Below are 72,089 nucleotides of genomic sequence, written 5' to 3'. Positions count from 1 at the left end.
GGCCCTGTCCCGTCATATGATTTTGTCGGTCTGTTTAGAGGTCTGTGGACATGTCTGTGGGTTAGGGTCTTTCTGTATGGATATGTGTATATGTTGTTTGGGCGATCCCATACGCCGAGGCGGCCGGTCCGCATATGTTATACGTTGCTTTGTTTGCCCTGTGTGGCCTTTGTTGGTGTTTGCTGTGTACAGGGTTATTCTGGATAGTCTGAAAAACAAAGGAAACTCTGCCGAAATTTCCTGGAAATTATCTAAATTTGGAATATAGCCTTGTCGGCTTCTCCTATATATTTGAATGCATTTGATAGATGGGTTTGGGTGCCCTGATCGGGCACTAGTCACGGCCTACGGGGTTGGGTCGTGACAAAAGTGGTATCAAAGCAGTCTGTCCTCAGAATGTCTACAGGCCTTGTCTCGTAGGGTCTTGTTTATCGGTGTGTTATGCACCACATCTATAAACAGGAGACTACAGGGCATTTAGGGTGTTACCTTTTCTTTGGAATCTTAGATCGTGCGTTAGAGCTGTGCTATTAGGATGATTTTGATCTGATTCGTTATTGTGTTTGCAGCTATGCCTCGGAAGAAGGCAACGGCGGCCCAGAAGGGCAAGGCAGGGATAGCAGGGACTAGTCAGGCACAGCGAGTTACCCGGGCTCGTGTTTATGATTTGCCCGAGGTTGTGCCCCATTCAGAGGGATCCGCTACACCACCGGCGGAGCCTGGAGCAGGTCCATCAGCAGCTCCAGGGGCCCGAGTACCCGCACCCGAGCCTCCAGCTCCTCACCCAGAAGCGGAGGATAGGACACTGAGAGAGGCTGTGCAGTTATTCAAAACTCTGGTAGCGGGACAGGCTCGCAAGCGCGGGCGGAGAGATGATGATGATGACGACAGGCGTGACAGCCTGAGAGTTCGAGAGTTCCTATCGTGTGGCCCTCCAGAGTTTTTCGGGTCTAAGCCCGACAAGGACCCCCATGACTTTATTCGGGGGATGCGGCGCTCACTAGACTTGATCAGGGCTTCAGAGACTGAGTCTATTGAGTTGGCTTCGCATAGACTACGGGATGTTGCTGCTCACTGGTATGAGTCCTGGGAGCTATCCAGGGGTGAGGGTGCTTCCCCAGCCACTTGGGACGAGTTCGTGACTGCTTTCACCCGCCACTTTTTGCCCCCAGAGTTACAGCAGGCACGGGTTGACCGATTTTTGCATCTGCATCAGAGGGGTCGGAGCGTCCGTGAGTATAATATGGAGTTTGATTCTTTGGCCCGGTATGCACCTGCCATAGTAGCAGATATGGCCGATCGGATGCACAGATACGTGATGGGGTTAGACCGCTATTTGATTGATGGCTGTATGGCGGTGGCATTGCAGACAGACAAGGATATTGCCCGACTACAGGCTTATGCCCTGGGTATGGAGGACCGACATAGAGCTGATTATTCCAGCAGAGATCGGGACAGGAGGCCGCCCAAGAGGGCCAGATCCGCAGGTTATTCTGGAGATTCTCGAGGTGGACAGCCTCAGCAGCAGCAGTCAGGCAGACATCCTCCTCCGTCAGGCCGGGGTACACAGCCGGCCGGTAGGAGATTTGACAGTGCAGGACCGTCCGGGGCCGGTCAGAGTTCCAGAGCGTCAGGTTCACAGGTATCCAGAGTTCCCAGTCAGCCCAGACCACCCAGGCCCCGTTGTTCCCATTGCGGGAAATCGCACCCGGGAGAGTGTTATCGACTTACTGGAGCCTGTTTTTCATGCGGCGGTCAGGGTCACATTATGCGAGATTGTCCGTTGGCGAGCGGTTCTGGTAGTGTAGCTCAGCCGACGGGGTCAGCCGCTGGTTCATCATCTGCTCCATCAGTTGCACGCCCTGCAGGGCGAGGTATGCCGGCACCGGCGGGACGCGGTCGAGGCCGCGGCAGTGCTTCAGGTTCTAGCGGTCCCTCGAACCACATATATGCATTAGCCAGTCGCCAGGACCAGGAGGCTTCGCCGAATGTCGTCACAGGTACATTATTGGTTTTCTCCAGATCAGTATATGCACTGATTGATCCTGGTTCTACATTATCATATATTTCCCCGCTCGTTGCTAGTAAAATTGGGATAGTGTCTGAGCCTATAGAGCCATTTGAGGTGGCTACACCGGTCGGGGATTGTATTATAGCGAGGCAGGTATATAGAGATTGTTCCGTGACTATATGTGATCGCTGCACTAAAGCGGATTTGATAGAATTAGATATGCTGGAATTCGACGTCATTATGGGTATGGACTGGTTAGCTTCCTGTTATGCTAATGTTGACTGCCAGAAAAAGGTAGTCCGTTTTCAGTTTCCAGGGGAACCAGTTATAGAGTGGTTCGGGTCTACAGCATCGCCGAGGGGTAAGTTTATTTCGTACCTCAAGGCTAAGAAGATGATTCAGAAAGGTTATATCTATCATTTGGTTCGTGTGCACGACACTACAGCCGAGACACCTACCCTTCATTCTGTTCCGGTCGTTAATGAATTCCCAGACGTATTTCCAGATGAGCTTCCGGGTCTTCCGCCTGAACGGGAGATAGATTTCACTATAGACTTGTTGCCGAATACGCAGCCTATATCTATTCCTCCGTACAGAATGGCACCGGCTGAATTGAAGGAGCTGAAAGAGCAGCTGAAGGATTTGTTAGATAAAGGCTTTATCAGACCCAGCACATCACCCTGGGGAGCGCCGGTATTATTTGTAAGAAAGAAAGACGGGTCACTGCGAATGTGTATTGATTATCGGCAACTAAATAAAGTGACTATAAAGAATAAATATCCCCTCCCCCGGATTAATGATTTGTTTGACCAGTTGCAGGGTTCTAAATATTTTTCAAAGATAGACTTGTGCTCGGGTTATCATCAGGTGCGAGTGCGAGAATCAGATATCCCGAAGACTGCTTTCAGGACCCGGTACGGGCATTATGAATTTAGAGTTATGTCTTTCGGGTTGACTAATGCTCCAGCAGTATTTATGGATCTGATGAATCGGGTATTTCGGCCTTTCTTGGATATGTTCGTGATTGTGTTTATAGACGATATTCTGATTTATTCACGATCAGCAGAGGAGCATTCGGATCATTTGAGGACAGTACTTGGCACTCTCCGTCAGCAGAAATTATATGCCAAATTTTCCAAATGTGAATTCTGGTTAACTTCTGTGGCATTCTTGAGGCATATTGTCGGCGCAGACGGTATTCGGGTCGATTCGCAGAAGATTGAGGCTGTACAGAATTGGCCCAGGCCTACTACACCGACAGAGGTGCGCAGTTTTCTGGGGTTAGCCGGATATTATTGCAGGTTCGTGGAAAATGTTTCTTCTATTACAGCACCACTGACGAAGCTTACTCAAAAAGCCGCAATATTTCAGTGGACCGATGCCTGCTAGCGCAGCTTTCAGATGTTGAAAGAAAAATTAATTTCAACTCCAGTTTTAGCTCTTCCAGAAGGATCAAATGGGTATGTTGTCTACTGTGATGCCTCTGGTATTGGGATAGGTTGTGTGTTGATGCAGCACGGTCGAGTCATAGCCTATGCTTCCCGGCAGCTCAGACCGCACGAGAAGAATTATCCCACTCATGATCTTGAGTTAGCCGCGGTAATTCATGCTTTGAAGATTGGGCGGCATTATTTATATGGGGTCCACGTTGATATTTATACGGACCATAAGAGTCTCCAGTATATTTTTAAGCAGAAAGAATTGAATTTGCGGCAGCGAAGATGGCTTGAATTATTGAAAGATTATGACATTGATATCCTGTACCATCCTGGGAAATCCAATGTGGTAGCGGATGCACTTAGCCGCAAGTCCATGGGCAGTTTAGCTGATGTACCATCTGGTAAGAAAGACTTGGTTCGTGAAATTCATCAGTTAGCCAGCCTTGGAGTTCGTTTGGCAGATTCTGGAAATACTGGGATTTCTGTTCGTGCAGTTGCTGAATCATCTATTATAGAAGAGGTAAAGCAGCGTCAGTTTGAAGATCCTATTCTGGTTCAGTACAGGGATGTGGCTCTTAATAAAGAAAAGACTCCGTTTGAAATTTCACCTGAAGGGGTATTGTTAAATGAGGGCAGATTCTGTGTACCGGACGTTGCAGGCCTACGGCGAAAAATCATGGGCGAGGCGCATAATGCACGATATTCTGTTCATCCTGGTTCCACTAAAATGTATCATGATCTCAGGTGTTTGTACTGGTGGGACGGTATGAAGAACGATATTGCCGAGTTCGTTAGTCAGTGCCCGAATTGTCAGCAAGTACAAATTGAGCATCAGAACCCCGTGGATTATTACAGGAGATGGAAATTCCAGCCTGGAAATGGGAGATGATCAATATTGACTTCGTTGTTGGGTTACCGCGCACTCCACGCAGGTACGATTCCATTTGGGGATTGTTGACAGATTGACGAAATCAGCCCATTTTCTTCCAGTTCGGACTACTTATTCGGCCGAGGATTATGCGAGATTATATATCAGGGAGATAGTCAGACTTCACGGAGTCCCTGTATCTATTATTACTGACCGAGGTGCCCAGTTTACGGAAAATTTTTGGAGGTCATTTCAGGAGGGATTAGGGACCCAAGTGAGCCTCAGTACAGCTTTTCATCCTCAGTCCGATGGGCAGGCCGAGCGTACTATTCAGACACTGGAAGATATGTTGTGGGCCTGGGTTATTGATTTCAGGGGCAGCTAGGATGATCACTTGCCGCTTATTGAATTTGCCTATAATAACAGTTATCACTCCAGCATTCAGATGGCGCCGTACGAAGCCCTTTATGGTAGAAAATGCAGATCTCCTATTGGTTGGTTCGACGTGGACGAGACTAAGTTAATTGGGCCAGATGTGATCCAGGAAGCAGTGGATAAGGTAAAACTTATCTGGGAGCGATTATTGGCTGCACAGAGTCGACAGAAAGCTTATGCAAATAGACGACGTCGACCGTTAGAGTTCCAGATTGGCGACTGGGTATTTCTGAAGGTGTCGCCTATGAAGGGTGTTATGAGATTCGGTAAAAAGGGTAAGTTGAGACCGCGGTATATCGGGCCATATCAGAACGTGCGAAAGATAGGCAAGGTCACCTACGAGCTAGACTTACCATCCGATTTGGAGGTCGTACACCCGGTATTTCATGTGTCTATGCTACGAAAATGTATTGGTGATCCTTCCAGGATATTCCCAGTGGATGATATTCAGGTAACGGAGCACTTGTCTTATGAGGAGCAGCCTATAACCATTTTGGACCGACAGGTACGGAGACTACGCACTAAGGAAGTGCCTTCTGTTAAAATCCTGTGGCGCAACAACAACCGGGAAGAAATGACCTGGGAGTCGGAGGATGAGATGAAGAAGAAATACCCTCATTTATTCCCTGCGGCCACAGGTAATTTAAACTTTCAAGTTTGTTGTATTGATTGACGAATGAGTTATGTGTGCTAATTGTAAAGGGAGACTTCCCCGTCACATTATAAGATTAATTTAACATTCGGGGACGAATGTTCTTAAGGGGGGGAGAATGTTATATCCCGTGTTTTCGCATAATCGGAAATCGTGAAAATAATTAAGACTTGCATGTTATAAGAAAATAATTGATTTTAGTTAAAATGTCTATGTTGTTTATGAAAATATTGGTGTGGAAATGTGGAGGAGGTCCAAGGGCAAAAATTGGAATTTCAGAAATTAGTTTCGGGAATTACAAAACGAGATTTTAACGAATTGGGCCAAGAAAAATTTGGAACAAAATTTGAAGCCCAAATGGAGGGGTGGCCGGCCATAGGCCTTGGCCCAAGCCCCATTTTAAATGGTCATGTGCATTACATGTGACCATTGATCAAGATAAATATCATTGTATACATAGAATTTTCAAGAAACAAAAATCAAACACACCTTGGGAGCAAAAAAAACCCCCTTCGGCCGAACCCCTTTTCCCAACAACAAATAATTTTCCTAGCTTGGTTTTCAATCCAAAAATCTTATTTTTCTTGTAGTTGTAGCAAGTGCAAGACGCTCTCCGACGTGATACAATTAGTTTGGCGAAAGAGCGACGTTTGCGGCAAATCGGAATTTCAAGGAAAAGGTGAGAAATCTATGTTTTTATGTTATGAAATGGGTTTATATGTTATAGTGATTGATGTTGCATGAAGATTATGGGAGTGTGGTGTGTTTGTGCATGGCGTGTGTGAGTGTGAAGGGTGTGTTTGGCCGTGAGCTATAGTGTGATAAAGGGGAGGTAAATTTGATTTTGTTTAGTTTGTTAGTTGTGTCGTTGTGACATTTATGGCGTAAATGAATGTCTAACGAGTTGAATTGGCATTGAAAATGGTTGCGGGTTTTTATGGGAATTTATATGATTTTTGTATATTCTTATATAATTGTGAAAGTAAGATTTTAAATGTGAATTATGGTCGTTGTTAATGAATTTGGATGAAAACAATGCGAGTTGATAGTTTGTCGCATTTGTTGAAGTTTTGGATAGAAAATGGAAAGTGGCGGCATACTTGAATTCATGTATATCGCTTGGAATATTATTGGAATGTGTTTGAATAACTTTGAATGAGTAAATGAATATGATAATGTGGATGTTAGTTTGATGTTGTGAAGTTTGGATGAAACTTGTTGAATTATGTAGAAAGAAAGAATATTGACGTTAGACTTATTTTGTTGCGACATATGATGTTTGTGATATTGTGGGCTGTTGTGTTGTTGTATATGGAGCCGAGCTAAGTCTCGGGGTGTTATATATATAGGGGAAATGCTGCCGAAATTTCGGTAGGCAAATATGGGATTAAGTGCATTCTTAAGTATTGAAATTCCTAATTAGGTAACTCTGACCATTTGCAGATTCTGAGCGAAACGGGACTTGAGTTTTGGGCGAGCGTAAGACGTATATAAAGTATGTAAGGCTACCCACTCCTTCTTTTGGCATGTCTTAGGTATGCTAGGTCAATATCGGAACCCCGGGAGCAATCCTGTTCCCCGAAATTCGAATTAGAGAATGTCTACTATTCATTCAATCGAATTGAACCTTAAAGTTCTTCTTTTGCTTTCAAAGAAATTAAATGTTCGAAACTTATGCAAATGTAATCAAATCGCTTCGGATCCTCCATGTATGATTCCATAGACCCCAAATGTCCGTGATTCATGTTCGCCACCTCGACTTGACCCGAGGTGGGCCCGCTAACCCCGAGACTTCTTTGTTTGCTCTATTATGCCCATTTGTGTACAAAGTCGGTAAAAGACTTTTGTTATGAATTTGCCTATCATACAATAATGTTATAACTGCCACGATATTCTAAACTATGTTTTGAACCATAAATATTACTTTGGAAATATCTTTGTGAATAGAACTCCGTACTAACTAATCGCTCGACTATTTTGACTAATAAATTGACTTATGATTTTGACAAGTTTCAAAGAATATTTTGACATAAAAATTGCATTGTTTGCTCACGACTCCACTCGTGCCCTTATTATGATTTCGTTCGCCGGTTCCCGGGCCGGTTATGATTCGTGCGTACTATGATGAATTCGGCCGTATGCTGTGTTACGGTTCCCGAGACCTCGCCATAGGGCCGGGTTCCGTTTGGAGTTATGTTGTGATATGGCTGGTGATATGTATGATGATATGTGTGTTCGGGGATGTACGGAGATTTGACCGTTCTGGTGTTATGCTGTGTGTGGCACCAGCGTCGGTGTGGTGACCACGTTCTTGAGCGTTGCATGATTTTGTTTGCATTACGTATATATGATTTTGACCCAAGATTTTGACATACCGTTCAGTACTTCTCATTTATATCTTGTTTGCTTTCAGTTGTGGTCTATATTTCTGTACTCTATGCTTTGCATACTCAGTACATCTTTCGTACTGACCCCCTTTCTTCGGGGGCTGCGTTTCATGCCCGCAGGTACAGACACTGGTGATCCACCACTGTAGGCTCCACTTTCTGCTGTTTCGGAGTACTCCCTTTTGATCCGGAGTCCACTTTTGGTACATACATCTTTTGCTATGTATATATTTTTGTATATCTGACTATTTGGGTACGGCGGGGCCCTGTCCCGTCATATGATTCTGTCGGTCTGTTTAGAGGTCTGTGGACATATCTGTGGGTTAGGGTCTTTCTGTATGGATATGTGTATATGTTGTTTGGGCGATCTCATATGCCGAGGCGGCCGGTCCGCATATGTTATACGTTGCTTTGTTAGCCCTGTGTGGCCTTTGTTGGTGTTTGCTGTGTACAGGGTTATTCTGGATAGTCCGAAAAACAAAGGAAACTCTGCCGAAATTTCCTGGAAATTATCTAAATTTGGAATATAGCCTTGTCGGCTTCTCCTATATATTTGAATGCATTTAGATGGGTTTGGGTGCCCAGATCGGGCACTAGTCACGGCCTACGGGGTTGGGTCGTGACATATATATATATATATATATATATATATATATATATATATATATATATATATATATATATATATATATATATTCAACACAAGTTTTGATATACTAATTCTGTATCCACATTCTGTACTCCTCACTTCGGTTTTGATTCGGATTTCTGTATTTCATGCTTTGCATACTCAGTACATATTTCGTACTGTCCCCCTTTCCTCGGGGGATGCGTTTCATGCCCGCAGGTACGGACGTTCGTTTTGGTGATCCTCCAGTATAGGATACATATTCTGCCACTTGGATTACTCATTTTGATCCGGAGCTCATATTTTTTGTACATATCTTCTGTTATACATATTCTGCATATATGACTATTTGGGTACGGCGGGGCCCTGTCCCGTCATATGTTCTGTCATGATTTGTAGAGGCCTGTAGTCATATATGTGGGTCATGGGTCATATTTGTTCGTTTGTGATTATGATTTGCGTCTTAATGTGGTCTCGTTTGCTATTATGGCCAAAACAGCCCATATGTTTGTATATGTGTGTATATCTGGGCGATGTGTATTCCGCCAGCCTACCAGATTTGATATGATGTTTCTGTACGGGCGACCGCTTAAGATGATATTTGTTTTCAGTATCTGTTTAAAATAACGTATGTTAAGTTTGAATAAATATTTGATATGTCGATCTGAGCGGTTTGTCCTCGGAATGTCTACAGGTCGTGTCTAGCAGAGTCTTGTTTATCGGTGTGTTGTGCACCACATCTAGAAACAGGAGGCTACAGGACATTTAGGGTGTTACCTTTCTTTGAATCTTAGATCGTGCGATAGAGCTGTGCTATTAGGATGACTCTTTTTCTGACCGGCTGTTTTGTTTTCAGTGATGCCTCCGCAGAAAGCGGCGCCTGCCCAGAAAGGCAAAGCAGTGGCAGGAGAGACTAGACAGATACAGATAGTTACTCGGGCTCGTGCTCAGTTTATGCCCGATAGTGCACCCCAGTCAGAGGGTTCTGCTACACCCTTACCAGAGGAGCCTGGAGCGGCTCCACCATTAGCTCCAGAGGCTCCAGCGCCCGAGGCTCCCGCTCCTCAGCCAGGGGCGGAGGACAGGGCGATGAGAGAGGTTGTTCAGTTGTTGACGACATTGGTAGCAGGACAAGCTCGCAGACGCGGGCTAGGGGTGATGATGGTGACAGACGTGACAGTTTGAGGGTCCGCGATTTCCTGACCTGTAATCCCCCAGAGTTCTACGGGTCTAAGCCTGAAGAGGACCCCCAGAATTTCATCCGACAGATGCAGCGCACATTGAGACTGGTCAGGGCTTCTGAGACCGAGTCTGTCGAGTTAGCTTCACACAGATTGCGAGATGTTGCGATTAATTGGTATGAGTTGTCACGACCCGACTAGGGGCCGTGACGAGTACCCGGTACTTGTACCGAGCACCCCTTATCTTGTCTCATATCCTTATTACTAAGTGGGCCGTATGACCTATACCATTTTTTTTTGTTACTTAACATTAACATTAGTAGCATAGTTATGAACCTAGGCGAACAACCTTTACTAACACATTATACATCGACTAGGACTTCTAAAAGTACAAAACATTTAACTGTACACATCTGTCTACGAGCCTCTAGACATAATACACATATACACAAGAAGGGCCGAGCAATGTCACGCCCGAATATATATATATACACAAAATAGTACCAATAAACAGTGGCTCCGGAACAACTGGAGCACTCTCTATGAACCGCTGGTGGAGCTTCTAAGAACCGGATCCGTCTACCTGCTTACCTGCACGGCATGAAACGCAGCGTCCACAAGAAGGGACGTCAGTACGAATAGTGTACCGAGTATGTAAGGCATGAAAATAGTAAAGAGAGGAATATAAATTGCAACCAATACATAATGAAATCATAGGACATATAGAGCGATAATAGAGTAACCTGTACATGTATGTGCCACCCAGGGCAGATGCCATGCATGCTAAGCTGTCTTTAAAAAAAACATTTCGTGTTCATATATGAAAATAAAACATAATATATATTGCCGAGGCGTCGGCAGCCGATCCATTTAATCATGAATGTGTGTAAATATCCCGCGTCCGGGCATCCCGCTTCCGGGATGATATCAAGTCAAATACGGCTACATGTACCGTGTGTAACCCCGCGTCTATAGCGCTCTGCCCTGCTCCCTTCTTCCCCGTGTACATATACATATATACATATATACCATAGCATGCAAGCGAGCCCAAAAAGAAGCTATAACGTTATCGGAGTGACGTAAGGTCGGTAGCCTCCGATTACATTATGAAATCGTCATGGTCGTCAGGTCTCACCTTGAGGGAACAACAATTATAAGGCGAGACTATCCATAAAGGATAACATCATGAGAGAACATAGAACAGGATCATAAGGTATCGTTTCATGTACTATGGAATCTTTAATCATGGAATCATCATTGTCATATTCATCATATAAACATTTTCTTTCCTGACATCATCCATGTCATTGTAGAACATACTCATCGTCATTGACAAAAAAACTTACTTTGCCATAACCTTTGTTTTGGGAAAATGCGGGCGTTTGGAAAACATTTACGAGCTATTGGGGAGAAGATCATACCTTAGGATCAATAGATTAGTTAAACAACTATTGTTTAGTAGTCGGAATAGTAACTAAAAGTTTCCCTTAATTATAGTACGGAAATAAGCTAAATGGAACAATAGGAGGGAATTTGGGAATAGTGGGCCCACCTCGGGTCGACTGGGGTGGCGTACCCAAATTGCATATAATAAGTTTCATGGAGTCACTTATGAAGGTTTTGTCAAAATCCGGTTTCATTTGGCAAGTTATAGAAGTAGGGGCCATTGTTTCAACAAGATATGAAAAATTTAAGTCAATTCTATTGAATGAAAAAGGGTTAATTTCAATCTCGGGTTTCTAGGAATAGGATCATCCCCGAAGTTTGTATTCAACCCTATTATGTCTAAGACATGCCGAAGAAGGAAAGTGAGACCTTACATACCTCTTTCCGCTCCTTTGGCTATCCCGAATTCAACTCGCAAATCCGCCAAAATCTACAAATTGGTCAAGTTTACCAAACATGATTAGTGCCTTTAGAATTGAATTCTTAAATGATACTTGGCTACCGAAATTTCGGCAGCACTTCCCCTGTAAACTACTCCATCCCACCAAGTTCAACTTGGCCAATTTCAATCAACAACAATCCGGGAATTCGACCCGGCCAAACTAACAACACAATATCAATGACCATACTAAAAATTTCCATATTCATTCCAAGTTACATTGTAACAACTCAATCAATATACTACTTCCTTCAAAACCTTCCAACTCCAATAAGAACATTAACAACATTATAATTCATATACCAACAATACCACACTAACAACATTATCTTCCATACATTCAAGAATATTATTTTCAATTTACATAATCTCTAAAGCAAGTCTCCAACTACCATGATTTCTCTAAGATCATTAAGCTTTTCATTAGCAATCTAGAATCCACAATCAACACAATTTCACTCCTTAACCATTAAATCCTTATTTTACATCATGGAACTTACCATAACAACAATTACAATACTAAGTAAAATTAATTCACCACACCTTTCCATAACCCACACCATTCGGCCAACACACCCCATATACATATTTTCATGAATTTCTATATTTTCTACACTTTACAACAATAACCAACACACAACATAACACAACACATAAGAAAAAGTTCAAACCTCACCTTTTTACTTTGAACCTTCACTTGGATTACTATTGAAGACTTGTCAAGCTTTGTATTTTCCTTGCTCCAAAGAACTCTTCACTATGTTAAGAACCCTTCAAGGAATTGTTTAGCTAGAAGAGGTAGATTTTTGATGAAAAATTCCCAAAGTTCTTGTTGCTCTTGTTATGGCCGAAATGGCCTTCGAAGTGTTTCTCCCTTTCTCTTATTCTTCAAGACTCTTGAAATTTCTAGAGAATTATGACAAATAAAGATGACTTAGTCATCTTTTAAATTTGTTCATTAAAGCCCCATGTGGGCTTAAGCCCACTACTAGGTGGATGGCCAAACATGGCCCAATTAGCCAAGCCCATTTTTTTTGTATTTTGCACTTCATGAAAATTTATTTTTTTCCAAATTCCAAATTTACCCTTCGTCTTCCTCCGTATATCCACGAGTCATATTGCAAATTTCCCTTTATGTCCTCGACCTTTCTTAATAATTCCACTTCTAAATTCTTCATAAGCCATTCATATGCTTAACAAAATAAAATATGGCCTTGCTTGTTGTCTTCCCGCAATTGTCTTGAATTATCCGATTGCACAAAATGCGGGATATAACATGAGTCATGGGAGCTGTCCAGAGGCGAGGATGCTCCACCGGCCATATGGGACGAGTTTGTAGCCGCCTTTCTCAGCCACTTTTTGCCCCCAGAGTTGCGGCGGGCGAGGGTTGACAGATTTTTGCAGCTGCGGCAGAGAGGCAGGAGTGTCCGAGAGTACAGCTTGGAGTTTGATTCTCTGGATAGATATGCACCTACCATAGTAGCTGAGATGGCTGATTGGATGCACCGGTACGTGATAGGGTTGGATCGCTACTTGATTGATAGTTGTATGGCAATAGCATCACAGACTGGTATGGACATTGCCCGGTTACAGGCTTATGCGCAAGGGATGGAGGACCGACATAAAGAGGACCAGTCGGGTAGAGATCATGATAGGAGGCCGCCCAAGCGGGCTAGGTCAGCTGGGTATTCTGGAGAGTCTCGAGGCGGGCAGCCTCAGCAGCAGCAGTCTAGTAGATATCCTCCTTCATCAGGCCGGGGTACACAGTCTACAGGTAGACGATTTGGTAGTGCAGGGTATTCTGGAGCGGGCTAGAGTTCCAGAGCCTCGGGTTCGCAGACGAGCAGGGGTCCCAGTCAGTCTAGGCCACCCATGCCCCGGTGTTCTTATTGTGGGAGGTCGCACCCGGGAGAGTGCTATAGAGCCACGGGTGCCTGTTTTTCTTGCAGCCGCCAGGGCCATATTATGAGAGACTGTCCGTTGGCGGGTGGTTCTGGTGGTGCAGCTTAGCCGACGAGATCAGCTGCTGGTTCGTCTTTCACTCCTTCAGTTATGCGCCCTGCGGGGCGAGGTATGCCAGCACCAGCGGGCCGCGGTAGAGGCCGTGACGGGGTTTCTGATTCTAGCGGTCCTTCGAACCGTATATATGCATTGGCTAGCCGACAGGATTAGGAGGCATCGCCAAATGTTATCACAGGTACATTATTGGTCTTCTCTCGAGCTGTGTATGCATTGATCGATCCAGGTTCTACTTTATCATATATTTCGCCCCTTGTCGCTAGTAAAATTGGGATAACACCTGAACCTATAGAGCCGTTCGAGGTAGCTACACCGGTTGGGGATTTTATTATTGCGAGGCAGGTATATAAAGACTGTTCTGTGATTATATGTGGCTGTTGCACTAAGGCTGATTTGGTAGAATTAGATATGATGGAATTTGATGTTATTATGGGTATGAACTGGTTAGCCTCCTGTTATGCTAATGTTGACTGCCAGAAAAAGGTAGTTCGCTTCCAGTTTCCAGGGGAACCAGTAATAAAATGGGCAGGAAATACAGCATCGCCGAGGGGTAAGTTTATTTCATACCTCAAGGCTAGGAAGATGATTCACAAAGGGTATATCTATCATTTGGTTCGAGTGCATGATACTAAAGCAGACGCACCTACTCTCCAGTCAGTTCCGGTTGTTAATGAATTTCCAGATGTATTTCGGGACGAGCTTCCAGGTCTCCCACCTGAACGGGAGATCGATTTCACGATAGATGTACTACCAGATACTCAGCCTATATCCATTCCTCTTTAGAGAATGGCACCTGCAGAATTGAAAGAATTGAAAGAACAGCTGAAAGATCTATTAGAAAAAGGCTTTATCAGACCCAGTACGTCACCCTGGGGAGCGCCGGTATTGTTTGTAAGAAAGAAAGACGGGTCGCTGCGGATGTGCATTGATTACAGATAGCTAAATAAGGTGACTATAAAGAATAAGTATCCCCTCCCTCGGATTGATGATTTATTTGATCAGTTGCAGGGTGCTAAATATTTTTCGAAGATAGATTTGCGTTCGGGCTATCATCAGGTGCGGGTACGAGAGGCAGACATTCCAAAGACTGCCTTCAGGACCCGATACGGGCATTATGAGTTCAGAGTGATGTTTTTGGGCTAACAAATGCTCCAGCAGTGTTTATGGATTTGATGAATTGGGTATTCAGGCCGTTCCTCGATATGTTTGTGATTGTATTTATTGATGATATTTTGGTTTAATCCCGGTCAGCAGAGGAGCATTCAGATCATCTGAGGACCGTACTTGGCACACTGCGGCAACAGAAATTATATGCTAAATTCTCCAAGTGTGAATTCTGGTTAACTTCAGTGGCATTCTTGGGGCATATCGTTGGAGCAGATGGTATTCGGGTCGATACACAGAAGATCGAGGCTATACAGAATTGGCCTAGGCCCACGACACCGACTGAGGTACGCAGTTTTCTGGGATTGGCCGGATATTACAGGAGATTTGTGGAGAATTTTGCTTCTATTGCAGCACCATTAACAAAGCTAACTCAGAAGGCAGCAAAATCTTAGTGGACCGATGCTTGTGAACGCAGCTTCCAGTTGCTGAAGGAAAAATTAATTACAGCTCCAGTTCTAGCTCTTCCAGAGGGGTCAGACGGGTATGTCATTTATTGTGATGCTTCTGGCATTGGGATAGGGTGTGTATTAATGCAGCATGGTCGAGTCATAGCTTATGCTTCCCGGCAGCTCAGACAGCACGAGAGAAATTATCCCACCCACGATCTGGAATTAGCCGCGGTGATTCATGCTTTGAAGATATGGAGGTATTACTTATATGGGGTCCATGTTGATATCTATACGGACCACAAAAGCCTTCAGTATATTTTTAAGCAAAAGGAGCTGAATTTGCGGCAAAGAAGATGGCTTGAATTATTGAAAGATTACAACGTCGATATTTTGTATCTTCCTGGAAAAGCTAATGTTGTGGCAGATGCACTTAGTCGCAAGTCTATGGGCAGTTTGACCGACGTGCAGCCAGGGAAGAAAGAATTGGTTCGTGAAATTCATCAGTTAGCCAGCCTTGGAGTCCGTTTGGGCGATTCTGGAAATATTGGGGTTTCTGTCCGAGAAGTTGCTGAATCATCGATGATAGAAGAGGTAAAACAGCGTCAGTTCGAGAATCCTATTCTGGTACAGTACAGAGATGTGGCCCTTAATAAGGAAAAGACTCAGTTTGAAATTTCACCTGACGGGGTATTATTATATAGAGGCAGGTTATGTGTACCTGTCGTTGCAGGGCTGCGGCGACAGATTATAGGGGAAGCACATTATGCTCGGTATTCTGTTCATCCCGGATCCACTAAAATGTACCATGATCTCAGATGTTTATATTGGTGGGATGGTATGAAAAGAGATATTGCAGAGTTCGTTGCTCAGTGCCCAAATTGCCAGCAAGTTAAGATCGAGCATCAAAAGCCCGGTGGATTGTTACAGGAAATGGAAATCCCAGCTTAGAAATGGGAAATAATCAATATGGATTTCATTACAGGTTTACCGCGCACTCCACGCAGGTATGATTCTATTTGGGTTATTGTTGATAGACTGACGAAATCAGCCCATTTTCTTCCGGTCAGGACCACTTATTCGGCTGAGGATTATGCCCGGTTGTATATTAAGGAGATAGTAAGGCTTCACGGAGTTCCTATATCTATTATAACCGACAGGGGTGCTCAGTTTACGGCAAATTTTTGGAGGTCATTTCAGGAAGGATTGGGGACTCAGGTGAGTCTTAGCACAATATTCCATCCTCAGTCCGACGGACAAGCCGAGCGTACTATTCAAACACTGGAAGATATGCTACGGGCCTGTGTTATTGATTTCAGAGGTAGTTGGGATGATCATTTGCCGCTTATTGAATTTTCTTATAATAATAGTTATCATTCCAGCATCCGGATGGCACCGTATGAAGCCTTATATGGTAGAAAGTGTAGATCTCCGATTGGTTGGTTCGATGTGGGTGAAACTAAATTGATCGGGCCAGATATGATCCAGCAAGCAGTCGATAAGGTGAAACTTATTCGGGAACGGTTATTAGCAGCTCAGAGTCGACAGAAATCATATGCAGATAAACGGCGTCGACCGTTAGAGTTCCAGATTGGTGACTGGGTATTTCTGAAAGTGTCACCTATGAAAGGTGTAATGAGATTCGGCAGAAAAGGAAAGCTCAGTCCGCGATATATTGGGCCTTATCAGATTATTCGGAAGATAGGCGAGGTCGCCTACGAGCTAGACTTACCATCCGATCTGGAGGCAGTACATCCGGTATTTCATGTGTCAATGCTCCATAAATGTATTGGTGATCCTTCCAGAGTATCCCCCATAGAAGATATTCAGGTAACGGAGGAATTGTCTTATGAAGAACAGCCTGTAGCTATTCTGGATCGTCAGGTGAGGAGACTGCGCACCAAGGATGTACCTTCTGTTAAGGTCTTGTGGCGAAACAATAACAGAGAGGAAATGACCTGGGAAGCGGAGGACGAGATGAGGAAGAAGTACCCCCACCTGTTTCCTACGCCTTCAGGTAATCTAAATTCCGTAATTGGTTATATCGATTAATGAATGATTTATATGTGTGCTGTCCATATAAAGAATCTCCCCAAAATGCTTGTAAGACCTATAAGGCTAATTTAACATTCGAGGACGAATGTTCTAAAGGGGGGGAGGATGTTATATCCCATATTTTCGCATATTCGGAAAATTCGAAATAATTTTGACTTGTAAGAAATAAGGCCATATTTTGATTTTATTCAATATATATATGTGTTGTTCATGAAATGTTGATGTGAAAATATGGAGGAAGGCCAAGGGAAAAATTAGGAACTTTGGAAATTAGTTTCGAGAATTACAAAATAAGACTCATAACTAATTGGGCTCAAAAGAAATGAAAAACAAAAAGAGAAAAGGAAGGCCCAATCCAAGGGGTGGCCGGCCATGGCAATGGAAATAGGCCCAAGCCCATGTGACTAATTAACCCAAGTAATAAAAATAGATAAGGGCCACCATTTGTTCATTCTAGAACAATCAAGAAACAAAACAAAAGAGAGAGAGCAAGAACAAGAGAGGGGTTCGGCCAACCCAAGGAAAAAGAAAAAAACAATTAGCCATCAACCTTGATCCAAAAATCCAAAATTTCTAGTATTCCTACTAAGCTCGAGACCCTCTTCAACGGGATATAAATGTTGAGGCAAGAAAGTACTTTTTTTAGCAAGTGGAAAATCTTGAAAAAGGTAAGAATTCTACCCTTTTATGTTATGGAAGATTTCTATATGTTATAGTGAGTAGAATTTAATGAAAATCATGGAGTTGTTGTGTGTTGAGTGAGCCGTGTGGGTGTGTGTAAGTATATGTGGTCGTGTGATGTTGTTATGGTGAGAAGAAGATGGATTAATTTTATTTAGCTTGTAAATTGTGTTGTTGTGACCTTGTGATGTAAATGGAAGAATAATGATTCAAGATTGACATGAAAATTAGTTGTAAGTTGTTGTAGGAAAATTGTGTGATTTTATTATAGTTTTATGTAATTATGGAAATGGAATTGTTAAGGTGCGAATTGTTGTTGTTGTTGATGAAATTGGAAGATAAAAATGTGTTGTGAATGTTCGTGTCGAAGATTGGCGGTTTCGGGTGAAATATGGTTTTGGCGGGATTGTTGAATATTTTGTAGAATTGTATGAAATGCTTTTGAATTGCACTTGAATGATCTTGAATTAGTAGTGAATATGTAAGTGTTGATATCGGCTTGAAAATTCGTAGTTGAATTGAATGTTGATGAATTATGTTGAAAGGAAGGTTACTAATGTTGGAATGTGTTTTGAATTGATTATTGATGTTATTGGTATGGTTGTTGGTATTGTTGGTATGGTTGTTGATGAATTTGGCCGAGTTAAATTCTCGGGGATGTTGAATTTACAGGGGAGATGCTGTCGAAATTTCTGTAGACAAGTGCTAACTAGAATTGGATTTCTAAGTACTTGTAGCTAATATTTGGTAATTGATAATATTATTGTAGATATTGGAGAGCCCGAGACTTGATTCGGGAATTGATTAGCGGGCGATTGAGGTATGTAAAGCCTACCGTTCCTTCTTTTTGGCATGATCCTTTTTGGAATAAAACAAAAATGTATATGTATGCTTATAAAGAAAATCCTACTCTTAGATGCCACTAGGATGGCTAACATCTTTGACCTCCGTAGGCTATCCCATATGGTTCGATACGCATTTATGATGTTTGAAGATTCTAGTTGATATGTTTCCGAACAATGTCCGAAAAAATATTTGATACGGCTAAAGCTTTGGATACATATATTTTGATACGTACATATGATCTTAAAGGCTCCATTTGATTTGCTCCTTGGTAATGGTTGAAAGTTCCCCTAATACAAATGTTACTTGAATTTCCAAAAAGAGCTTCTGAAATGCTTTTAGAAAGTTCTGTACTTCAAAAGTTCGTAACTTTCGTATATTAACTCCGATTGACCCGAAACTGATTTCTGAGCCTTCGGATGTCGTAAAGATATTTGTTCATCAAGTTTTGAAGCTTATTTATTTATATGCATATGGTTTCCGCACTACTCCGCTCGTGCCTACTACTATGATATCGTTCGCCGGTTCCCGGGCCGGTTCTGTGATCATGCGCACTATGGTATATTCGGCAGTATGATGTGTTACGGTTCCCGAGACCTCGCCATAGGGCCGGGTACCGCTTATATACGGCGTTATGATGTGATATGGCATATGATATGTTCTGGTGTTGTGATATGTTATGATGATACGATATGTTCTGGGATTGTACGGAGATGTGAAACCTTCTGAAGTATGATGTGTTGTGGCGCCAGCGTCGGAGTGGCGGCCACGTTCCTGAGCCCTATGCATGATTTTTTATTTGCATGATATATATATATATATTCAGCACAAGTTTTGATATACTAATTCTGTATCCACATTCTGTACTCCTCACTTCGGTTTTGATTCGGATTTCTGTATTTCATGCTTTGCATACTCAGTACATATTTCGTACTGTCCCCCTTTCCACGGGGGCTGCGTTTCATGCCCGCAGGTACAGACGTTCGTTTTGGTGATCCTCCAGTATAGGATACATATTCTGCCACTTGGATTACTCCTTTTGATCCGGAGCTCATATTTTTGGTACATATCTTCTGTTATACATATTCTGTATATATGACTATTTGGGTACGGCGGGGCCCTGTCCCGTCATATGTTCTGTCATGATTTGTAGAGGCCTGTAGTCATATATGTGGGTCATGGGTCATGTTTGTTCGTTTGTGATTATGATTTGCGTCTTAATGCGGTCCCGTTTGCTATTATGGCCAAAACGGCCCATATGTTTGTATATGTGTGTATATCTGGGCGATGTGTATTCCGCCAGCCTACCGGATTTGATATGATGTTTCTGTACGGGCGACCGCTTAAGATAATATTTGTTTTCAGTATCTGTTTAAAATAACGTATGTTAAGTTTGAATGAATCTTTGATATGTCGATCTGGTACGTAAGTCTGTTTGGGTGTCCAAATAGGGCACCAGTCGCGGCCCACGGGGCTGGGTCGTGACAACAAACGTGTCATTTTGTTGTTTTATTACGGAACTATATATTATGTATCCCACATAGAATGTAGTATTAAAATTATACAAAGAATGTGATATAAATAATTCAGAATCGCTAAACCCGGAATAAAAAAGTGTACCAAACATAGGATAAGATAATATCATAATTATCCCTAGTTATAGTCCCTTATCCCATCAGACAAATTACCCTAACATATAGGAGTATATAAATATATTTTTACATTGTTATTGAATTTTGACCTTTACCTTACTGTTTAGTTTACATAATTAGACTTACTATAAATAGTTACATATTGACAGTTTATATCTATCTATTTATCTACATATATTAAAAGCACGAATAATTTACACTAAATGTTGATCGATCAAAATATCCTTCAAATACTGAACGACTTTTATGCTCTTAAAAATTTAAGTTAAGACGGGATAAAATTGTAATTACCCCTACATACACTGTCCATATGAATCTAAATCGTGTGGAGTCCTAGAATTTATCTACTTTGGTTTTAGAAATTCTAGTGCATACCTACAAGGATTCATACTATTCAGGGAAATTCCTATTATTTATAGAGTTCCCATGGATAACGGTGGTCTTAATTTCAAGACCAAGGACACTGGTTTGTTAATTACGTGAAAAGCTTTGGTAATAATATTTCTTTCAACAACATCAATGTTTTCTTTTTTAGATGAAGGTTGGGTTTGATTTGATTTGTTTTTGTTGTAATTGTTTTTTTGGTGCTGGTGCTATAAATCTTTTTTAGTACAGCCGATATGTACAAATTAGGATCTCCAGTGCTTTCTCTTTTTTCAATTGAAGGTTGGATTAGGTTTTCGTTCGTTCTATTTTTCTTTATACATGTTTTGGTGTATGTGAATAACATAATCCTGATAATATGTAGTTTTGTATATGATTTGTATGCAGAGTGGATTTGGGTTGGTTTGTTATACACATATATGTATATATTAAGTGATACAGACATAAATATGTATGTAATATATTGCTTTGTGTAACTTTTACGTGTAGAATTTTGGAAGAGACGATTATTTGTGGTAAAGACAACATGCGGTCACATTAGTATGAGAAAAGTTTTGCTCTTTGTCTATGAAGATGTAAGTTAATTTTGAGCTTAGTTTCTTTTTGTTTGTGTCTTTGATTCTTGCAGAAAAATTTGAGCGGATGTTGCATGTGCGCACTTGGATGGCAAAAAGTAGGACATATTTTCGATGGTAAGGAGTTTATCACAATTTTTATTGATGCCTTTTTAATTTTTTGAAAGACTATGAAGTATCACTTTGACGCCTAATTATGAAATATTCAAGTGATAGAGTTCTCGAGACTTACCATCACATGTGGGGAAAAAAAAAACTTGATCATCACTCTAATCTAAGAATATGATTTGTCACCTTTAAAATCTTGTGTTACTTAATAGTACATCAATAGTTGATGATGAACTGCTATCTAATTTTCCACTAAAATACAGAAAAATAATTGATAAAGGTCTATAAAAGTCTATAAAGGTTTCAAATTCTTTCGTCCAGATTGAGATTACAACATGGTAGCTCAAAAATCATATTATGTTTACACGTTTTAGCCGATCTGATCAACTTTTTTCCGTCACTAAACTAATAATCTAGATCTATTGTGTGCAACACTTGTTGGAAATATTAACAATATCAATCATAAAAATGAACAAAATGATAGAATCAACTTATCGGATGAACACTGCGTCGTGGCAAGCCACTGCCTTGAAAGCGATTTTGGACCGATTACGGTGCAAATCGCTTAGCTCGGTCGCTCCCCAAGGTTCCACAGCACTCCCAGACACTTGCACTAGTGGCTGGAAGTTTGGAGTTTGCACAAACTTATTTGTCCAGAAAACAGAAGGAGAAAAAGAACTTTGAAGAAGAAGTGAGGTCTTTATGTATGTTTTGTGTTCAACAATGACAAAGCTTATATAGGAGATGACAAGGGCTGTTACAAAGAGAAAGACTTAATGATTCATTAATCTAGCCATTAAAGATGACTTAATGACCATTAACTTGGCCATTTAAACCAGCCAATAAATCAGCCACTAAAGGGAATTGAAGAGGGGAGAAAATAATTTGTTTATTCTATGCATTATGCAAAGTTATTTTTAACAATTCCCCACTAATGCAAAGATAAAAGAGCAAGAACAATTTTGGGCAAAACGAAGGAGCATGTACTTAAGTGTCAATATCTTTCGATTTGAATTAGCACGTAATGAAATGAGGCAACAACTAATATCCACAAAGTGAAGTACTCTTGAACTGAATGGACATAAGTTGAGATCCCCACAACACATACCATATCCTTAATTTTATGCAAACTCCGCAATACTAACAAAGTGATTTTATGGTCATGCACATTCCTTGGGTCTTATGAGTGCTCTAGAAAGACGGCCCAAGTCTTTCATAAAAGGCGACGACACCCTTACACTGACATAGGTGATCCCATAAAGTCTATCTCAAATAGACCGCCTTAAGGATATGAAATCATTAAGAGCAGAATAAGTTCAACCTTCCCATACAAGTGGTAAATCCATTAAGCGCTTCTCAATAGCACCACCACAATGGGTTATGACGGCATATATGTCTTCGTTTGACCACAAATGGGTATCCACCATATTACCTCAATCCATGGGCTTTAGCCCTATCCCCCTCGACGTTTCAAGGATTATTCTCTTTGCAGAATTTTTGGTTAAAGTATCCGTCAAATTTCTCTCGGACCTTACAAATTCCAAGCTTCAACAATTGTTGACAACATCATGTCTAACGCGAATGGTTTTTTTTTTCCGTTTATACACATTGCTCTTGGCAATTTCAATTGCATCATGTGAGTCACAATGTAAAGAAATTAGTGTAGCTTGTTCCCCCACAATGACACATATGTCAATATTGGAGATATAAATCATCATATTCAGATAATAACATGTGAGTTATTTCAGGACTAATATATGCACCTGCAACACTCTTTTTATAGCATTCTCAAATATGCAAATCACATTTCATGATGAATATTTTTCCCATTTCATTAATCCCCACTATTTTTAGAATTTTATACTCATTAAATCACACATTAATCAAGAATTATCAAACTCAAGAGATGAAAAAGTAGAATTATCTCTTACCTAAAACTTCGAAGTTTTAGGTAAGAGATAATTTTACTTTTTCATCTCTTGAGTTTGATAGATAGAAAAGTGATTTACCTTTTCAACTCAAAACAGGGCTAGTAGAGAATTCCCATTTTGATATTCGTTGATATTTCAACCCTTTATCACCATGACATCCACGAAAGAGATGTAATATATCTTTCCACCTCTACTAGTTGTGTTCTTGGAATCAGCTAAGTAAAAATGCACTAATTCAACCAATTTTGTTTTTCTACTAGTAACAGTCTCAAAAGGCATTTTGTTATGTTTTGCTTCTACACAAACTGAGCACTTAGAAAAATCATCAGAATTCATTGCGAGAATTAAATCCATATTTCTACATATTTTAACAAAAGCAATATTAACATGACCTAGCCTACCCTGTCACAAATCAATAGACTCGGAAATATAAGCATTTGGGAGCAATTCCATTATTAATAACCTCTTGAAGTCTAGAGAAATTCACATATTCAATCATCTTAAGATATATCTCTTCAAAATAAAAGATAGGAGATCCTATATATAGGAGGAATTATATCCATAGCAAATTGCTCAAGTTCTGATAGCCAATAATGTCTTTAATAGAGGAAACGAGTAAATACTCATTAATACAAATAAAGAAATTCCAAAACCTCAACGGATCAAATATCATGCCTGATGAGGCAACGTTATAATATGATAAAGATTCATAACTAAATGACTAATGAAGAAGAGGTAAATAGTCTGTTACAATTGCATGTAACGTTAGAGTTTGAATAAAACAATTGGCATAATAAAAGCTCATTAACAAGGTATTAATCTGTTACACCCCGGAAATTTTTCGTTAACGTACAGTGAGTAGACTCACGAAGGGCACAATGTATACGATGTTTTAATAAGCAAGAAATGACATTTGATGACTCTAAATGAGATTTCAAAGACATGGGAAGTAGGAGACAAAAGTTGTTAAGGAAAACAAGGTACATGTTGTGTGTCGATTTACGAGCATCGAATTAATGATAGCTTAATGATGTTTTAGAGAAGAGCTATAATGTCCCTTAGATGGTTAACGAGGTGTGAAACAAGTACCAAGAAGGTTCCATAAGGATTTGAGATCAAACGAAGTGACGAGAGCAAAATCGGAAAAGAGACAGATTATACGACCAATTATACGGTCCGTATAATTGTCCGCAGAATCATCACAGTGAAGGTCCCTCACTGATGGGATTATACGGTCACTTATACGGACCGTATAATGTGCCGTATAATGGTCACAGAATGAGTTGTTGATGGGGTGATTTCACGGTCACTTATACGGGCCGTATAAAATTATACAAACCGTATAATGTGCCGTATAATTGACACAGAAAGGGATGGTTGCTGAACCAATTTCACGGTCACTTATACGGACCGTATAAGTGTCCGTACAATTATGTCGGGACAGATTTTTAAGCTTTAAATAAAGGACCCCAAGTTCATTATCTTCATTTCATTTTCATTCTCCACAACTCAAGAATTCTCTAGAACCTTCCACACACTCCATATACAAGAAATCATGAGAAACTGATGATCAACTTCATCAAATCAACAAAACTAAGTGTGAGAAACACATCAAAGTTCATCCAAGTCAAGAAATTCCATGGGAAGTGGAACTAGGGTTTTGCTCAAGTGAAGTATTTTCACTTAAAGCTCATTCCCACACTATCAAAGGTAAGTTTTATGGTATTTACATGTTATTTAAGGTGTTGAAAAGTTGAAACACTTGGATTGTGGAAGGGTGTAGGAAATGGGTCATGAAAGTGAGAATAGTGTAAATTTTGAGTAGTAGTTTGGAATGAATCATGAATGTTGATATGTTGTGTTTGTAATTACGTTATGAGTGATATTAAGAGCATGATAGAAATGTTAGATGAGAACGAATGTAAAGTTGTATTGTGATCATGATTATGGATGACCTTGAGAGGAAATTGTGGGGATTGGATAATGATGAATTTGATAAAAGATATTGATGATGATATTATGAATGTTGTTATTGACGTTGGGAGTTGATATGTGATATGGAGAAAGTAGTATAAATAAAGGAGATGCTGCTCAAATTTCTCTAGCTTAGTTCAAATACGCTTATGCTATCGATTATCTAATATGAGTATGAACTCTCTTGAAGGTAGAAACATGAATATTGGGAGAAGAACGATCGAACGATAGAGTAGCTAAATGAAAAAGGTATGTAAGGCTAGTCCCTTCTTTCTAAGGCATAAATCTATGGTATAATATTTCCTCCTCCTCCATGAATTTCCTACAGTCTGGAAAAACTAAGAGTCTATGCTCGTGATATGAATAGCCACATGAGTTAAGAATAAGAGATATTATGAACATGATAATGATGAGTCTAAGGCCCATGATACTATGTTTCTACAAAGCTAATGATTCTTATTATTATCCATTGATGTTGTTCATTGTATACACTCACCTTATATGCTAATTCCTTCGAGGTGAGGCAGAATGCTTATGAATGCTCCATAACGGAATCGAGGGTTCACGACCTTATGTCACCCCGATAGAGTATAATTGTCTTAAGTTTCCAGTCATGCATTATGATAATAGTATGATGAGAATATGATAAGTCTATGAGATGTACGTGATGCTATCACACCGTGCCTACATGGCCGGGCAGACACCGCTAAAGCGGGCAGTGTATACACCATGTCTAGATGGCATGGGCAGACACCACTAGTGGGCGGCATGATATGGTACCCCGGACGCGAGAGGCCTGGACGCAGGCTAACGATTATCACACCGTACCTATATGGTCGGGCAGCTTATACATATATGCATACATGATATGATGATGATTATGAAGTAAGTTAGCATACATTATTTCAGTTTTAAGTGACAGTCAGTTACAGATCGCTCTTCACTCGAGGTCTCCGTATTTCATTGATATATCATTATTGTTTATGCCTTACATACTCTGTACAATATTCGTACTGACGTCCGTTTTCTTTGGACGTTGTGTTCATGCCTACAGGTAGATAGGGAGACGGTGCAGATCCATATGAGCCATCAGCAGATTTACAAGAGCACTCAATTATTCCGGAGGTGCTATTTGGTTTATTCTTTTGTGTATATATACGTATTTTGGGCACGACGGGATCTTGTCCCGTCCATATGTCGAGTACTCTAGTAGAGGCTCGTAGATACGCATGTGTGGGTAGTATGGTCTCACGATGTTACTATTGTATTTATATTATTATTTTGATAGCCGAAGGGCTTATATAGATGAAAGTAATTACGTTTCCAAATGAAGAATGGTTTTTTTATATGATTGAGTATAAAGTTAATGAATGTACACTTAATGAGTATGATATGTAATAGAATGAGTGGTGTTCGGTGGTTAGCCCCGAGTACCCGTCATGGCCCCTAGTCGGGTCGTGACAAAAGTGGTATCAGAGCAGTTCAGTCCTAGGAAGTGCTTACGAGCCGTGTCTAGTAGGGTTTTGTTTATGGTGTGTTGTGCGCCACACTAATAAACAGGAGGTTACAGGGCATTTAGGAAAAATGACCATCTTTTATCTTAAGAGATCGTGCGATAGAGCTGTGTTATAAGATTTCCTCCTCCTTAATAATGTGCTATGATTTCAGTAATGCCCCCAAAGGGAAAAGCTACAGTCGCCCAGAAAGGCAAGACTACGATGAAAAGGCGGGTAGAAAGAGAGCCGCCAATGAATGTAGAAGAGGGCGAGTCACATAATGAGGCCCCATCTAATACTTCCTCCACCCCGCCTAATGTAGAAGAACTAGGAGTAGCTTCAGCTCCAGTTCCTCCACCGGTTGCTTCGGGTCAACAAGTAACCGAGGCTATCCAGCTATTGACACAGTTAGTTGCCGCCCAGGCACAGCGGCAGAATGCGGGTCCAAGTGATCGGGCAGCTAGTACCAGGGCCCGTGATTTCATGAGTTTGAATCCTCTGAAATTTTTTGGGTCAAAGCCGAATGAAGACCCGTAAAGTTTTATTGATGAAATGTTGAGGACGTTGAATATTATTCATGCCTCCAAAACTGAAATATGTGGAGTTGGCCTCTTATAGACTCCTAGATGTGGCGGTATTATGGTATAATAATTGGATATCGTCAAGAAAAGAGGATGCACCTCCTCCCATTTGGCAAGAATTTGTAGATGCCTTCATTCGTCATTATTTGCCACCCGAGGTCCGCCGAGCTAGAGCGGATAGATTTTTAAATTTGAAACAAGGGAATATGAATGCTCAGGAGTATAGCCTTCAGTTCAATTCATTGGCTAGATATGCCCCGATTATGGTGGCTGACATGGGAGATAGAGTGCATCGATTTGTGAGTGGCTTAAGGCCACATTTGTTCAAGGATTGTTTAACGGCTTCGTTGCAAGATGGGATGGATATTTCCCGTATTCAATCCCATGCCCATAATTTAGAAGGACAACAATATCCACAAAGGGGTGATCGTGATATTGGTAGAAGGCAAAACAAGAGGGCCAGATCTATGGGGACAGGTAGTGACTATAAAGGGGGATCGAGGCAGACATATCCCAGACATTCAGGCCAGTCGGCGACTAGTGCGCCTCCACGATTTGCAGATAGGAGATTTGATCGCTCCTTTCCTTCAGGACAGTGTCAGAGTTCGAGAGCTTCGGGTTCTTAGTTTGGGGGTGATCATAGTCAGAGGAGACCCCCAGTACCGCGATGCAGCCAGTGCGGTAGAATACATTCCGGACAGTGTCGCCAAGGTTCAGATGCTTGCTATGCCTGTGGCCAGTTTGGGCACATGATGCGAGATTGCCCGTCGATGAGTGGTAGACCTAGGGTTCAGCCCACAGGATCAGCGGCTGGTTCCTCTTCAGTGCGTCTGATAGGGCAGACTCCCCAGATTTCACCAGGTCAAGGTAAAGGCAGAGGGGGACCATCTACTTCAGGTGCCACTCAGCTCCGTATGTATGCTTTAGCTGGGCGACAGGATCTCGAGTCCTCCTCGGATGTGGTTACAGGTACATTATCCGTATTTTCCCATGATGTGTATGCATTGATAGATCCGGGTTCTACCCTATTTTATATTACTCCGGATGTTGCTGGTCTTGTTGGGGTGAAACCTGAGCTAATAAAACCTTTTGAGGTATCTACTCCGGTTGGTGATCCCGTGATAGCTAGACAAGTGTATAAAAATTGTGTAATTGTGATATGCGACCGCCAGACTAAAGCTGATTTAATTGAGCTAGAAATGTTAGATTTCGATGTGATTATGGGTATGGATTGGTTGGCCTCATGTTATGCTAATGTTGATTGCCGAATGAAAGTAGTTCAATTTCAATTTTCGGGAGAGCCCGTGTTTAAATGGAAGGGTAATACAGCCTCTCCAAAAGGTAGGTTTATTTCCTACCTTAAGGCAAGGAAGATGATAGCTAAGGGCTATATTTATCATTTAGTCTGAGTACATGACACCGAAGCAAAGTCACCAACCTTCCAATCCGTTCCGGTAGTGAATGAATTTCCGGATGTATTTCCAGATGAATTTCCAGGTCTTCCACCGGAAAGAGAGATTGATTTCGCTATTGATGTGTTGCCAGACACCAAGCCTATTTCTATTCCTCGTTACCGAATGGCTCTGGCAGAATTGAAAGAGCTAAAGGCACAGTTGAAAGATTTGCTTGAGAAGGGGTTTATAAGACCCAGTTCATCATCGTAGGGAGCACCAGTCCTATTCGTGAGAAAGAAAGATGGCTCTCTACAAATGTGCATCGATTATAGGCAGTTTAATAAGGTGACGATAAAGAACAAATATCCTCTCCCAAGGATTGATGATTTATTTGATCAACTACAAGGTGCCAAGTGGTTTTCCAAAATAGACTTGAGGTCAGGTTATCACCAAGTGAGAGTTAAGGAAGAAGATATTCCCAAGACAGCTTTCAGAACGAGATATGGCCATTATGAATTCCGGGTGATATCGTTTGGGTTAACCAATGCTCTGGCAGTGTTCATGAATTTGATGAATAATGTATTCAGGCCTCTCTTGGATCTATTCGTAATAGAATTCATTGATGATATTCTGGTACACTCTCACACAGAATCAGAACATGCAGACCATTTAAATATTGTTCTAGGGATTCTTCGAACCCGCGAATTATATGCAAAATTTTCAAAGTGCGAGTTTTGGCTGAATTCTGTGACATTTCTGGGTCATGTTATTTCAGATGATGGCATTCGAGTTGATACTCAGAAAATTGAAGCTATGAAGACTTGGCCAAGGTCTACGACGCCTACAGAAGTCCGTAGTTTTCTAGGATTGGAAGGGTACTATAGAAGGTTCGTAGAGGGATTTTCCTCTATTTCAGCCCCATTGACGAAGCTAACCCAAAATTCAGTTAAATTTCAATGGAATGATGCTTGTGAACGCAGTTTTCAAGAGTTGAAGGAAAGATTAACCTCAACCCCAGTCTTGACACTCCCAGAAGGGCCGGGTAGTTACGTTGTATATTGTGATGCTTCCGGTGTTGGGTTACGATGTGTGTTAATGCAGCACGGTAAAGTCATCGCTTATGCTTCGAGACAACTGCGGAAACATGAAAAGAACTACCTAACTCATGATCTCGAATTGGCTGCAGTTATTCATGCATTAAAGATGTGGAGACATTACTTGTATGGCGTGCATGTTGATATTTATACAGATCACAAGATTCTTCAGTACATTTTCAAACAGAAGGAGTTGAATCTGCGGCAGAGGCGGTGGTTAGAATTATTGAAAGATTATGATGTGAGCATTTTATACCACCCCGGAAAGGCAAATGTAGTAGCTGATGCGCTTAGCCGCCGATCAACGGGCAGCCTACGTGAAGTTCCTCCGGAAAAGAAAGAATTGATTCATGAGCTCCACCAACTAGCTAATCCTAGAGTACGTGTAATTGATTCGGGTAGTGCAGGAATTGGTATTAATGATCCCACAGTTTCGTCCCTGAATATGGAAGTAAAATAGCGTCAATATGAAGATCCTCATTTGAGCCATTACAGAGACACATTTCATGAAAAAGAGGAGTCACCATTTGAAACTTCTATGGATGGAATTCTTAGATACCGAGGCAGGCTATGTGTTTCGAACGTCGCAGAATTGCGTCGTCGAATCTTAGAAGAAGCTCATTATTCTCGGTATTCTATTCACCCAGGTGCAACAAAGATGTATCATGATCTCAAGTTGATATATTGGTGGGATGGAATGAAGAGAGACATAGTAGAATTTGTAGCTCAATGTCCGAATTGCCAGCAGATGAAAATCGAACATCAAAAGCCAGGAGGATTATTGCAAGCAATGGAAATCCCTACTGGGAAATGAGAAGTGATCAACATGGATTTTATTGTGGATTTACCTCGTTCCCGAGGCAAGTATGATTCCATATGGGTGATTGTGGATAGATTGACGAAAGCAGCTCATTTTCTTCCAGTCAGAACCACATACTCAGTAGAAGATTATGCAAGGTTGTATCTTAAGGAGATTGTGCGACTCCATGGTATTCCGATATCCATTATCACAGATAGAGGAGTGCAATTTACAGCCAAATTCTGGAAATCCTTCCAAGAAGGTCTAGGTACTCAATTGAAGCTCAGCACGGCATTCCATCTGCAAACTGATGGGCAAGCCGAACGTACTATTCAGACCTTGGAAGATATGCTACGAGCATGTGTACTAGATTTCGGTGGTAGTTGGGATGACCACTTACCTCTAATCAAGTTTGCATACAACAATTGCTACCATTCCAGTATCCAAATGGCTTCGTATGAAGCTTTGTATGAAAGGAAGTGTAGGTCCCTAATTGGATGGTTTGAAATAGGAGAAGTACAGCTAATAGGCCCTGAGTTGATTCAGCAAGCGGTAGAAAAATTCAAGGTGATCCGAGACCGATTATTGACAGCCCAAAGTCGCCAAAAATCTTATGCGGACAACCGGCGGCGGGACTTAGAATTTCAAGTTGATGATTGGGTATTCTTAAAGGTGTCCCCAATGAAAGGTGTGATGAGATTTGGCAAGAAAGGAAAGTTAAGTCCTCGATACATTGGACCCTATAAGATTATCCGCAAGGTGGGTCAAGTAGCTTATGAATAAGACTTGCCTCCAGAACTTGAATCAGTTCATTCAGTTTTCCATGTCTCAATGCTCTGCAAGTGTGTTGGATATCCTATGAGGATTGTTCCAATAAGTGACGTTCAAGTGACAGAAAAGCTAGTTTATGAAGAAGTGCCCATTGCCATATTAAACAGGCAAGTACGAAAACTTCGAAATAAGGAAGTAGTCTCAGTTAAAGTTCTATGGCGAAATAACAACCGAGAAGAAATGACTTGGGAAGCAGAAGAGAGTATGAAATCCAAATATCCACACTTATTTCAGCCCCCATAAGAGATCCACGATGAAACACCAAGACTATGAGGTATGTATGCTTTCTCTTTATGCATATGGGTCGTGTGTGGCCAAAATTATATTGTTATAGTGTTGTGGCCCTGTGAGGCAATGTTATTGTGGGCTGTTGTGACAGGATGGTAGTGACATATTACAGGGGAAACTCTGGCGAAATTTTAGTAGAATTCCCGAGTACTTAACATTCGAGGACAAATGTTCCAAAAGGGGGGGAGAATGTTACACCCCGGAAATTTTTCGTTAACGTACAGTGAGTAGACTCACGAAGGGCACAATGTATACGATGTTTTAATAAGCAATAAATGACATTTGATGACTCTAAATGAGATCTCAAAGACATGGGAAGTAGGAGACAAAAGTTGTTAAGAACAAGGTACATGTTGTGTGTCGATTTACGAGCATCGAATTAATGATAGTTTAATGATGTTTTAAAGAAGAGTTATAATGTCCCTTAGATGGTTAACAAGGTGTGAAACAAGTACTAAGAAGGTTCCATAAGGATTTAAGATCAAACGAAGTGACAAGAGCAAAATCAGAAAAGAGACAGATTATACGACCAATTATATGGTCCGTATAATTGTCCGCAGAATCATCACAGTGAAGGTCCCTCACTGATGGGATTATACGGTCACTTATACGGACCATATAAAATTATACGGACCGTATAATGGTCACAGAATGAGTTGTTGATGGGGTGATTTCACGGTCACTTATACGGGCTGTATAAAATTATACGGACCGTATAATGTGCCGTATAATTGACACAGAAAGGGATGGTTGCTGAACCAATTTCACGATCACTTATAAGGATCGTATAAGTGTCCGTATAATTATGTCGGGACAGATTTTTAAGTTTTAAATAAAGGACCCCAAGTTCATTATTTTCATTTCATTTTCATTCTCCACAACTCAAGAATTCTCTAGAACCTTCCACACACTCCATATACAAGAACTCATGAGAAACTGATGATCAACTTCATCAAATCAACAAAACTAAGTGTGAGAAACACATCCAAGTTCATCCAAGTCAAGATATTCCATGGGAAGTGGAACTAGGGTTTTGCTCAAGTGAAGTATTTCCACTTAAAGCTCATTCCCACACTATCAAAGGTAAGTTTTATGGTATTTACATGTTATTTAAGGTGTTGAAAAGTTGAAACACTTGGATTGTGGAAGGGTATAGGAAATGGGTCATGAAAGTGAGAATAGTGTAAATTTTGAGTAGTAGTTTGGAATGAATCATGAATGTTGATATGTTGTGTTTGTAATTACGTTATGAGTGATGTTAAGAGCATGATAGAAATGTTAGATGAGAACGAATGTAAATTTGTATTGTGATCATGATTATGGATGACCTTGAGAGGAAATTGTGGGGATTGGATAATGATGAATTTGATAAAAGATATTGATGATGATATTATGAATGTTGTTATTGATGTTGGGAGTTGATATGTGATATGGAGAAAGTAGTATAAATAAAGGAGATGCTGCTCAAATTTCTCTAGCTTAGTTCAAATACGTTTATGCTATCGATTATCTAATATGAGTATGAACTCTCTTGAAGGTAGAAACGTGAATATTGGGAGAAGAACGATCGAACGATAGAGTAGCTAAACGAAAAAGGTATGTAAGGCTAGTCCCTTCTTTCTAAGGCATAAATCTATGGTATAATATTTCCTCCTCCTCCATGAATTTCCTACAGTCCGGAAAAACTAAGCGTCTATGCTCATGAATAGCCATATGAGTTAAGAATAAGAGATATTATGAACATGATAATGATGAGTCTAAGTCTGAAGAGTTTAAGGCCCATGATACTATGTTTCTACAAAGCTAATTATTCTTATTATGATCCATTGATGTTGTTCATTGTATACACTCACCTTATATGCTAATTCCTTCAAGGTGAGGCAGAATGCTTATGAATGCTCCATAACGGAATCGGGGGTTCACGACCGTATGTCACCCCGATAGAGTATAATTGTCTTAAGTTTCCAGTCATGCATTATGATAATAGGATGATGAGAATATGATAAGTCTATGAGATGTACGTGATGCTATCACACCGCGCCCACATGGTCGGCAGACACCGCTAAAGCGGGCAGCGTATACATCATGTCTAAATGGCATGGGCAGACACCACTAGTGGGCGGCATGAGATGGTACCCCGGACGCGAGAGGCCTGGACGCAGGCTAACGATTTATCACACCGTACCTATATGGTCGGGCAGCTTATACATATATGCATACATGATATGATGATGATTATGAAGTAAGTTAGCATGCATTATTTCAGTTTTAAGTGACAGTCAGTTACAGATCGCTCTTCACTCGAGGTCTCCGTATTTCATTGATATATCATTATTGTTTATGCCTTACATACTCAGTATAATATTCGTACTGACGTCCGTTTTCTTTGGACGCTGTGTTCATGCCCACAGGTAGATAGGGAGACGGTGCAGATCCATAAGAGCCATCAGCAGATTTACAGGAGCACTCCATTATTCCGGAGGTGCTATTTGGTTTATTCTTTTGTGTACATATACGTATTTTGGGCACGACGGGGTCTTGTCCCGTCCATATGTCTAGTACTCTAGTAGAGGCTCGTAGATACGCATGTGTGGGTAGTATGGTCTCACGATGTTACTTGTATCTATATTATTATTTTGATAGCCGAAGGGCTTATGTATATGAAAGTAATTACGTTTCCAAATGAAGAATGATTTTTTTCTATGATTGAGTATAAAGTTAATGAATGTACGCTTAATGAGTATGGTAAGTAATAGAATGAGTGGTGCTCGGTGGTTAGCCCCGGGTACCCGTCATGGCCCCTAGTCGGGTCGTGACATAATCAATGAACCTAAATATTTCTTTTGAAATATCATACTTATTTATTCTTCACTACAACTATTAGTTTATTACTGTTTGACAACCACAATATATAAACATAAAAAATGTTGCCAACTCCAAATTAACAAATTTATTTAGCTAATTTTCATGTTATGACACCTTCACTAGGGATAAACACATAACCTCTGATGGATTTAGAGGTCCACTTAGCATTATTATAACTCGTTGGTACAACAAAAAATTCACTATGTTTAGTACCATAATTGTGATACCTCTCAAATATTTATCTGTTCTTCATAATTGAGAGTAGCATGACATTAGCAAGGCACCCTCACACTTTCAAATATTTCAGTCTAAAGAAAAACTTCTCCACAATTCACAATTTTTTCTTTTTTTTCTCGTTTACTTATCGGAAAATCAGCCTGCATGCTTTTGTTATGCATCCAGTCAACATTTGCACTCAGTAGTTCACAAAATCATGTAGTGTTAGTTACACCACTTGTTAAACATACAATTCGTTCATTTCATAAATGGATAACGAATGAAACAAATGTAAAACCTTAATTCTAGAAAAATTGCTTTAGTATGTCAGGCTTTTTAATTTCCTCCTGCATATATGGGCAAGCAACTAAGGCAAAATTAAAAATGCTAGTATGAAAGAAGGAGCAATATCATACTGCTAAGACGTTATCTTTCAAAAATGTTTATACCTCTACTAAGGCCCATAAATAAAATGAATTAATCAAGTACCAATATTTTCATTCATAACTATGACTACAATACTGATTGCCCACATATACGTTGTTTTTGGTTAACGCATTTTTATTAAATCCAAATGAAACTTTCACCCCCACTTTTTCTAATGTCATAGAAATTAAATTAGCTCAAATAATAGGAACATGTACCACCTCAGTTAATGCTAATATTATTTTTTTAGATGTGAGTTTAAAAATAACTTTTTCATTCCAAAAAGTTGAATGGTTCTTGAATCACCAACCTAAATAAATCATTCGTCTTCTCTAACTTGAGTGTAAAACACAAAAATATGTTAGTACAAATATGCTTAGTATCAAAGTCTAACAACCAATCTCATACATTAGCCACAAGATTCGTTTGAGAAATGACCACAATAATTTATATCATCCGCTTAGTCAAATTTTTGGTTGGCGGGATTATCATTTCTCCGAATTTCTTCTACGTTTAGGAGTTTGATGGCTTAATTTGCTACACATAAAATAATAGTTATTTCATCAAAAGTTTGATTACTAAATCACCACATGATAATCCTGATATAACTTGTTCACAAATCAAAAACACTCGTTAAAAAGAAAGATATCATCTGAATGATGGCCCTGTAATTATTTAATTAACTTTGCTTCGGAAACAGATACAGATAAAATATTCCACCAAGAAAGAGCTCATTGCAGTCCTTCTAAAGTTAACAAAATATGTACTATCTAATATCTAACTTTTATATGGTTGGATGATGCACCAAATTCACATTAACTAGATATAATTATCAATATAATAGACTCTCACTAGGTCATTAGCAATAAAATGATTACCACAAACAGTATCAGGGAATAATTTTATTTAACAGAAGACTTGTTTGAAGTTTCAATATTGCACCAGAACAAGTCTTTTTGGTTTTCCAACGAAATCATTTGTAAATTAACAATATCGTTGCTTGTCCAGATGTCATTTCAAAGCAAAACTAATTATAATATAAACAAAGCAAACGATCTTCTCCGTTATATCATAACACCAAAACCATCTCTTACTGATGATCAATATTGTATAAGGAATCGCTTTCAAATTGTTGGAAATATTAACAATATCAATCAGAAAAATGAACAAAATGATAGAATCAACTTATTGGATGAACGCTGCGTCGTGGCAAGCCACTGCCTTGAAAGCGATTTCGGACTGATTACAGTGCAAATCGTTTAGCCCGGTCGCTCCCCAAGGTTCCACAGCACTCCCAAACACTTGCATTAGTTGCTGAAAGTTTGGAGTTTGCACAAACTTATTTGCCCAGAGAAAAAAAACTTTGAAGAAGAAGTGAGGTTTTTATGCATGTTTTGTTCAACAATGACACAGCTTATATAGGAGATGACAAGTGCTGTTACAAAGAGAAGACTTAATGATCCATTAATCTGGCCATTAAAGATGACTTAATGACCATTAACTTGGCCATTTAAACCAGCCAATAAATCAGCCATTAAAGGAAATTGAAGAGGGGAGAAAATAATTTGTTTGTTTTTTGCATTACACAAAATTATTTCTTACAACACTAATTTTCGTACGACTCTTTTTTGCTTAAAACTGATTGTGCCACAATTCACACCAGAAGATTTCTTACTTTAAACAATACTGTGTGACATAGCCTATTAGTTAGAGTTGTGGATTTACCCCAATAATTTAGTGTTAGCTGATATGGGATGTGAATGCCTATTAATTATAGTTACCTCTGTTTTATTATATTTCAGTTTTCATTTTCTGCAAGTCTATCAAATACCAGCTTAGAGCAATGCAATTCTCCAATCTACAGAAGATATTGCAGTATTCTTTGATTGATTTACTCCTCTGATTTTGTACATACTAAAGGGTGGTTGCTCTATGTTTCTTCATCCGATCCATGATTGAGATTGTGATTTTTCACTGATATAATTAGATTCTCCTATATGTTGGGCACGTATTGGAGGAACAAATATTGGGGGCAAATAAATAAATAAAAATTGGAGGAATAAGGTCTTGCTCTCCAAGGCTGCACACAAATTGGCTAATTACTAGTACTAATAACAAAGGTTAGTTTGGATAAATGTTATAAAATTGAACATGTTTAATATTGACTATCAGGTCTAACCCAACTGAATGTTATGTTGCATAGGGAGATCAAAGAATAAGGCTCCACAGCTGACAAAATAGAGTATATGCTTATGCTAGCTGGTGTCATTGGAAATTTCAGCATATGACACCTAATTTTAGCTGAATGTTTTAATTTTTTTATTGTGAACAATTATTATATTTCGAGAGCTCACTTTTAAGGTTATAACAATATCTAATTATGTGAAATTGAGATATTAGGATATCATACCACATGCAAGTACAATTTATTATTTTATCATAAATATTATAATAAAAGCATGAAAAATATAAATGTCGGTTAATCAAACTTCAAATATTGAACGACTTTTATACCATTTAATTTGAAGGCTAAATTATTTTTTAAGGAAGAAATTTCATGTTAGATAAAATTGTGATTTGCCTAATTTAAATTTGAAATAACTAAACCATCTAATTACACTTCCAATTCAAAGCTAATGTAAAGCTCAATTCAGAGTCTAAATAAAAAATAAAAGAGCAGCCTATTTAAAAGTCTTGGTATAATACAGAAATCTTAGATTGATATTTAATTTGACTCCAATTATGTAATTAAAATTCTATAACAATGCTTACTTTCCTCTACCGAAACGTGGATAAAATTAGAATCAAAGATCTAATTTGCTCGTTGACAGATTTTTTACTGAAATTAAAATTTTAATACTTAAATATAATAAACATTAAGCAATAAAAACCAATTGGTAGAATGTTTTTAAGTGTTTAAAAATCCAAGCTAAAAGGATTTTGAAATTTTTCAAAAATCAATAACAAGAATGTTTAGGGACTAATAACTAATTATTATTATCATTATAAAAGTACGAATGTCAAAACATCAATATTGATCGCTAAAAATATTCCCGCTATATTGACCAATAAACACTTGACATAATTACTTATATCGATTTCAGTTTATCATTAAGGAAGGTCACATATTTAAAAGGTTAACTCATCTACGTAATAAGCACTTGAGAACACGTGCAAAAGTTGTTTTTTCAAATTTTGAGTCGGCAGTGTGTAATATGAATACTTTACATCTATTCAGGTGCTCATCGGGACATGTCGTAGTTTGACTGTCTGAATGAAATTTACTGACAAATCTAAGAAGTTGTCGTTGTATTCAGCATTAAACCATCGAAGAATAGTTAGTATTAGTAAAAAAAAAAGTATTATCAATTAACTTAGACAATTCTAAAACTAAAATCTTAATATCATAGATGTGGGGGGAGGGAGGGGGGGGGGGGGGGGTAACTAGGGTTTTGCTCAAGTGAAGTGTTTCCACTCAAAGCTCATTCCCACACTATCTAAGGTAAGTTTTATGATCATTTCATGTTGTTTAGGGTATTGAGAGGTTGGAAGACTTGGATTATGGAAGGAAATAGAAAATGGGTTACAAATATGAGAATAGTGACACTTGTGAGTAGTAGCTTAATATGAATCATGATCCTTGAGATGTTACGAGTATAATCATGTTATAAATGATATTAAGAATATGGGAGAAACATTATATGAGGATGAATATAATGTCGTATTATGACCATGGTTATGGATGCCCTTGAAATGGAAGTAGGAGAAATGAATAATGTGTGGTTGATGAAGATTGTTGATTATGATATTATGAATATTGTTATTGACGTTTGGGAGTTATTATATTATATGGAGAAAGTTGTAGAAACAAAGGAAATGCTGCCCAATTTTCGTTAGTTTTAGCCTAAGCTTAAGTATGCTCCGAATGTCTAATCTTAGTACGAATTCGCTTGAATGTAGAATCGTGAACATTGGAAGGAAGTGTTAAATTGAGAAGGTTAAAGATTCAAAGAGGTATGTAAGGCTAACCCTTCTTTGTAAAGGCATGTTTCCCTCATTTTTGCGTCTATACGAGATGTTCACGCTATTCCTATTCTTATAAAGGTTGTAAGCTCATGACCCTCGAGATTCTCTTGATATTGTTGGCAACGTTTCTTGTGATGATAATGATAACGATTATGATGATGAGATCAATTCTAGAGATGCCATCTAAGATATTCAAAATGTCTAAATCTTAGAGACGCTAGGAGTTCATAAATTACAATATTCTTGAGATACTTTGGCAGAAGCTCCTAATAGTGATAATCATAATGATGACGATGATAATAGTGATGACGACAATGATAATAGTGATAATGATAATGATGACGATGATAATAGTGATGATGATAATGATGACGATGATAACAGTGATGACGATAAAGATGATGGTGATTCAATAATAGAAATCGGGAGTTTATAGACCTTGTGTCACCCCGATAGTGTTGAAATGTTTCTCTCGGATACATATGTATGTTATAAATGTATGAATTCTATGTTGTGAAACCGAGCCTATATGATCGGGTATGATATCTATTGCGTGCACACCACTGCAGTTGGGTATGTATAACACTGAGCCTTGGTAGGGCCAGGTACGGATAACACTGAGCCTTGGTAGGGCCAGGTACGTATAACACCAAGCTTTATTATGGTTGGGTACGTAAGACACCGAACCTCTATGGTCGGGTATGATACTACTATGTGTTCCAATGTATGAAAAGGAAGTTCCCAGTAGAAAGAGGATAAGTAAGTATAACGAACATTTCTAGAGGTATACCTAGCTCTTTCATTTCATAACTCGTCCATACTATGTTATCTCATATGCTTTCATTATACTATTGCTGATGCTTTACATACTCAGTACATTATCCGTACTGACGTCCCTTTGCCTGGGGGCACTGTGTTTCATGCCACACAGCCCCATATTGCTTTGCAGGAAAGTTATCCAGGAGTTGGACTATAGGATGTTCGAGGCTATTAGCTGGATTGGTAGACTCCATTCGGTTCGGAGTAATACCGCGTCGGAGTATGTCTTTATGAGCTGAGTCATACACATTATGGGTATGTTGGGGTCCTGTCCCAACTTAGATTTTGATATCATATCTTATGTTAGAGACTTTTGCAGACAGTGTCATGTATACAGTACATTAGCCTTGTAAGCAACTATGCAAGCCGATGTAGCATTATGCATTACTTTACGGATTCATACTATTACAGATTTTTTCTTGAGTTAAGAAAGACGAAAAGAATGTTTTGAAAAGATTTCATCATGCATATCATTTCATGATTAAGAGTCCAGTAAGATTATGAGTATAACGAGAACCAGCGGGTTCGTTCGGCTCTAAGAGAGGGTCGGGTGCCTATCATGCTCCATCAGGATTGGGGTGTGACAAAGGGGGGGGGGGGGGGGGGGGTTACGTGCGAGGCACGTACATAAAGATTAGTTATTATAAAAGCATGAATATAAATGTTAGTTGACAAAAATATTATTTAAATATTGAGCGATTTATATACCCTTAATTATATTTGTTGTAGGCTGTGCGCTCACCACATAGTATATAAGGGACCTGGTTGTGTACCAGTTCTCTTATGCAATGCAGTAAGTAAAGAAGGCACGATTTTACCGTGGAAAACTCCTTGTTCAAGGGATTAAAAACGACTACCTACCCCAGTAGGATTTTCAACTCCACTACACGAGCAACTTCAGATTACAACCTATTGTAAGCTAGGAACTAACTCTCATAATCCCTCAACCCTTACAATAGTAGCAACCTAGGAACTAACTCCCATAGTCCCTCAACCTTTACAATACACCGATTGCAAACACCTCCACTTGACTAACTCTAGCCAAGGACCCCTAAGGTTAACTACCTCTAGTCAACCCAACTAATACACCTTAGACTACACACTAGCCAAGGGTACCACTTAATAGATTGAAAGGTAAACTGCCTAAGAACTATTAAGAATTTGAAACACCCACAACAGCTTCTTATAAGAGAAGAGTAGGTTTACAAGTTAAAGCACATAAACAAAGCTTAATGCAAACTAAGAGAATAAAGCATCTTCGGTGTTGGAGCAGATCCTTCAGTTTGTGATTAGCTTTGTTAAACACTTGGAGTGTCTTGTGACGGCTACACCTTTTGAGTGATTTTTAGGTTTTTTCAAGTGATACACAATATGTTGCAACATGTTGTATATATAGTGGGAAGCATGTGGGATGGATAGAGACCACTCATTCAATATTTGATCTAAAACATGGGTCAGCTCAACTGTTGTACTTGTGCAGTGAGTAGCTCGGCTTTACAGCTGTCTCTGCTTACCGTGCAAGATGCATAAGATCACTGACCATGACTCTATCTGGTTTTGAATCAGTTTGACAATCATCAAAACACGAATACACTTGAGCTTATCAATAGTTAAATTAATTTTTACAAGAACTCATGAGAAAAGGGATCAAGTGGAAATTTTAACGTTAAAGATAAAGAGTTGTATTAGGATGGGAATTTAACGGTGGAAGAAGAAGAGTTGAGAATGAAAAAAGGAACTGGTTTTGGAGAAGGTTACGTATTTATCATGTATGTAAGAAAAAGTGATGAGCAATAAGGAATCAAATTGGTAATATTTCTTGATTTTTGTTTCATGTTTCCCGTTAATGTTTTATTTTAAAATTTCGTGGTATGTTTCCCTGGAATACCTATGTACTTTGTTAACAATAATTCTTTTTATTTTATATAATATATTGATTCTTTAGATAAGTAATATACTGTTTAGGAAATCAAAATATTGTAAGGTTTATCAAATTAATAAAAAATGAAGGGGATTGTAACATATTCTTAGACCCAATTCAGATTTGTGAAGTTAAATATCAATTTGCTATTTTCGGTTAGAAGTTTCTTAGCAAATCTTGACACATCAGATGGCGAACAAAGGAATTACTTACTTGTAGAGTCCACGTAACATAAGATTTTGTTGGCCAAATATTACGTCATTATTTTGAGAGAACAAATGAAAGTTTAACATCGAAATTTAAGAGCCCTATAATATTTAGGGATTAGATTCCTTTTTGGGTCATCAAGAAGCATGATTTTACTTTTAAACGTTTTACTATTCCTGCCAGCCAAGCAAGCTTCTAACGCAACGTAACCCTATTGTACCGCCATTAATGGCCATATTTAGTTGGGGGTAAAAATTCTTTTCCTTTTGCAATATATACAATTAGTGAATTCCTGGGATTTTGAATTACGTGTTTTCCAGGTAATTAAGCAAAAAAAAAAAAGTAGATAAAGGATGGTGTTTTGGGTTTATCTTACCCTTAAATTATTAGATTTTTCTGATTCATGTTATGCTTTGCAGGTAATTACTAGGCAAATATTGACATGCTCTTAAATTATTAGAAATTTTTTATCATTCGTGTTATGGTTTTCAACTAATTAGACAAACAACGATGTTGCAGGTTTCTCTTACCCTAAAATTAGTTGAAATTTTTAATGCATGTTTATGTTTTACCGGTAATTGAATAAACGATAATTTTATAAGTTTTTATACCCCCAACACTATATATTGGTACAGACTATATTCCAAATATCTACGCAGCGGGAGCTCAACGAGGGTAGAGAAAGGCAAAGAAGATGATCTACTAATATATATATATATATATATATATATGTATGTATGTATGTATGTGTGTGTGAATACTCTTTTGTTATACTCTAGCTTCTTTATTCTTTAGTATCTCGTGAAATTCTCTATTTTCAATTGTCTCCAGTGCGGCTTTTATCTACGCAGCAGGAGCTCAACGAGGCCTCTGATCACTTTTACGAATATACCTGACTTTCAAAAAATCAAGAAAAACACAAAACTTATCTACAAAGATATCCGACGATCACCTATGGTTGATGCTAAAAGACGTCTTCTACCAATGACATTTGATGTTCCTACTAAACGAGTCGAGGAGAGCGTTAGATATTGAAGAAGGAGATTCGAAGCCTGTTGCCAAAAGATAGTATAAAAGAGCACTACCTTCATAAATATAGCGCTAAAAATAATATTTTAGATATGAAGGTATAATCTTATTCTTTTGCTTGCTACAGTTTATACTAAAGTTTGTCGGTAGATTAACTATTAGACAAATCGTTGAGTCTATCTATCAGGTTTTGTCTAATTAAAACTTGTTGATTCTGTCCAATTTTGATTCTTCTTATATCCCGACGACATTGCAGGTTTGTTAATTATCTATACTATATTAAAAGCACGAAGGACTTTAGAAATATTGATTGAACTTTTTACCCTTCGTTAAATGACTCTACAATAGACAAAATCATCATTTATTATTTTCCTCAAATATACATAAACACTAATAATATATTCTTTCAAAATAAAATTCTATCGTTATTTTTGGTAAAAATCTTTTTACCCCGTTATAGCCTGCTACAGTTAGGTGAAAGAATCCTATTGTCCTTCGATAGACTCCCAATCCGTTTGTTGATTACTCAAACAAGGAGGTCCCCCAATTTGCTTCACTTTGGGATACTAAATCTTTTTTGATCTAGAAGTCCAGTCCTGTATCATCGTTGTATATATAATATATGAGGCTGTTGAAAACAATCTCCATAACTTGGTTATCAAAATGTTGTTTCCATGGCATCGTATATATTAAATAAAATCCAAAGAGAGGTACCAATAATATTTTTTAGAGTTTCGGTGTATATGTTCATATATGTATCTTAGTAGTTCCGAATTTTTCCATCTGAGATTGAGATTGCAGCATTGTAGCTAAAAATCACATTATTTTTTCAGGTTCTGGATTTTGCTGCCCAAACAAAGAGCCGTTTCTCAGTTAGAATTGGAGTTGGGGAGGCATGAGCATGATAAACAAAATAACGAGGAATTTTTTTATAACGTGAGGAATTTATAGTGTTAACTGGTATGGAATTTGAATGCATATTAATTAGATCGAGTTGCCTTTGTTTTTTAATATTTCAATGTACATGACTTCATTTTGATAGATTTACTTCTCTGATTTCCATACAAATTAAAAGGGTGCAGGGTTGCTCTTTGTTCCTTTATGAGATCCATGGTTGATATTGTAAAATTTTGCAGATAATATGTTTCTTTATAAGATCCATACAAATTAAAAGGGTGAAGGGTTGCTCTTTGTTTCTTTATAAGATCCATGGTTGATAACATGTTTCTTTATAAGATCTATGTGTTGGTCACATATTAGAGGACAAAAAAATAGTATTGGAGGATCAGGGTCCTCTCTGCGGGTGCACATAAATCGGGTAATCATTACTACTAATAATTATTAATATTGTCAATACACAACATATTACCTTGAAGACCCCTACAAAAATACATGAATTAGCCATGTACAAAATTTTATAGTTATACAACCAAAAATGCCTTTTCTATTTAAACTATGTAGCACTTATTGTGCTTGATGTTCCCGCTGCTTCAGGTTCTTTATTCGTATGTGCTTAAACTCATATTTTGTTACAGGGGAAACACCATTCATTATCTTCTTCATGGCTGTCATCATAAGCATCCCATGGATGGTGTACTGCTTGTTTTCCCCCCTGCTGCAACGGCTGTTCTGCTTGTTACCGGTATGTTGGATTTCATATCTTCGCTGTCTTATATTACTTGAGAACCTTGGTTTTTATTTTATTGTATAATTTCACACAAATCTAAAGATCTCAATTTTTATAGTTATCTAAAATCATTTACTTAATTTCTAATTACGTGATTTTGTTTATGTTGCATATCGGCATAATTCATCGACTATATCTTTTCGAAAATACTAGGAGATCATACTCAAGATGGCTGTGAATTGATTTTTCTAAAGCCATTGATAATTTATTGAAAGCTGCAACTAATCCCCAATGTCATGACTTGTGAGTTATGAAATTGCAACTCTACATCTGTTGATTATATTTGCCGAAAAGATGAAGTACATTGCACAAGCAAGTGATCGTCTCTCATAGCTTATTTTTTCATATTAAAATCTATATTTACGCACTTTGGACAAGCCGTACTTGACTTAACTATTATTGGAATTCACCTTTCTGCTGGTAATTTAATTTCCTTAATCACTTGAATTTGTGTAGAAGATAGATAGATATATAGATGTTTACGTATTCCTTTTTGTTATTAAATTTGAACAGATCACTAATGCCATATTCTAGAGTTTAATTCAAAATTAATTCTAAAGAATTTGAAAATTTTTACTTATACAATTCAAAAAAAAAATACATTGTGATTTTTTCAATAAAGTATTTACAATATTCCGTAATTAAAAGAGCAATAAAAAGTGCAAATTAGTGCCATCATGATTTTTTGATGAATAATAAATAGATTTTAAAATTCGGACAAGAAAATAAAATTAAGAAAGGCCAGCGTGATAAAAAAGGATAAATTAGTCTAATTATTAACTATAAATTAATAATAAATAGATTAAAAGAATTCTATAAGAAAATTAAAATAAAGTAGGTGGTTTTCTTTTGTATTTTACTTTGATATTCTACTCTTCAATAAAGGAAACTTGAAAAGAAATTAAACGAAACCACCATTATTTCATTTGTTGGTAATTTTTCTCTTTGAGTTTAGACTTCAAATTGTTTGAGTACAGGTAGTAGGATTTACTTCCATCTACAATAAATTCAAATGCAAAAACTTGACATTATGTGTTTTTATTTGACAATTCTCGACTCAATCATTCGAAGCTATTGATATTTAAGCAAAAAGACCGAAAAAGCAACCTAGAATAAATTGATCATTATCGGCTAGCTCGATTTGAGGAGTGTGAAATTGAAGGTTTGATGTATCGTAATAAATTATCCATCGGATAAACTTATATTTTATTTTTGTTAGAATTATTATGTTTCAATATTTATAACATTTGACTACAAAAATATAGGTGAAATTGCCTACAAGCCATCTACATCATGTGTTCAGAAGTTGAAAGATTTCACCAAGTTTATTTCTTGTCATCATATAAGGTTTTACAATGAACCTCCAATTTTTTGTTGCCTTAAAATTTTTAGGAAAAATTGCAGGATTTTAAAAGATCACATCTCTAAGAAAAAAATATTCGGTCTTTTTGGTTGAATTTCAAAAAGATGCCTATCACATATACACCTTTTAATAATACTTGAATAAGGATTCAACTTTGAAGATAACACCAGTATATCAATATGACAAGTTCTTCAACACAAAACTTTCTCATAAAAGAATAATACTTTTGCATGAGAAAAAAAAAAGTAAAAAGAGAAAATCAAAAGAGTTAACTTGGAAAGTTCGAGTAGAACTCTTACGAAATAAAATAATAATTACAGGTAAATATTCAAACTTTGCGATGAATTAATAAAAAGTCAAACAAATAATTAAAAAAATTGAGTTAACTTATTAGTAAAGAATCCAATTTTATTCTTTGTCAAATTCCTCACATTAGTTTAAAAAAAATTAGTGTTATTGAAAAATTCTTAAGTATATAAATTTGTTAAATAACAAAAATATTAGTGGTGAAAAAAATTAGAAATAAGCAAAGTCAATTAATGTATAATATTAAATGTAATTGGCAAAATGCAAATGTAATGTAACAAGGACGAAATAGTAGAAAACAAAAATATATTCTAAGTGAATTGTCATTATTTTTTTTGTTACACTTATATTAACAAATGAAAATTCTCAATATTTGTTTATACATTAAATTATTCATTGCTAAATAAACATAAATTGTCGACGAAAAGTTAAACAGTAAAATTTATCGCTAATCCTATTAAGCGACGAAATATCAAACAATATTTAGCTACGAGCAATTTAGCAACGACTAACATCGAAGTTTATGTTTAATTCCATTTTTTCCCTATAGTGTTTGTTGTCAAATGAGGTACACGCTTTTGTCACGCGCAAAGCGCGTACACACAAACTAGTATGTTAATAAAGTTTATTCAGAGGATATAATTCATTTTTTTGTGCGGAATGCCCTTCAAAGGCACTTGTATTTAATTTTTGTCCCTCAAATTTGAAATCTTTAATTTTTGCCCTTCGCCTAAAAACTCATGGATTCCGGGTTCAAAACCTCGCTCAGTCAAATATTAAAAAAAAAAAAAAATCGCAAGGCAGATGTTTGTAGCAAAGTTAGGACTATTCAGGTAGAGGTTTGCCCCTGAATAGGCCTAACTTTGCCCGAAAAATTAGGCCTTAAGACAGAGGTTTTCCTTAAGACCTAATTTTGGGTAAAAGTTTGTCTTAAGGCAAACCTCTGCCTGAATAGGCCTAATTTTGCCTGAATAGACCTAACTTTGCTACAAACCTCTGCCCTCTGCCTTACGATTTATTTTTTTGACTGAACTAAAGTTTGAACCCAAAACAGGCGAAATGCAAAAATCAAAGACCAACAATTTAAGGGACAAAAAATTAAAGACCAAGGCCTTTGAAGAACAATCGTGCAAACGGCCCGATATAATTTGGAAGAAACCAATCTAAAAATTAGTGGAGAAGGATTCCAAAAAATGTTTTATTAACATGTGAAGGAAAAATTGACTGAATTGAAGGACACAACTAAAAAAAAAAAAAAAAATTTGTGATAAATTTATTTCTTTTAAAAAATTAAGATACGGAAACAAAATTATTTAATATATTTCCTGATGATTGACCGGAAATTCTCACGTTCATAGAGACTAGTAAAATACACATACAAAGACACTTGGTAGGCTCACATATTCCAAGACACTTCGTGGGTCAAGGCATTTAAACCTTCAAATATTGAAATTTCCTTTACAGCATAAGCTATTCCACCACCCGCTTGATGAACTGGTCTCCTATCCTATTAAGTTGACGCAAGTCCAAAATTTAAACTCGCTGAATACAATCTTAAAGTCCCAAGCACTAAATTCACTGTACTTTTAAAATTATGGATCTGGGATTTAATATTTTCTTAGATTTTAGTAATTTTTCACTTATATATGTGAAACGGAAAAATAACTGAATTCAGTCATAGACAATACACTTCCTAGTAGAGGTCTAAGAAAACTTACATCCCTTAACTGAACATTTTACAAAATCAAGTTTAGAAAAGAAAGAAATGTAAGTCCATGCAATCATCCGATTCCAACCTATCAGCCTGTAGTTTCTGTAGAGAAAGATTTCAAATTGAATGATGACCAATACTTCATTCTGACTTTTTCTCTTTCATCTTCTCTTTTTCATCCTTTGCTGGGGAAACTAACAGATTGAAAGTCCACACAGCTAACAAAGTAGCTTGTATTGGAGCAAGCCAATAAACATGTATATGCTCCTTAGTTACATGATTCCCCCGAGCATAAGCCCACCCCATCACCTGCAAAATGGATTTAATTCATGTCCAGATAGAAACTTCACTTCATAAAACATAACACTTACTTTATAGCAAAAGGAAGTACTTACAGAAGCTGGATTCATGCATCCCCCTGTTAGATCAGAACCAAGAATGTGAAGAGTCAGCTTGGACAGACTTGATATCCACGTCTTCATCAACGTACTCGCATTACTTCTTCTGGAAAGTCCAAGTGAAATGGTAACAATGGCAAATGTCAAACATCCTTCAGTAAATGCACCACGATGGATGTCAATGGTTAAACGAGGCCCAAGTCCTATGTTTGGAAATGCCGCAATGATGAGTCTAACCCCAGTAATTGAACCAAAAACCTTAGAAGCAATAAAATGGGAGAAATTGTACATCAGAAGAAACACTCATCTATAATAAGCTTTTCTAGAAAAAATAGTTATAATATTTAAGCTGAATCTGAAAGGCAAGAAAAGTAAAAAGAATCAAGTCACAATGCCATTGCCCAAATTTGATTGTTAAGTATACGGTGAGTAACTTCAGAATATGACTGACAAGCAATTAATGTGCGTCTCTAAAGCTAATAACGACTTATCAATAACCTAAACTCATCTTTCTACTATCTGGCCAACTTCATTTAGTCACCCACAAGGCTATTTTATTTAACAGAGAGATTAGGTTACATCAAACCATAATTTCCATAATTTACTTTCCTAATTGTCAAGAAGGCTGAGCATCCAACCTGCTCAGCACAAAACTTTAAGACAATGATTGGAGTGGTACAAGACCCTAATACTCCTTCGGGAAACCTTTACACAATCCATGTGAGACAACTATATAAATCAACACCCTCCTTCACGTCCTTGTGGTTAAGATTACAAGTGTGAGAATGAAATTCCTAAAGATTGGGTCTGATTTCATGTGAGATAATTTGAACATCTAACACAAAACTTTATGCAACTGGTAGAGTGGTCTAAAACCTTCACAAACCCTTTGGGAACACTAACACAATTAGATGAGGTGGAAGACACTTGCCCCCAGGACTTTGGTCAAGTGGTAAGAGTGCTACATGTGATGTGTATGTTAGGCGCACGTCGCCGGAGAAAAACATACTCCTTTGTCCCAATTTATGTGGAACACTTTTCTTTTTAATATCTCCCAAAAAGAATGTCGCCTTTCTATAATTAGAAACAACTTAACTTTAAAATTCTCCTTTTTGCCCCACACAAATGTCTAAGGTTTGTTTTAGACTACACATTTCAAAAAAATTCCTTTCTTTCTTAAACTTTGTGCCTAGTCAAATGGTGCCACATAAATTGGGACGGAAGGAGTAATATTTGAGTGGAAAACGGTAGAGGGGGGAGTCCATTATCCACTGAATTCTGAACAGTGCGTTGCTGGCCCTCAGGATTTCCCGATTATAAAAGAAAGAAAAAGCTGAGGTGGTTCAACAATTCAACATAGCAGAGCAAGTAGAGATCATACGTTCAAGTCTCACTGCCACCAATTAATAAAAAGTATTTTCACGTGCTTGTCCCAAGAAAAACAAAGTCAGGTTCACACATGGGGTATGTTAACATAATATTTCGGATATTTTCAACTTTCAGATGAGGTAGTAGAGACAATTCAGCACTTATCTTGGACAAGTTTAGGTATTCGAAAAATGAAAGCTTAAACAAGCCTTATTGCAAGTATTCGTTTTGCATTGAGCACGCGCAAAGGCCAACTATCTCTGAAATAAATGCAACTCAACAAGTCGTACACCAACTGAAATGAAACTCATGACAAAGTACCATCAAACAAAACAATGAAAGAGAAGAAACTGGAGGAAAAACATTAAACAGCTCTTGCTGTCAATCCTGGTACACCTCTCAAAGAAAATCAGATATCGGTGCCATATGGATCATCAAAATCCATCCTTACGGAATTCATATAAGAGTTTCTAGTAAATGTTGAAAGTTTGAGTATTCTATCCAGATAAGTTAAATTACTAGAGTTCCATAACAAAAATAAGAGAAGCATAGTCAACCTTTGCAAACAACTTAGATTTGCAGAAACTGTACGAACAAAAACAATAAAATAGAGGTGAAATGTAGAGAATTTAAGTAAACAAATTACAGGTATCTACCAGAACAGCTAAAAGAGTACCATTAGAAAATAAATTCCAAACAGTAAGAAAATCGTACAGATGAATGATTGTCTCCGCCAAAACTGACTCTAAAGGGCAAACTTGATAATTTGTCAACAGAGGAATATACATATGTTAACTCCTCCATCCAAGTATCTGCACACATACTTCTGCTTTACCAGTGATGTCTACTCTCCTTTTATTAAGAACAGAAATAATTGCACCATTCAGATTTTTCCCTTGAAAATACAATTTGGAGTCTTGGACATTTTTGAACATTAAAAGGGTTACAACTATCACAGCAAACTAAAAGTGACTTGATCGCTGGAGATAAGGTACCAGATGGCAGTTCCCGGAAGAGTAGAAGTGGTAAAGTTAGATAAAAACTATGAACATAGTAGAGGATAGGGTATTGATAGTTTCCCTGCGACCAACATGTCCATCACACAAGTTCACAAGGATTCACATCACACCACGCGTTGCAGCGAGCAATACAAGGTCATCAAGATGATGTCAGGAAACTAGTGACATGGATAATGGGAAGAGAAAATTTTGAAACTGAAAAAAGCAAAAAAAAAAATCTCCTCATTACCATGTCACTATTTTCCTGACATCATCTTGATGACTGTCTTGTAAAGGAAAGAGAAATTGGAAAAGCTATGTTTTTACATGTCTGGTTGCTCCACCAATTTTCAAAATTATGCATCTTTGATGTCCCAATTCACCATATCCTACTCACAGTTAAAAGTTTCCACATGTTCCACCACAGCCTCCAAATTGTTTCCTCTTTTTCACCCGAAACAAACAAAAAATTGAATGTGATTGCCTGTTTAATATTGTGGTTTTCCAGTAACTATCACTCCTATAAATTTTACAATTTTTCATTGGAAAGCATCAATACAAAAATTAATTTCCAGCATTTTGTACTTTTATAAAAACTACATCAAGCTTATTTACAAAAATGCCAAATAGATAATGATATAACATTCATTCAATGGAGGTGAAGATGTTACTTTCATTGAGCCCCAATTTTATCATTAACGATGTTTCTGTACCTACATTTAAATTTAAATACAGAAGGCCTCCCAAAAAAAAAAAAAAAAAAATTAAGATTTACGCATGCATTATGTTGATGCATAAGTACAAATCTGTTGAATAGCTTCTTTTATTTTAATCTATGTTACAGTATTCTTTTTTTAATTGCAATCTATGTTACAATATTCTTGTTCATCATGTATCTTAAATATCATTTGGCTTTGAAAAGATGATGTTTACCAAAAAAAAATTATAGTTACCAAAAATTTCTTTTAGTTAATCAAACTTATGTAATCAATTCGTCATAGATAATTGAATAGTACAACATAGGAAGTTCTTTATCCATACCACCCCAAATGTTGGCTCCTGACCCAACCAAAACTCATGGAATGAAACTTTAAACCATGCTTCTACATTTCCATTGACAAAAAAGAATCACCTCGGGAATTTCCTTCAACTAACACTAAACCAATTTAACATTCTTTTAAAGCAATAAGTGACTTCAGAACTTCTGCAGCAGAGCAGAAACTAAATGCAGAATGATACACACTCCACTGCAAGCCAAAAATCCCACCCCTTTGTGGAAGGGGCTCACCAGTCAGGTCAGCAAGAAAGACGTGTAATGGCAAAAAATCACTCTAGTGGCATTTAATGTACGTAAACAGTTCAGACAGCTGTCAAGGTGAGAGTGTATGTTACCATCTTGGGGTCGACATATCAAGCTAGCTTTGCCTATTGATAAGATCATTGGAATGAACAACACAAATAACCAGCATATTGGGGGAGCCACCTTTAGCTGTAGTTGGGTTAACTATGTTAGTAGTTAAACTAATAACGTCAGTAGTGGACCTACCTGACATTAACCATAAGACTAGTCCTCTGATTACCGAACAATAAATTATTGATAAGCCTCTCAAAGAAATTTATCTCTCAGGTATACTATCAGTACCATTCCCCTTTTTTCTTCAAAAGTTAACAATGGCACATCAAATTGCTTGTGGATGATTGTTGGCAGGTATGACCAATCCATTCTAAATAGAAAATAGAAAATTCAGCATTCCCTTGCTAAGGGTGATATGGTGGGAATCCTTGTTTGATTTTTCTAATATCCTCCTTCCTTAGAGATTGCTTGGGTATATGGGAGGTAGGTTAATCCCTCCTTTCTAAACCACTAAAGGAATAAATATTTCTCGTGATTCAAAGACACACAGATTTAGCGGGGAATAACCTCCCTTGCCTTCTTTGCTTTCAGTCATCACTGCCTTTGCCTCTCGATACGCTCCTTCTCACACTACACATGGCCATTGTCTCTATTGTACCCCATTTACCCACCCCATGAGGCTTCTATATTATCCTTTTTTCACTAGGAAATGAATTTTTTATTGTTGCTCTTTTACGTCTTTTGAATCTCGAATGATAAGAAAACCGAAGAGCTGATAATTATTTGGCCTTCTCATTTCCATAACCTTGTCTAACATAAAGCACCTTAATCCTTCTAAGAGCTTCACCGGGAATTGCCAATGCTTCTTATATGTGCCAAGTGTTTCTCAACAGAGCCTCTCTCTCTCTCTCTCTCTCTCTCTCTCTCTCTCTCTCCCCCTATCTAGTATGCAAATTTTTCATTGGAACTTAAGGCATATACGTGGTCCTCTCATGAGAAGCTTAATACAATGGCCAGCTAAAATCGAGAGACCTGAAAAAATCATAAACCTCGATTGTTACATTAGACGTATGAAGAGTAATGAAATTCAACTCATTCAGATTGAAGAAAATTTCTAGCTTGTTCGGAGATATCTTGAGGCTCCATTTCTATATCAAATTTAGGTTTGGCTATACCATCAACATCATCTTTCCATAAAGAGGGGCTTTCGTTGCGGTACAGTGATGCATTTTGTTAGTGTGCGCTGCTGGAACATTTCAAGACCAGTGTCTTAAGATGTAATCAATTTATGTAGTAGAGTGGTATTCTAGTCATTTACATGGAATAAGGTTATAGATCTTCTTCTAGATATCCACTTGACTGATCTCAGTGGGATTGACGAAATCTATCCACTTATTTATCTTGTTCAACTTGAGGAGTCCTAGTCTTCCTCCTTGTACTCTTCTTATCCTATTGATAAAGTCATAAAACATCTTTTCTTATTAAAATGGACAGTAGTTTTGAAAAAGGGGACTGACTTCATTAGAATAGGCCCTTCCAATGCCTAGAAAATCAAACTTCCCAAAAAAATGCATCCAAAAGGAGAAGCACCAATGCTCTCACATAAAAATTTCGGAAATTGCTTTATATCGGAAAGAGATTAGGTTAAATGGGTCTCACTCCAAAAATACAAGAAGATTTGTTTTTTGATCAGTCTCAAGCAATAACAAGAGTTTGGGTTACAACCAAACAAAGTCAGATTAGTTTGCTTTTCCATTGGATGATATGAAATCTGATGGCCAGCATAGATGGAAATTATCTGAAAGACAACCATATGGGAAGCAGGATACCTGATTTGACTAAGTAATAAGAGAAAAAGCAAATTTTTTTTTGCAATTAATGAACATCGTTTTTTATGTTGACAACCAATTATCATAATCATGAAATATCAGCAAAACTGGAAACGCAAAAAAACAAAAGGAAACCTGCTGACCAAATCTTCAACAAAAAGACAAGCATGTCATTTTGAATAGGAAATGTAACCATGTTGAACAAAAAACTATTACCACATTTTTTAAAACAAAGACATCAGTCAAGCAGGATAGGTAATTTGAAAGCAGCAAGGCGGTAACATATCATGATCAGGAGATCAGAAGCTTGGAAGCTCAGTAGTTATCGGAAAAGGAAACATCAGAAGGAAAGGGAGATAATAACAACTAGCAAGAGATAGGGAACTTCTAAGTAACACTGATGTGTTGGTTTCTGTAAGTTTTTCAAAGGCAAAAAATACTCTGGCTCTCCACATGGTACTGTTTTGACAGAAGTATGTTGGGATGTTGATACTTCTCTTATGAGTAAGAGCATTTTTTCCCTTTGCCTCATTTTGAAGTTTATTCAATCGGCCAAACAAGCTATCAAAATGCTGTTTCGCGGCTCATTATAGAGCATTTATTTGCACAAAAACATGCTTCAGATTAGTTTACCTACTTATATTATCATGTTGTGAATCTGTCCCATTGGGAGGACATCAAACCTCCTCTCCAGAATTGGTTTAGCTTAAGTAGTAAAATGGCCTTCAAAATGCCATACTTATACTTATGTCCTCTTTTTAATTTTAGTCTTTTGCTCAAAGGTTGCCATTTATATTTAGAAGGAATCCTAGAGTTATTCAGCATGATGCAATTTAGCAACCTCCAATTAACCTTGAAAGTCAGTGATGTGAAAGCCCCTATGAAAATATTTGATATCCTGTTTATTGGTAAAAATGCTTTGTTCATGCACCACATTACCATAGTAAACAATATCTGTCCTAGAGGCTGTTGCATGATTTCTTGCATCTTAGTGTTGTCATAGCCATTCTTCTCTTACTGATTTCAATTCTCTTCCCTTTCCTCACTCAACCTGATTCAAGCAGGCTCCTCAGGATTGTCGCTTTAACAGACTTTTCATTATTAAACGATTAGCTCATTAATTTAAGAATTTCAAATTCTGTCCAGATAAAGCACCAATTGGTATGAAACATTTGCTGTCTAACTTGAATTGAGTGTTACAACAACAACATACCCGGTGTTATCCCACTGGTGGGGTCTGGGGAGGGCGGAGAGTGTATGCAGACCTTACCCCTACCTCGTCGAGATAGAGAGGTTGTTTTTGATAGACCCTCAGATTAGGTAAAAAAGTATTTTCAAAGCAGTTTGAAAAAGGGATACAGAAAATGCAAGCAACAACAACAGCAAAATAATGCGAAACGGAAAGCAGTACATAGCCTTTAGAAGAAAGAACAATAACGACAATGAAATAATGCGATAATTGGAGATGTGCAGTAGGAGTTGTTTAGAAAACTGACCTGAGCAGGAATTCTAGCAGCAACAGTGAAGATGAAATTGGAGAGATTCCCAGAGATGGCACCAGACAAGATTGTAAGAGGGTTGTAGGCCCCACCTTTGGTAGCTTTGCTCAAGAAGGCAAAGAAGAACATATTGATGACAGAAATTGCATGTTTGAGGATTTCACCTTTGAGATCATGAGCTCCATAACCCAAGATTGAATGAACAAACATCTTGATAAGGACACTTGACCAAACCCACATCAAAGACATGATGAAATCTGAAACCACAAGCCTCCTCCTGCTAATTACCCCCATTTTTGATCGATCCGCAAGGGTGAAGGAGCAGAGGGGGGGTTTGGGGGAGTTGAAAACTGAGGCTATGGTGGCAGATGTTTTAGTTTCTTTATGCTTATTATGAATCTTGACGTCGGAAGTCATTATTGTGGCTGTTGTCAGCATGTTTGTCGGAATTGCTAGGAAACAGATCAATTCTTTTTAATTTAAACTCATTTCTCAACTTCAACTTTTGTACATGCTTACTTATCAATTATACTTTCTTCGTTTATTACTCAACTAATAAAATTGGCCGCGCTTCGCGATCATTAAAATATAATAGAGTATGTATTTACAAAATAACTAATTTTGTTTGTAAATCTAGATAAAATAGAAGAATTAAATTATCATGTATATAATAATCATTTTTAGCGTCATATCTTCAATGAAAGAAAATTCTAATCTAACATTCTATATAAAATTTAGCCTAAAGTGTTTGTATGGAAAACATTTCAATATAAATATGAAACAACTCATTATAATTAACTATTTAAAATTGAAAAACAAAATATAAAAACTGAAGAAACATAAAATAAAAAATATAATAATGAAAAGTTGCACAATATATGGTGGCTAATATTTATTTTTACCCGTAAAAAGAGTGGTTTTACTTCTTTAGCTTATTATGTTATCATCAATTTGTCAGTGTTACACCTTCATCTTATCCATCTTAGCATTTTAAGTTTAGGTAATTTGAAAAAGAAAAAAAACAACAACAAAAGATAAGAAACTATTACATTAAAATTCATGCAAAAAAACTTATATTATAATTTGTTAGAGGAGATAGATTACCCTTAATTCATTCAATTTTTTATTATTATTATTTTTTTTTTGTGGTTCTGTTGAAATTTGCAAAATGTAAATTATGCATGAAAATTAAATGGATAATAAACTACGGACAGAGGGAAATTTTTAGTTTTCTCATAATTCAACTCAAGTAGAAATAAGAATGAAAAGAAGAAGGAAAATAAATAAAAATAATGAACACATATCGAGGACTCGGAGGAAAGAGATATCTAATTCTTTCCCAACTATCCACATTTTTCTTTTTCTCTGCAAATTCATGCGCGCTCTCTCTCTCCTATAGAGTCTTCTTCCTTCCTATTTCTTTTTCTCTAGCACCAATAAAGAGAAGTGCATAATCACGAGCGATACAACTAAATTTTTTATTTATGTTGTCTTAATATAGCGCAAAAACAATACAATTTTCATTAAAGAAGATAATCTGAGAGAAGGAAGAAGAGGCATCAGAAGATTCTCATAAATTTCTTGGGTGTAAAAATTAAAATATACACTGAACACTTTTACATAAAATTAGCAATATGAAGAATCCATGTTGACGGATGTTTCTTGATGAAATCAATAAGGCAAGTTATCTTTACCCCTGCAAAATATAAAATCGTATTCCATAGTTCACATTTCATAGACAACCATGTCTTTTATTAATATATTTCTTTTGGAGAGTGTATATATAAAAGAAAATAGATATTCTCACCACCAATATTAGAAACAGTCAGCGTAATATTACCACCATTGGGCGTTGTACTGATCTTCTCGGGCATTTTCACTTAAAGCATTCTAAGCATAGATTGTGCCACATTAAAATATGAATAATGTGCATTTCCCTCACAAATGTCTTCTTAGAACATGCGCCAGAGAATGAGTAAATAAAAAGATATCATAAAGAATTTGTGCAACTTAGAGTAAATAAAAAGATATCATAAAGAATTTGTGCAACTTAGAGTAAATAAAAATATACCATAAAGAATTGGTGCAACTTAGATGTAACATTTTGATTCTACGAAGGAAAAAAATTCATAATCATTCTTATCGAAGGGAAATATTACCTCTATTGGCCAGTATGTCACAAACACTGGACTTTTCTTCAATCAAGGCATCATAGATGGTAGGATCAAGCTTTAACTGTTTGGTTCCTTTGACAATTTTTAAACCAACCATAAGATGGTTGATGCTTTTTTATGAGACTTAGTTTCCTTTTGCTAAATTTCCTACCCCTCAATCCCATACTTACGATTTTTTGGATGAAAGAATCTCACCTTATGTTTTTCATTACATCAAAAAATTCGGAGCTCCACCTCCACCGCCCTTGGTCCAGCCGAGCAGCCCTGCTCCATTATCTCCCATTACCGCTGCTGGCCCAACGTTGCAACAGGCCCAGTCGGCTTCCCCCCTTATCTCTCCATTGTCCGCCACTCCTATTGATGCACCGCTTATCGTGCAGGCTGCCTCACAAACGGCCCACCAGGCCCCTAGCCCAACCACCAGCCCCCTTCCACATGCAAATGTCCAGCCGCATATCCCCACTCCATGACCCACCATGGTCACACGCAGCCAACAGGGTATTTTCAAGCCTAAACGTCAGTTTAACTTATACACCACGGTTACGAAATCTCCTCTACCTCGTAACCCATTGGCCGCTCTTCGTGACCCGAATTGAAAAATGGCTATGGATGATGAATTTGATGCTCTTGTTACGAATAAGACGTGGGATTTGGTCCCCTGTCCACCTAATGTTAATGTTATTCGTTCTATGTGGATTTTCACTCATAAAGAAAAGTCTAATAGTGATTTTGAGAGGCATAAAGCCCGACTTGTAGGTGATGGCAAAACTCAGCAGGTTGGCATAGATTGTGGTGAGACGTTCAGTCCGGTGGTGAAACCGGCGACTATCCGCACTATTCTTAGTCTCTCTTTGTCAAAGCATTGGCCTATACATCAACTGGATGTGAAGAATGTTTTTCTTCACAGTGAGCTCAAGGAAACTGTGTATATGCATCAACCTATGGGTTTTCGGGATCACACACATCCTGATTATGTTTGCCTATTGCGTATGTCTCTCTATGGACTTAAGCAGGCTCCACATGCTTGGTATAAACGATTTGCAGATTTTGTGTATTCCATTGGTTTCTCAAATAACAGGTATGATAATTCTTTGTTCATCTACCATATGGGGACTGACATGGCATACATTTTACTATATGTTGATGATATTATTCTCACTGCATCCTCAGACACTCTCCGTCGTTCCATTATGGATCGTCTTGGTTTCGAATTTGCTATGAAGGATTTAGGTCCTTTGAATTATTTTCTTGGCATTTCTGTGACCCGTCACAAGGGTGGGATGTTCCTCTCTCAACGAAAGTATGCCGAGGAAATCATTGATCGCACTGGTATGTCTTCTTGCAAGCCCTCTCTCACTCCGGTTGACACAAAACCGAAGATCAGTGCTACTTCGAGTGCTCCTTATGAGGATCCCACTCATTATCGTAGTCTCGCAGGTGCTCTTCAGTATCTCACTTTCACGAGACCCGATATTTCATATGCTGTACAACAGGTGTGCTTACATATGCATGATCCGAGGGACGATCATATGCATGCTCTTAAGCGAATTTTGCGTTACATTCAAGGCACTCTTGACCATGGATTGCATCTCTACCCCTCCTCAGTCACCGACCTTGTCTCATACACAGATGCAGATTGGGGTGGATGTCCGGACACTCGTCGTTCTACGTTGGGGTATTGTGTATTTTTGGGAGACAACTTGATTTCTTGGTCGTCAAAGCGACAACCTACTCTTTCTCGGTCTAGCGCTGAAGCGGAGTATAAAGGTGTTGCTAATGTTGTTTCTGAGTCTTGCTGGATTCGCAATCTTTTATTGGAACTACATTGTCCGGTTTGCAAGGCTACGTTGGTATATTGTGACAATGTGAGTGCCATATATTTGTCAGGAAATCCGGTGCAACATCAACGCACCAAACATATTGAGATGGACATTCATTTTGTGCGTGAGAAGGTTGCGCGGGGACAGGTTCATGTTCTTCATGTCCCGTCCCGATATCAGATTGCAGATATTTTCACTAAAGGTCTTCCTCAGGTCCTTTTTGAAGATTTTCGAGACAGTCTAAGCGTTCGTAAACCTCCCGTTTCAACTGCGGGGGTGTGATAATGTAAATATTAGATAGAATATTTTGTAATCTCCTATTTTATGTTAGAATATTTTGTATATTTTGTAATCTCCTATTTTAGGTTAGAATATTTTGTATATTAACCAATTGAAGGAATGAAAGGAAACTACGGAAAATAATTCTTTCACTTTTTCCAAAACAACCGGTCACGCTCTTGTCCTCCTTTGGAGAAAGTTCAGTCACCTATATTTTAGAAAATAAAATAAAAGCTTTTAGTACATCAAAACTGATCAAGAAGAAAGTAAAATCATTGTGTCAAACGACATAAAATGAATTAGATGAGAAATGGGATGATTATGGACTTGCAGCCTTCATAAACCTTCTTGCTTAAAAGATGTGGGGAAGTTAGAACTTTAACTTAAATTTGGAATAAGAAAAGACATTTGCAGCTTAATGTTATATGCATCCGAAAAGGCATGTTTGCATCATAATGACCCATTATTTCAATTCAATTCTTGTAACTGTAATGGCCACTATGTCAACTAAATGGTTGTAACCGTATGTTTCATTAGTTCAATTGTTAAGGATTGTATTATTTATGTTGGGAAAGAGGAAATTAAATAGATATGTTAAATAGAAAAATAAGTGAAAAATGAGAAGAAAGATATATAGGAATGATGATCATAGAGAGGTGTCACATCACCTTATCTATGTCTAGCTTTATATTATATATAGATGTAGATTTATGTGACACTTTTTCATTTTTGACAATCAAAGAAGAAAATCTTTAAGGTGTTTTATTAGTATGGCTGATAAATTTTTTAAATTGCTAATTATTGTAACTTATACAGTCAAACTTTTCTATAATTATCGATCGTTACAACGGTATTTCACTCTAATAATATTTTGTAAGAAATATAATATGTATAAAAATAAAATATTAAAATATTTATGGTAATCATCAAGTGAAAGCTATTGAATTTCTTTTTGTTGAAATTTTGGACAAAAATCTTCGTCAATTCAAACGTTATATTATCGTTAAGAGACTAAATTTACAAAACAACCTACAATTGTAGAATTCTTACGTCAAACTTGAAATATTTAAAATTTCAATTATTTTTAAATGCATATGTTCCCTATATTTTAATTCTTTATCGGTACCGTACAACTAGTTATGAATTTATTAGTCACTTCAATTTTTAATTAGTAAAATATGAAAATCAATTGAGATTTTAAAATTAACAAGTATTTTGTTTTCGTTTATAACATAAAAAATACAGAAAAATAAATTTTTGAACCCTTATATTCTGATTATCAACATCAAGCAGGAAATGTGTAAAGGAAAATATAGCATCATGCATTGTTATAGGAAAGCTAATACTGGTTTGATGCTCTGGCTAATCACGCTGCTGCTAACTATGTACAGGACAAAGAGGAACCAGTTCCCGTTTTCATAATGACTTGGTCCTTTTTTGGCTTATAGCCTTCTCGTGTGGACCTAGCTAGCTAATATGGTCATCAAGTTGCTCATCAATATCATTCCAATCATGAATTATGTCTTGCTCAACCTGGTATTTTCAGGCACAAGGACGAGCTTTTCATTCTAAGAATTACTCAGAATGACATGTTCATCATCTCTTGTAAAGGGAGAGTCTCCCAAATTTCATTCTTGATCATTGCATCTAGTTGGTCCTTGAGATTTATCTTTACAATGTATCAAGTTTCATCTGTTATGGAGATATTGGCTTTGAGTCTCCCTCCCACTTGTAACGTCTCTTTTGTCCAAAATAAATATGGTAGGGATTCATGCCAAACCCCCCCCCCCTTCCCCCCCCCCCCCCTCCCCAACACGGGAGGTGAAAGACCGGGTGAATGGCTTGACCGGAAAAAAGAAGAAGAAAGGATAATGGAATTAAGAGCTCATTTTGAATAAAATTATGGGAGTGAAAAAAGAAAAAAAACAAAACTGAGTTTATCCTCTATTAAATATATAGGAAAAGTTTAAATATACCCGTGTACTATTTTAATAAAGAAATTGAACCCTTATGTTCTGATTGGTGTCTTTCCTAACGATTATTTTTTATATATATAAAATAAGGGGTTTTTTTGTGCGGGTGGGGTGGTGGTGGGGGGAAGAATGGATGGGTTAATTAAAATATAAGGTGGAGTTTGGAGTAGGAGTGTCAATGGTACTGTTTAGCCGTTCAGGTGGTTATATTATAAAATTTATACCATATTAATTTTTTGATTATTTCATTTTGCGGAACCAAAATTAGACTTTTCGAAACAGTCTCATCATCTCGGTTTCTCTTCAGTATCGATACGGTTCGGTTAATTTTCGGATTTTTTTGAAAAAAAAAATCATGTCATAGTCACTAGTAAAAGTTAAAGACACGATATCATGCATACTTCTATAGGACTTTGGCACAAACTCTCTAGATATTTACTTTTAAAAGGTGATGAATCAAGAAAACATGAAAGACGACAAGAATTAAAATTGATCCCAATATTTTACTATAGTGTAAAATAATGTTAAGCAAAGACAAATAGTATAATTTATATCACACGAGGGGGCAAAAATCAATCAAAATAGGACTCAAGAATTGAATCTGCTTAGATTAAGTATCCAATAAGAGAAATTTAAAATCATATGAGAGAAAAAATATCTAATAATTTGTAGCTTTCTATCCCAGATCGTTGGGATACCTTGTAGCTTACAAGCTAGTTATTACTCGAGACGCTAGAACTAATTTAATTTCAATAAGAGTAGTATAATAAGTTTCAGAGTTGAAACTTTATGTGTTAATTATATTGTCGGCTTGTAGTCGTTTTCATCATCCCGAACCCAAGGCGAAAATTTTAATATTTTGTTATATTTAAAAATAATACTAACCTAATTATTCGGTACGGTTATAAATTTTTATAAACATCGTCGAATTTATTAGAAAACCTAAAAATTAGTTCGGTACAGTACGGTTCAGTACGATACGGTTCGATCGGTTAAGTCGGTTTTTTGAAAACCATTGACACCCCTAGTTTGGAGTGTGTAAAAATATTCATGGACTTGTGAGAAGGATTTAACTAGAGGGGGGATTTAATTAAATCCATGTGTCTTTTTTTTTTTTAGCGAAAATAATTAAAAATTGAAAATTAGCTATTTCGCTTTCGTTAGCCAAAAAGGGCATTATTGAGCCATTTGTGCAATAACAGGCGTATAAATAGATCATTTTTTTAACTGGTGTATATTTGCTCTAAATCATATAGTCTAAGGGATATATTCTTACCTTTTCCCCTTAAATACAAACAAATGGAAAATCTTTCACGTTTATCCCTAACCTCTCTAACTTGTTTTATCTATACTATTATAGAAACACCAAAATTCTTAGCAAAATATCTTCGTCTTTTTATTTTTTAAAATAGATTTTTTTTTGTCTCACACCACATGAGATCCTTACCTACACACATGCAACAACCTCTTATTTGGATCTCTCTTATCTAGAGAGTTCTCACGCCAAGCTTTCTTTCTTTCGGGCAAGTCCAATTACAAACAAAAAAGAAGGTCGGTCCCGTCCCACGAGTTAGGTGGTGGAGGTTTATTGTGTCCCAATTTCTCTTTGTCCTTTGGTAGGGAAAGTTCGCCACTTTAATGAGCTAACTCTACGTGATTCGAATCATGATGGCAAAACTTATCAATTTACATCAAACCAATTAAAACATGACATGTGTTTGTACTTAGAGTTCTATCACTTAATCATAGTTACTTAATGCATGCTTTTACTTCATTTAATCACTTAATCATAGAAAATTTACAAATTTGATGTAAATATTGAATGCGGGTAAGTATTTACCAATTATGAGTAGTTGGACCAGTAGATACCAAATACCAATGGTTATAACAAAGAATCTTGATGCATTTCCTTATTTTCTTGCATCGTCTGTGAATTGTGATCTTTTATTTGACAACCCTTTTTTAATTTCCCTTTCCTTGGATTCCCCTCTGATCCCCCTTTGTTGGAGCTATTGCTCTTTTGGCGACTCGAACTCACGACCCAATTCAAGATAAAATATTGTATAAGGTCTTGGTTACATAGAGATATGCTAACTTTTCTATTCTAGTGGTAGTTAGTCGTCTTGTGTATATGAAATTGTTATGTGTACACAAAAAAATTAAAGTATTCACACCCTAAAATAAAAGATATTTTAGAAATTGTAATATTTGAAACTTTCAGAAGCTCGGAAATTAAACGATTCATGAGGCTAAAAACTTATCCTCATTCTAATGCGTCTATTAATCTATACTATATTAAAAGCACGAAGGACTTTAGAAATATTGATTGAACTTTTTACCCATCATTAACAGACTCTTAAACAAAATTGTCATTTACTATTTTCCTAATATTTGAACTTTGAAATTAAATTAAGAAATTCCTAATTTGATCTAGGTAGGAAGTCCTACTATTTAGGAATTAAAATAAATTAAGATTTGGTTTTTGCCCCTCTTTATTTTTTTTTTCTTTTTGTAGGATGCAGCAAAACTATCTTGAAAATTGGGGAGATGAAAGACAATGAGGATTTTCTCCCACAATCTTGATTTGTTTGAACAGATATCATAAGATAATATATGTTGAATTGTATTTCGATATTTTTAAAAGTCAATTGTTATTGTTTGCTTTAAATTATTTATGTTTTTAGTTCTTTCTCTAATTACTTTAAAATATAGTAATGAACTATAAAAAAAATCAGCTGCTAGCAATTTAGCATTTTTTACGACAAAGTTCGTAGCTAAACTCGGTGTTTTTTCTGTCTGTTATCAAATGAGGTACGCGCGCAAAGCGCGTACACTGAGACTAGTTTGATGTAAAAGACGCGGCGTGGATGTGTTTTTTCCTACAAAAGGGTGTATCTTCTTTTGTTTGGTTAAGTCGTTAATAAGTAAATTTTGAAACTGAGTCACTTTCTCAGTCCCTCCAAAACTGGAAAAAAAAAAAAAACTAGTTGATAACTCACTCATGAGCAGACAGTAAATGTAAACATCCTTAAAACATGTACTGACAATGTCATTACACAACAAACTAATCAAAACATCCATCCAGCAATGCTCATGTTCCTAAACAGACATAAAGGCAAGGCAAAAGTGTGTTATAATACTATATCAACCTTTGCTTCTCTCTTTTCAATTTTAACTTCTAAGCAAAGATCGTGATCTGCTTAAATCTATGTACATTATTTCTGCTTTAGTTGATGCACGCGAAAAATTTGATACCTCAGCGAATATTTATAATCTTGTGTCAAGATGTTCATGATCTAGAAACTGTCGATCAGTTAGCATTCTCTCCAACACTAGGGAATTGGCTAACAAAAGCTTCATAAGCTACATTTCAGACGTCGTTCCGATAAAGAGTTCTAGCTTAACTTCCCTGAGGTGGTTAAATGTCACGTCTGACAAACGCTTGAGTTCAAGGGGTTCTTCAGTACCATTATCATCTTCATTGTCACTATCAACTTCATTGTTAACCTAAGAAAGATAACAAGAAGTCAACTCTCAGATTATTGAGGATCCAAGAAGTACGAAAAATAACCACACTACGAACCTGTATTTCGAGATATTCTAAATATGGGAAGCTTCTTATCAACAAAGAGCAAATGAGAGCTTATGTGATTCCACCAGCATAATATTAGGTAGGTAAAATAGTTTGACACTGTCAAGATTAAAGGGGAGCCTTGGCGTAACTGGTAAAGTTGTTGTCATGTGACCTCTTGCCGTGGAAACAGCCTCTTGCAGAAATGCAAGGTAAGGCTGCGTACAATAGACCCTTGTGGTCCGGCCCTTCCCCAGACCCCGTGCATAGCGGGAGCTTAGTGCACCGGGCTGCCATTTACTGTCAAGATTAAAGGGAAGCCTTGTTGGTGCTTCATATCCTTCTCCAGCACAGAACTAGGAAACAATTACAATAATTCAAGATTAAGTCAGCCCAAAAGAAATTCCTTCCGCTAAAGTGCATAACAATGAAGTCATGAAGCAACATTTACCCCACAATTAAAGAAGTCAAAGACGAGATGCTCGAGAGCAGAACAAGACTCGAAAACCTTTGTAAAATCAAGATCCTCTGCCTTAATATAGTCACCTAGCAGATATACTTTTACCAAACGAGGGACATTCTTGAGGCAGATAGAACTTATATTTCCTGTGAAATCGAACAATCTCAGCATGGGGGCATTAATTTCAATTTTGTCTGACTTTTCTGCGATATCCAGCACTAATTGCTCAAGCAATGGGCAATGAGATATTAAGCTTTCCAGCAATTCAGAAGAAATTGTGACTTCACATAGTTCCAGGCTAATTAACTTATCAAATCCTTGAAAGGCTGATGGAGCATGTATTAAGCAATAATGAAGATTTAGATGCCTCTGCTGCGAAAATGTGAAAAGTGAAGAAGACAATTTGTAAATCTTTCTAAATGGAAGGTGAAGAACAAGATGTTGAATGTCATTCCTCGAGAGGAAACATATGAAGTTGTCAATCTCAGGACAACTTTCTAGATGAACCACATTGAGGGTAAACTTAGTAATGGGTCCTTCATGAAGGGTCAAAAGCTGGTAGATAATCTTTGTAAATTTAACTGTACGGTTTAGTAAATTTTTTTTGTTTCCGAAAGTTTATAATCAAGCGTCAACTCTGTAAGTCTACACCAGTGATACCTCCATTTCTTTGATAAGACGCTTGTCCTCACAGCATCGTTACAAGGCAAATGCATCAAAATGACATCGATTACATTATCAGGAAGGTTGCTAAGGACGTCATGAGGTAAACTTCGACAATGCTTTCTTCTCTTAGGAGGCATCATAAATCACCAAAAACCTGTAGAAAATAAGCAACAGTATGAGGTAAGGAATCTCCAAACAATATGGACAATACCGAAATAACCTCAAAACTATCTGGACGAAACTGCAATTCACATTGTCAACTCAACACCAGAACAGAAGGAGCACTTATAACAATAATCACCAAGAACCTGCAGAAAATTAATAATAATATGAAGCATGGAATCCCCAAACTATCTGGACAGAACGTCTATTTGCATTGTGAAATCAACATAAGAAATAAAGGTGCATTGTAACTTAAATCAAGTATCTCCTATTAATATCTATGTTATACGGATATTTTACTTGACTTGAAATACCAAGTGGATCGATATTTAAAGAAGTGAATAAGTGAAACTAATCGTTTTAACACATCATACAAAAAAACACAATTCAAATCACACTCAAGAAACTATCGAGGATCAAAATGACGCAATTGACCATATGAATTAGATAATCCCCAAACTGTTCTACAGAACTCAACCCACAAAGAAAAACAATGGATGTTTTTAAGCGGTTCCAGTTTGCTTTTCTAAGATTATCAACTCATAAAATGTGCTCATTTTAAGTAATAAATTAAGCATAAGCAGCTGTTTTGTTGCTAGATTTAAACATCAAATCAGTAGCTTTACTAGTATTATAATTTGCAAACTCTAAAGAAACTATATAAGCGCAGCATAACACTAACCCCAAAAGGGAAAATAATGATTTTAATTTTTTTGATTATGGTAGTAAATTTCAAATACCTTTAATGAGTGCTTCAGCTGCAGGGCACTATTTGGACTCTTTCAAGTCTTCAATCTCAATCTAGGGTTCGTTCATCACTTACAATGGAGAGGATTTGGGGGGAAAAGCGTAGAGTGAACTAGTAGAGTGTTGGAGAAAGGAATGTTTAGTTGAACATGATAATTGAACCAAGAGTTGCAGAAAGAAGCAACCACAATTAGTGAACCTAAGCACATACCAAGGAAACCAACATCTAAAATGGGTACAAATAAGAAGATAGAACATGCCTAACAGACTTTAATTCGTCCAAAAAGGAAAGAAACAATTTTAAAACAAAAATAATGATCCTGAAACAAATTTTAAGCTTACCAAGACTTAAGATTCTTGATGACGGAAGATCTAAAAAGGTGGAGTCACCTTTTCTTCTGATTGTTGCCAAATGCCATTACGTGTGCTTAACTCTTGTGCCCCGTCATTCTCAGGTGGATACTATTTGTAGTTCTCAATTCTTCTGCAAGTATTTTTGTCTTGTGACTCCTTAAAAGACTCTTAAATTCATCTCGAGTTTCGATAACTATATAAATTTAAAATGAATTAAAATAATAAACATTAATTCTCAAGAAAACAAAGACCCATGAGATTTTATTTATTTTTTTGAAAAAAATATTAGCTCCATTTCAATAACAGTGTTCATTCCCCACATGCCCTACAAGGTGGAAAAAGGGATTGATAAAGTGAGGAGAGTTTCAATGGCAAGGCAACACGGAAAAAAGATTTTCAGTTTAGTGAAATAGAGCACAGTCATTGAAAGGAAGGAAGAGAAAGGTCTGGGTGTCAGAAAATTAAGAAGACATAATAAAAGCCTTCTGATGAAATGGTTTTGGAGATTGACTATCGAGGAGGAGGCCTTATAGAGAAATCTCATTGTAGCAAAGTTTGTGAAACAAAATGAACAGCGTAAGGGGAGCAGTTCTTTACTTAGTAACATCAGAGAAATTTGGCCTTTATTCTTTTAACACAGAGTAGGGCTGGTGATGTTAGAAAGCTATGCTTTTGGCACGACAACTAACTTGTCATTACCCTTTAAGGGACCAAATCCCCTCAATTTTTCAGCTTGCACAGGGCATGGATAGTACTGCAGCTCAGAATAGAAACAACAACTCACGGAATTTTTTTGATAACCGTGATGTCCGGACCAGCTTGCACACACCTCGACTAATTCCACGGGATACCCGCTACCTAGCAACAAGTGCCAGGTAACTCTGTCCACCAAGGCTTAGACAGATGGGAAGAAATCACCTAGCGTTTTTGTCTCCACTGCAATTTGAACCTGAGACCTCATGGTTCTCCTACTACTTCATTGACCACCAGGCCACACCATTGGGTGCATAACTCACGGAATATTTTAGGAGAAATCAGAATGCCTGGTAGTTAGAGCGTATCCAATTTCCAGGGTCTCAATAGCAGTGCAGACAGACTTATATGGAAGGGAAATGAATGGACAGATTGCTACGATATCTTGTTACATAGAGCAAACCAGGAACCAACTGTTCAAACCCCCCAAAACAGAGATGGAAATCAAAGGCCCCAAGGAGCATGTCTTACCCAAGATAATTTGCAAAAGGGATGGTTACCGATTCTGCAACAAATATTATAGGTGTGATGGATGCATAAAGACTATCAACCACCTATTAGTGTGGCAGAGATTCTACAGTATTCTGAGCATGAGCTGGGTAATACCAAGATCAACTTCGGACTTGCTAAGTTGCTGGAGCGGGAAAGGGGTGAAAAGTTTTTTGAAGATTAGATGGAATACAATACCAACATGCATTTGGAGGTGTCAATGCAACTAAAGGAATAGAAGATGTTTTGAAGGACAAGTCAGCAATATAATGAAGATCAGATCTGATTGTATTGTTTTGCTGTCCAGTTGGTGTAGTATGGATTTCGTAAATGATGTGGAAACCTTGTTACAGTGCATAGAAAGCTTACATAGATACGTCGAGGTTTTCCTCTTTTGGTTGATTGGATTTTTGGAGGATGTACTCCGGCACAATCTTTGTACTATATCAATAATACTTACCATTTCAAAAGAAAAAAACGTAAATAAGTGGTATGCCAAAAGAAGTAAGCCTACAACCAATTATGGTTCTCTACGGAAGAGATTCAATCTTCTGTACAAATAAAGACTTCATGGGTGCACTAAAAAGAGACTAAAAACATCAGGCTATTCCTTACATAAATATCACTTTCTGTCCATTTCAATCAAACCATCGAGGTTTTCTATATAAAATATATGAAATAATTGTCTCACTCCAATAAACAAGTGAAAAACTCATCATTTTAAGTGGTAAAAGCAAAAAAAGCTTGACCAGTTGACACACACTGTCTCAAATTAATAATCATGCATTTTTATTTTAGGTTCCTGTCTACTTTCACTTTTTTATGTTTATCAACTTATTTGATTACCAAAAGAGTGACTCCGACCCTATATAAAGAATGTTCAAATTGTTCCAAAAAGTCAACCTCATTTCAATTCTTAGACCGCCACTTTCACTTAATATTATCAAATTTTCGATTTCTACTATTGTCTTGGTTGTGTTCTATTATTTTCCAACATTTCCCACTACATGACCCTGTTAGTTTCTGGCATTTCCCGCTAATACAGAACTTCCAAGAGAAGACTGGCATCTCCCATTAATAAAGAACTGCCTAAATATTACTTCCAACAAGCATATCCTCTGATATATGGAAGATTATCCCAACCATTACTGACAATATTGAAAAAGTCGGATGTTGCTAGTGGGTTGACATATTAAAGGAGGTTAAACAAAGCTATCAAAGGGATGTGCCCAGGCTCGGAATATCCTTCTTTCGTACCCAAGAGTAGTCTTATTTCTAATAGGACCAATTCAAGCATTAATTAGTACTACCTCAGATCTAACAGGCCGCTAGCCTAGCAACTTTTCCAGCAGCAAGCTACGGTTAACGACCTCCTAACCTAGGTTGGGGTGAAAACTCGAGGAAAAGCAGATGGTGAAAGACCGACCAAGCACATTAGCTCGATCGGGCCTTACTCACTCAACAAGCACAAAAACTTCACTCGCCGTGGAAAGAAAATCAGGAATTTTTAAGGAGAAGGATTTGGCCCTGACTGATAAACTAACAAAAGGAAAATGAAATGCAACTCATCAGAATAAGACCAATTGGCATATGCCATAGACGGGGGAGTCCTCCCACCCCATAGATAGGAGTTATCCTCATTAGCCGGACTATGAATTGGAGAATCTTAGTTATGTTCAAGCACTCTTCCGGTCGAGTGAGTCATGTGAGTACAAGTTAAAGCTAAAAAAGAGATAGTAACTCGACCTTAGGGTCCAAGCCACCTTGCACTAACCCACCAATAACCTGCTACCTCCCAACCCCGTTTTTGGGACAAGCGTAAATAGGTTCTTATGCTTTACGAAAACTACCGAAAGGAAGTTCTCCCTCTGTCCTAATTTATGTAGCAACACTTTTTTTTTTTTTAGCTTGCCCCAAAAAGAATGTCATCTTGAAACAATTTAACTTTATGAGAAATTTTCAACCACACAAATATCTTAGACTTGTTTTGAACCACAAATTTCTAAAATGTTCTTTCTTTCTTAAATTTTGTGCCTAGTCAAATGGTGCCACATAAATTGGGATGGGAGAATAACTTTTATTGACTTAACGAACACATAAACATACCCAAAAGGAAACCAACAGAGAATAGATAGATAGATACACTTATTGAAGTTCAGTTCATCCAAAAGGGAAAGAAATGATAAACAAAGTAAAAGAAACAAATTGATATAATGGAAGAAGATTTAAAGCTTACCAAGCAAGAAGATTGCTGATGATGATCAGAATCTGGATTTTCTCTTTGGAATTTTGTCAAACACCTTACGCCCTAAAATGCTTCAACTCTATTTAGTACTAATTTTCAAGTACATATTTGATCTAATCTAGGCATGGGCTTCGGCCTTTTAACAATTGGGTTTCATTTCATCTTTCATTAAGTGACCCTAGTAACTAGTATTTGTACCGTGCGATGTGCGGTGAATATCAAAATAAATATTAATCAAGAAATAGTTCTGATGTCTGGTTGGAGTACAAGTTATTAAATTATATGAATTTATATGAATTCATTTGACTGAGCACGATATTTAATAAAGAGAGAAGACTTTTGAAACTTGTGGTTCAAAATAAGTCTTAAAAATTTATGTGACTATAAATTATTCATAAAGTGAATTTATTTCCAAATTAGGAAAGAGTTCATTCATTTTGGCACGAATTAAAAAGAAAATAGGTTCAAACAAATTTAAACAGAGGGAGTATAAGTTTTTATTACCTTGTGCTTCACTAATATTGTTTTTGCCCCATGCTCTCATTTTAGTATAATAAGTATTAGTAATAGGATTTGCACAATGAGCAAATATTATCATAAAATATTAAGCTTATTAAATTATAATTTTCC

The 72,089-nt window shown here is 37.5% G+C and overlaps 1 protein-coding gene, 1 long non-coding RNA gene and 1 pseudogene across 2 annotated transcripts; 1 reads left to right on the top strand and 2 right to left on the bottom strand.

Annotated features, from left to right (window-relative positions):
- Positions 1-42,890: 42,890 nt before the first annotated feature.
- LOC132620398 (uncharacterized) lies at positions 42,891-45,096 on the top strand. The gene is made up of 3 exons (XR_009574883.1): positions 42,891-43,351; positions 44,087-44,213; positions 44,789-45,096. It is a non-coding gene; the product is annotated as an uncharacterized LOC132620398 (long non-coding RNA).
- A 3,094-nt stretch (positions 45,097-48,190) lies between these two features.
- Positions 48,191-56,267, bottom strand: LOC132626559 (probable aquaporin SIP2-1). Its single transcript, XM_060341468.1, has 3 exons — positions 55,764-56,267; positions 48,716-48,976; positions 48,191-48,629 (listed from the first exon to the last, which is right to left on the bottom strand). The coding sequence occupies exons 1-3, from the start codon at positions 56,202-56,204 to the stop codon at positions 48,462-48,464; spliced, it is 870 nt and encodes a 289-aa protein (XP_060197451.1). The 5' UTR covers positions 56,205-56,267; the 3' UTR covers positions 48,191-48,461.
- An 8,749-nt stretch (positions 56,268-65,016) lies between these two features.
- LOC132626558 (F-box/FBD/LRR-repeat protein At1g13570-like) lies at positions 65,017-71,656 on the bottom strand (annotated as a pseudogene).
- Between the last annotated feature and the right edge of the window lie 433 nt (positions 71,657-72,089).

The sequence above is a fragment of the Lycium barbarum genome, chromosome 2 (genome assembly GCF_019175385.1).
Source record: "Lycium barbarum isolate Lr01 chromosome 2, ASM1917538v2, whole genome shotgun sequence".
NCBI lineage: Eukaryota > Viridiplantae > Streptophyta > Magnoliopsida > Solanales > Solanaceae > Lycium > Lycium barbarum.
Note: the sequence above shows the minus strand (reverse complement) of the source record. Positions and strands in the feature narration are given on the sequence as shown.

What these genes read in the sequence shown, in the direction of transcription:
- LOC132626559 (XM_060341468.1), bottom strand. Translation starts at nt 56,204, where the DNA reads ATGCTGACAACAGCCACAATAATGACTTCCGACGTCAAGATTCATAAT. An exon ending in CTGCTAGAATTCCTGCTCAG is followed by an intron (nt 48,977 to 55,763) that starts GTCAGTTTTCTA and finishes ATTGCTTCTAAG; the next exon opens with GTTTTTGGTTCAATTACTGG. An exon ending in GATGCATGAATCCAGCTTCT is followed by an intron (nt 48,630 to 48,715) that starts GTAAGTACTTCC and finishes TCCATTTTGCAG; the next exon opens with GTGATGGGGTGGGCTTATGC.